The sequence below is a fragment of the Vipera ursinii genome (genome assembly GCF_947247035.1).
Source record: "Vipera ursinii genome assembly, chromosome: 5".
Taxonomy (NCBI): Eukaryota; Metazoa; Chordata; class Lepidosauria; order Squamata; family Viperidae; genus Vipera; species Vipera ursinii.
The window spans coordinates 72,761,736-72,833,824 of NC_139518.1; the positions used below are offsets into that span (position 1 = coordinate 72,761,736).

General features: G+C 39.7%; 1 protein-coding gene across 1 annotated transcript; it reads right to left on the bottom strand.

Annotated features, from left to right (window-relative positions):
* Positions 1 to 1,231: 1,231 nt before the first annotated feature.
* HECTD2 (HECT domain E3 ubiquitin protein ligase 2) lies at positions 1,232 to 56,182 on the bottom strand. The gene is made up of 21 exons (XM_083364131.1): positions 55,358 to 56,182; positions 42,053 to 42,182; positions 38,490 to 38,625; positions 36,156 to 36,258; positions 34,997 to 35,086; positions 32,239 to 32,303; positions 31,360 to 31,405; positions 30,163 to 30,272; positions 26,611 to 26,759; positions 21,492 to 21,615; positions 19,951 to 20,047; positions 18,967 to 19,074; positions 17,927 to 18,059; positions 17,088 to 17,176; positions 12,965 to 13,123; positions 7,904 to 7,978; positions 6,546 to 6,633; positions 6,274 to 6,380; positions 3,326 to 3,441; positions 3,094 to 3,237; positions 1,232 to 2,108 (listed from the first exon to the last, which is right to left on the bottom strand). The coding sequence occupies exons 1-21, from the start codon at positions 55,637 to 55,639 to the stop codon at positions 1,988 to 1,990; spliced, it is 2,472 nt and encodes an 823-aa protein (XP_083220257.1). The 5' UTR covers positions 55,640 to 56,182; the 3' UTR covers positions 1,232 to 1,987.
* Between the last annotated feature and the right edge of the window lie 15,907 nt (positions 56,183 to 72,089).

Below are 72,089 nucleotides of genomic sequence, written 5' to 3' on the forward strand. Positions count from 1 at the left end.
TATTATACACATTAGAAAACTACATTACGTTAATTTTCGACATAATTGCCATTCGAATTGAGGCACTTTAGAAAACTACAACATTACGTTACTTTTCGGCATAATTGCCATTCGAATTGAGGCACTTTAGAAAACTACAACATTACGTTACTTTTCGGCATAATTGCCATTCGAATTGAGGCACTTGTCATAATGTCTTAGAAGGTTTGAAATTCCTTAGTAGTAGTTACTCGGCGCCAAAACTGGGCTATTGGGTGGGGGGTGATCAAAAACATCCCAATGGAACTGCTTCAAAAGTTCTTGGGTGTGTCTAGCGGTGTGCGGGCGAGCATTATTGTGAACCAACACCACACCGGAAGTCAGCATTCCCCGACGCTTGTTATGGATGGCTTGTCTGAGTTTTTGTAATGTTTCACAGTAGGCTTCTGAACTGATGGTCGAACTAGGCTCCATGAACTTCACTAGCAGTACTCCTTTGGCCTCTTCACATTGGCAGGATTTTCTATGGCACCACTTCCGGTGTGGTGTTGGTTCACAATAATGCTCACCCGCACACCGCTAGATGCACCCAAAAACGTTTGAAGCAGTTCTGTTGGGATGTTTTTGATTCCCCCCCCATAGCCCAGATTTGGTGCTAAGCTACTAAGGATTTTCAAACCTTGTAAGACATTATGACAAGTGCCTCAATTTGAGTGGCGATTATGTCAAAAAGTAATGTAATGCTGTAGTTTCTAATGTGTATAATAAAAGTTCTGTATCTGCGAGTGTCTGTCATTGATAACCAAATGGAGGTTTATTTCCAACTTGCCCTCGTAGATTCATGAAAAGAATGTCCTGGAGATAATGCTTGTCTCTAGCCTGTGGTACATGAGATCATGGCAACTACTTTGGAAATGAATCTCAGGTTTTAAGAGCCATTTTGGCTATTAGCTATCACACTTCAAGGTAAGAAATAAAATAAAAGCTAGAACATTTACTATAGTTTGATTACATTCATTTTTATACAAAAAGGTTCTTAGTTTATTTTAAACCTTGTATAAAAGACAATATGGTGTTAGTAATGTAAAGATGCATAACTTAATATTAAAACTACTTTCTCATTGGTCCAAAGTGATTTGTTTTTAATCAAGTAACAAATCCAAATTTGTTATTATTAAACATTCAATGTTCTTGTTTAAAATGGAGTTACAAACACATAATAGCCAAATCTATCAATCTGGTATCATATACATGCAATTTAAAACTTACAGTTGTTCCATTAAATCTAGATAAATTTAAGATAGTAAGATAGCAGCCTTTGTATTCTTATACAATCAATTCTGTTCAGTTGTAAAAATCTTGAATATTTAACACTGGAAACCCTGTAAAAATAAATCTTTATCTGTAAATGGTATTATCAAAAACATATTGGCCCGTGGGCAATTATTTACATGATCTTAAATTAATAATTTATTCTGAAAAGGAAAACCAAAATAATATTTAATCTATCTTTAAAACAATATTTGTTTCAATTTGTCTCAGATAAATAACAATTACAGTTTGTTATTAATTGAAAATAGGCTTAACTGATTATGAAGAATACAATTTCTATATTGCACTTTCCAGTGGAATATACTGTCAATGACCTATATGAATTGTGATCAATAATAATTTACTCTGTATCTCATCCCTGTAGTGCAAACAATTTGAGGTGATAGAGACTTAATTCTTGATGGTTGCCTCTTAGATTAGATGACTGTATAGCATTATATATTTGATAGTTCTGACAGGTTTCGATCAAATATTGCAAAGATTAAGACCTTTATACAAAATTTCTATAAGAAAGACTAAACATATTTCTATACAGAAAAAAGAATGCACTCCTTAAAAAACAACAGTTCACACAGTTCTAAGTAAGACTGTCACAGTATTGAGAGATCGAAACATAAGCTTTAAAGGCACAGTAGAAAGCAGGTGCTACATCCGCTATGCTTTTTTATAAGTGGTCTTATTCTAAACCAAAGCCTTCTGCATTTGAAATTCCAATTGTCAATTTTTGCTTCAGTTCCTTTTTGGTCTTGTATGGAGGCAGGCAGAGCTGGTTGAAGCAAGTATGGGCAATAGGTAACCTAAAATAAGCAAAAGAAGATATGCACATTAAATAACAAATAATTTAGAGCAGGGGTCCCCAATCCCTGTTCTGCGGTGCACCAGAAACCGGTCCGTGCAAACAAGCAAAGCCCCATCTGCGGGATGCAGGCAGCACACAAAACCACGCTCCCTCCGGTCCACAGAAAAAACCTCTCTCCACGGAACCGGTCCCTGGTACTCAAAAGGTCGGGGACCTCTGATTTAGATGACTATATTAAAACATGGCTTTAATCCAGCATGGGACATGTGCAAATATCTACGCTGTACGGCAAATAAGATGGCTCTGTTCATTTGAATTCAAATAAACTGACCCCCTCCGTCACAACAAAGAAAGAATGCTCATAGAGCAGAGAAGTAGAATTTCTTTACTAGCAATTGACAGCTCTAAAATGTACGATGTTTAGCAGTTCAGTGTAATTTTACTTCAACCCTCCTGATATCTGGGAGTAGCAGAGTATTATGATGGATCTCCTAATCCTGGTCAATTGCACAGGGAGCAATGGACAAGATGTGCATGATTTCCTCAACATGCAGTCCTGAGACATTTACACTTGCCTCAGACGACAGGAGACCTGCACAAGCCTAACCATGGCATTTACGGAGTAACCTGCCCAGTCAACATTTTGACATTGTCAGCTTTCCTGGGAGGCTGCTTGACCCTATTTAGATTTAGTGGTGGAGAAAAAGGGGATGGCAGTCTCAATCCGCTTTACAGAATGGACTGGGTCCTGACCTTTGAAGTCTCTTTTTGTTTTCATTTATTTGTAGTGAATCCCTGACAAGCAGTTTTATAAATCTGACCTGTGGCCTGGGCCATTTAAAGAAGCAACAATTTACTTTCAGATGTCCAGATAGGAGGTACACAAGTAACACTTTCAATGACACCCGCTTACACGCATTAATTTCATTCTGTAATGTCTGATTACAAGTCAGAATAATAACAGTATAAGCCAAAGTTTTTACCAGTTGGTGGATGCTTCACTCTTTGAAATTTTAAAATTAAGGTCTGCCATTCCTCCTACGGGTACTCTGTCACTTCCTGTAGCAAAATGTAGGAGCTTTTTTTGAAGATCAAGAGGAAATTCGAGTACTACTTCCCAGAAATTCCTGGATTTTATACGAAACAGTGTTAGTTCCAACTCAAAATCAGTTTCTATATTTTCGATTTAAGAGTTAAAGAAGAAAAAAAAAATACCGGATAGTAAGATCAGTTTTCTGATAGCCATCATACTGTGTATGTTTCTGGAGAGCATGCATATCCAACTCAGGACTTCCACATACCAGAATTTCAACTTCTTCAGGACGAAGCAGCTGCAAAATAAAATGGATTGTATAAACTGGTAAATACATTATCCTTTGTAATATTTGAGGTTTCTTAATCTTTCATTTCAGGCTTAACCAAAAGGCAATATTACAGGGAAAATAAGGAAAATATAGATAATATCAGCAAAAAATATTATTAAATCAAGGTTCAGGCTAAATATAACATTTCATAACACTGGATTTAAATTCAGTTTATATGAATAAAGTAATTATTAACAAAGATATAAATATTTGTCAAATTCAAAGTTGCTTGTAATAAAAAAAATTTCAGTTTAGTCTTAACAGTAGCTTTACATTCCAGTGTGCTAGATCATGGGGAAACTAAGTGCCGCCACATGTTTGTTGGACCCGTGTCCCTCCTGGCTAGTCTATGCTTCTCGGGAGGTTACACGAGGCTGGCTCCTAGCAGTTATCAATGCCTCACTGAGTGAAGGGTACTTCCCTGCTGCCTTGAAAGAGGCGGTGGTAAGGCCCCTCCTCAAGAAACCGGCACTGGACCCAGCTGTTTTAAACAACTTCCGTCCTGTCTCCAACCTTCGCTTCCTTGCGAAGGTCGTTGAGAGCGTGGTGGCACGACAGCTCCCTTTGAACCTGGAGGAAGCTGAATATCTAGATCCGTACCAATCGGGTTTCAGACCAGGGCACAGCACGGAGACGGCATTGGTCGCGCTGGTGAATGATCTCTGGCGGGCCCGAGATAGAGGTTATTCTTCTGTTCTGGTCCTATTAGATCTATCAGCGGCTTTTGATACCATCGACCATGGTATCTTACTGCGTCGTCTTGAGGGGCTGGGAGTGGGAGGCACCGTTCTGCGTTGGTTCTCCTCCTACCTCTCGGACCGTTCGCAGACGGTGTTGGCAGGAGGGCAGAGGTCAAGCCCTAGGCCTCTTAATTGTGGAGTGCCTCAGGGTTCGGTGCTCTCGCCCCTCCTGTTCAACATCTATATGAAGCCGCTGGGAGAGATCATCCGTAGCTTCGGGGTGAAATATCATCAATATGCTGATGATACCCAGCTATTCATCTCCACCCCGAACCAACCCAGTGTTGCCCTCGATGTGATGTCCCGTTGTCTGGAAGCGGTACAGATTTGGATGGGAGAAAACAGGCTTCGACTCAACCCGGCCAAGACTGAGTGGCTGTACATACCGTCATCTCATTTACTCCAAGAGGTTCCATCTCTGACTATAGGAGGAGAGATGTTACCTCCCATTGATAAAGCACGCAATCTGGGCGTCCTCCTAGATTCACGACTCAGTTTTGAAGAGCACATTGGAACCGTGGCTAGGGGGGCATTTGCCCAGATTCGTCTTATATACCAATTGCGCCCCTTTTTGGACCGAGATGCCCTACGTACAGTCACCCACGCACTCGTTACCTCCCGTATTGATTACTGTAATGCTCTCTACATGGGGCTGCCCTTAAAGACCACCCGGAGGCTTCAGCTGGTGCAGAATGCAGCTGCACGGGTTGTGATGGGAGCTTCCCGATACTCCCATATTACACCCCTCCTGCGTGAGCTGCATTGGCTACCAGTTGCCCTCCGGGTGAGATTTAAGGTGCTGGTACTTACCTTTAAAGCCCTACATGGCTTAGGTCCAGGATACTTGCAGGACCATCTGCTGCCGGGAACAAATTCCCATCGTCCAGTACGCTCACACAGAGAAGGCCTCCTCAGGGTACCGTCAGCTAGGCAATGTCGGCTGGCGACCCCCAGGGGGAGGGCCTTCTCTGTGGGAGCACCAACCCTATGGAATCAGCTCCCCCCTGAGCTTCAGATAGCCCAAAACCTCCAATCCTTTCGCCGCGGCCTCAAAACACACCTGTTCCACCAAGCTGACCTAGACTGACAGGCATTTTAATTAATTTATATTTAGTATTTTTAATTCATTTTTAAATTCTCTAATTTTTTATTGCACTGATGTTCTCAATTTCATTTTATCTTGATTTATGCACTTATTATATGTTTTATTGTGAGCCGCCCTGAGTCCTTCAGGAGATAGGGCGGGATATAAATCCCATCAATAATAATAATAATAATAATAATTTAGCTCCACTCACTGCTAAAGACTTAAATACAAATCTTATGTTTCTTAGTTATGTAAATAGATTGTAATTATTAATCACCAACTTTTTTTGTTCTGGCAATTGTTCTGGTTAGAGCAAGAGTAAGTAACAACATCTACACTGAAAAAACCCCATAATTTACAAAATGACAAGCTTTTTATTTTCTCTCTGTAACCACATGTTTCTTACAGGAGTAATTTAACCAGGCTTTCCTAAGCTGAACATTCAGCTACAAACTACTGTATACAAAGGTAACTTTCCCATCTGCCAGAACTTCAGAACCAGATTGTAAGTACCTTTGTGTGTGTGTGGGGGGGTCCATGGTAATTTTGAATGGTCGCTAGGAACCTTGGTGGAGCAGTGGGCTAATGCCTCCTTAAGTAACACCAGCTGCCTGCAATTAGTGCAGGTTCACATCGCACCAGGCTCAAGTTTGACTCAGCCTTCCATCCTTCCGAGGTAGGTAAAATGAGGACCCAGATTGTTGTGGGCAATAAGCTGACTTTGTAATAATGACGCTCGGGGGGGGGGGGAAAAGCCCTAATAAGCAGGCATATACATAGAATGAAGGCTATTGCTAAGCACATTGGTTTGTGCTTAAATTGTAAGCCGCCCTGAGTCTTCGGAGAAGGGCGGGATATAAATGGGATTAAAAATAAAATAAAACTAAATAAATCAAGGACTATATGTATGCGTAAGTATTCTCCAAAATATACCGCATCCTACCTTTCTATTCCATATTTTCTTATTCTTACCATCAATGCATAGGAAGCACAGACACTGTGAAATCCATAATAAAATGCAGCAAACTGCTTGTAGATTGATTTATTGAGAAGAAAGTCTACATAAAGCTGCACATACTCTGAAAAAGAAATAGTTCGGATTTTACTTTAGTATTAATCACAGGTGTTTACTGCAGAGTATTTGAAACTCTAATAACAGTGTTTAAAATTAGTGCATGATCATATTTAATTTTGAAAACAGCTCAAATTAATTCAAATTATTTCTATGTTGTATTATACTTTACCTTTTCTATTTTCATTGGTAACTGGTATTTTATCACCACCAGGCTTTAAGTCATAACACTTTATGACACCAAATTCCTCTTGAAAAACCTGATAAGAAAAGATATTTCTAGTGAGATGCAATGACAGACTAAGATTGGCAAACTGTACTCAGCCAATTAAATCTGTTAATTATTATGGCCAATATTCTTTCCCCCCTCATAATGTTGCTGGGAGGTTAAAAGCAGTACGAGACCATTAAGCACAGTGTCTATTGAGCCCCTTGAGAAAAAGTAGGATATACTGTAAATGTAATACCAGGTGGTCCTCAACCTATGATCGCAAATGAGCTCCAACATTTCTGTTGCTAAGCAAGACAGTTGTTAAGTGAGTTTTGCCCCATTTTACAACCTTTCTTGCCATAGTTGTTATGCAAATCTCTGCAGTTGTCAAGTTAGTAACATGGTTGTTAAGTGATTCTGGCTTCCCCATTGCCTTTCCTTGTCAGAAGGTAGCAAATGGTGATTAAATGAACCTGGGACATTGCAACCATTATAAATACATGTAAGTTGCCAAACATCCAAATTCTGATCACATGACCACAGAGATGGTACAACGGTCATAAAGTGTGAAAAACAGTCATAAGTCACTTTTTCAGTGCTGTTGTACCTTCAAGTAGCCACTAATTGAATGGTTGTAAGTCAAGGACCCCTTGTACGTATGTACAAAACAAAATATCTGTTACTCAACTCACACGTTCTGTCAGAATATTAAGCCTTTCATACGAGGTTTGGGAAATGTGTACATTTCTAATTAATTCTAAGAGAAATTAAAACTCATTTGCACATAAACAAGGTGTTCCTTGGCTATAGTGACAATTATTTTTCAATTCTTTAAATGGTATTTACACTAACATTTATTTAATGGAAAAGGTGTTCTGAGCTACACAATGGAAAGTAAGTAGAGGCTATAATGCTTTTCAAGAGCTTAGTGACTAAAAACTGAATGCAGCCAACCAGAGTGAAACAAAATCTGAAATCATTAAATAATTTGACTGACTTGCTGTCTAGCCCCCAACTGCAATGAAGAAAGGATAAAATAATAAAGTAAGAAGCTAAAAAAAGAACGATTAATAGTCAAAATATTGTAAATAATTGTAATAAATTGCTTGGGAAGACAAGAAAAACTAAATTTGGATAATATAGAATCTTGGACAATGGGAGCATATTTTGAATGACACTTTCACTTCCATCTTTGTTCTTAAGCTAATTAAATGCTGCTGTTGTCAGAAATACAATATAGATGCATTTTCGAAAATAACATTAATATAATTTAATGGATCCCTGAACTTATCAAGAGAGCATTCTTATTTTTATTATACCTGGAAGGTTGAATAAAAATCTTCTTCAACATTCCCTTCATAGGATAGCAGCTCATTTAATCCATGAGCTAACTCCTGTAAGAAAATTTTTTGAAATTTAACATATACAGAACATCCTTCTTTCCTTATGAATCTTAGAGAAATGTTATGTAGATCAGTCAAGTAGGCACAAGCATTTCATATCAGATACCAAATAACACTCTTACTGCAGCAAATACTATTTACACCACTGCTTTTCCTTTTGAAGGCTATGCACATAGCTTCCTTCATCATCATATTGGGGTAAAAAAAATTACATAGGGCTACAAGATTGGGGCTGCACAAATTCCTGATGACCATGAGATAGCAACAAAGAGATACAGAAAACTAATCTTTACTGCCATTTATTGACCATCGAGGCTTTTGCAGTCCAGACTTCATTGCCCAAGTATTACAGCTTCCCTCAAACATTAGAATAGGATTTCTCCTATGAAGCTTTAAAAATGCAGCATTTTTATTAGAATCTAGCATGGTAATTAATTTTTTTTTAATTCCATTTATATCCCGCCCTTCTCCGAAGACTCAGGACGGCTTACAAGCTTAGCAGTAGCCTTCATTCTATGTATATGCCTGCTTAATTTGTTTGCCATATTTAAATGCTGCCAAATCCCAACAATTTCAAGAATGCTAGGCTATAGATCTAGGCTGCTATAGATCTAGACGGCCATTTGATGAAAGTAAGAAATGAGTGCATTCTATATCTGATTGCTGCCACTTAGTGATTGTTCAATTTTGCAGTACAGAATTGCAAGCCCTAAACATTAATAGCTTTCTGTAAATACCGTAGCCCTTTCATTCTGAATCATCCTAATTCAGTGGTGGGATTGAAATATGTGAACAACCGGTTCTCTGTGTGGATGCCGTTCTGGAAGTCCATTCTGGGCCTGGGCAACAAAAAATCTGCTGAAGTGGTGTGAACCAGCTGAATCCCACCACTGTCCTAATTGCACATTATGTGTTCAATGGCAAATGTTTTTCTCAAGTGGATGATAAAGCCGCTTGGAGAGGGTTACTAAATATTATTTCTGATACCTAATATACTGAAAGAAGGTAGTTATCCCTGATCTGAGGTTCTAAGTTCAACTCCTGCGAAAACAAAAATTATAAGTTAGGATTTGATGTTGAACCTATACATATAGATGGCAATCAGAGTGGGCTCTTTCAGGGCCATGTTTCTTTAATGCTGTTTTTTAATATCGTTACTTATATGTGATCGGCAATTTAAAATACTGTGTTTTGACAATTTAGTAGATAATTAATATGACTACTGCATAGTCCTGGAGGCACCAAACTTCTTGAGCTTATTCAGAGCCAGTGCAACATTCCTAAACTGATTACCAAAGGAGGCCCCTAATCTGTAAATTGGTGGATTCCTGTATCTCCTATTACTGAAGCTGCTCACAGTTCCTCTCCAGGAATTATGCTGAAAGGGAAAAGGCCCGTGTTTTTATTATCCTGTTATAACATATGAGTAGTTTAATTTCTGGCAAAATATCAAATGATTACTTGCATGTGTGAAAGAGCTATCATTAACTGAGCATCACAGAATCTTAAATTGCCTGACACTTATTTATTTATTATTTATTTGATTTTATATACCGCCCTATTCCCGAAGGACTCGGGGCGGTTTACAGGGCGAATTAAAACAATACAAATAAATACAATTAAAATAGAATTAAATTAAAACTAGCCCACAATTAAAACAATTTAAAATTTAAAATTTAAAGTTAAATTAAAACCCCCTCAGTCCAGGCCAGAAAGATCAAATAACCAAGTTTTCAGGTCCTGGTGAAACGAGTGAAGGTCCGGGGCAGTCCGAAGTTCTACCGGCAGTTTATTCCATTGGACAGGCGTGCCCACACAGAATGCCCTCCCCCTTGGAATCACCTGCTGGCATTCCCTAACCGGCGGAACCCTAAGGAGGCCCTCCCTGTGGGAACACACAGGACGATGGGAGGCTGATGCTGGCAGCAGGTGCTCCCTGAGATAATCCGGACCCATGCCATTTAGGGCTTTATAGGTCATCACCAGCACCTTGAATCTCACCCGGAGGGGAACTGGAAGCCAATGCAGCTCGCGGAGAAGAGGTGTTACATGGGAGTATCGGGAAACTCCCATTACTACTCGCGCGGCTACATTCTACACCAGCTGAAGCCTCCGAGTGGTCCTCAAGGACAGCCCCATGTAGAGAGCGTTGCAGTAGTCTAACCGGGAGGTCACAAGCGCATGAGTGACTGTGCGTAGGGCATCTTGGTCCAAATAGGGTCGCAACTGGTGCACCAGGCGAACCTGGGCAAAAGCCCCCCTGGTCATGGCTCCTATATGATCTTCCAAACTGAGCCGTGAATCCAGGAGGATGCCCAAGTTACGAGCCCTATTAGCAGGGGGTAACACCTCACCCCCCCATCGTTAACGATGGACAAAAATGGTTCACCCGAGATGCCGGTATGCACAGCCACTCAGTCTTGGTAGGATTGAGTCAAAGCCTGTTTCTCCCCATCCAAACCCGAACCGCCTCCAGGCAACGGGACATCACGACGAGGGCATCACTGGGTTGGTTCGGAGTGGAAAGAAAAAGCTGGGTATCATCAGCATACTGATGATACCCCACCCTGAAACCACGAATGATCTCACCCAGCGGCTTCATATAGATGTTGAACAGGAGGGGAGAGAGGACCGACCCCTGAGGAACTCCACAAACGAGAGGCCTCAGGGCGGATCTCTGCCCTCCCGTCAACACCGACTGCGAACGGCCCAGGAGGTAGGAGGAGAACCACTGTAGAACAGTGCCCCCCACTCCCGGTCCCCTGAGACGTCACAGTAAGATACCATGGTCGATGGTATCAAAAGCCGCTGAGAGGTCTAATAGGACTAGGACAGAGGAACAACCCCTGTCCCTTCCTCAATGTGAAAAAAAAATTGAGAATTGTAACTTGTTCAATGGTTGAGTTGCAAATATTATATATTGGTAATTATTGGAAGACATGTATAGATAAAATATGTGTCATCAGGGCTCCTTGGTGTTCTCTGAGCTTGCTTGTTTATCCAAACCAACATCAGTGCTAGTGAGGACTACAAACTGCAGTTTGCAGGAGTGTCAAACTCACAACGTCACGTGACGTGTCATGACGTATTGTGACTTTTTTTTCCCATTGCTGGCAATGGGGTGGCATGGTCTCACCATGACGTACCCGCTCTGCGGGCCAGTAGTTTGACACCCCTATTCTTGTGGCTTGCCTTTCAGTATTGGTGGGGGTGGTCTTAGAGATTCTTTGGTTGGACTGCTTGCTGTTGGCTTCTTTGGCAGTTTCTTGATTGGGGTATTGTTTACTTGATTATTAATTTGATGTTAACCTTGGAGTTAATCTATGCTGATCTAGGTGGTGATTGCTGGTGGAGAAGTGCCTGGGTCCTTTTGTTTCTTTTGGGGCTGGGTGAAAGTGTCTTTTGCATAGTCTATAGATGTTGTTAATGTCTATGTGTCTATTGATGGCTAATTTGTCAGTGCCAGGCTTCTAGAAATTTCCTGGCATTTTTGGACTAGGCTTGGTCTAGGATGGTCACATTTTCCCAATTGAAATTGTGGTTAAATCTGTCTGCATGTTGAGAAATTAAAGAATTTTCATCATGTCTTCTGACTGCTAGCTGGTGTTCGTGAACGCGTTCTGCCAGTCTTCTGCCTGTTTGTCCCACATCCTTACATTGTATGTTGTAGATGACTGTTTTTTGTTCTGGGGTTGTCGGGTCTTTTGGTCAGCTTAGGATGTTTTGAAGGGCTTTAGTTGGCTTATGTGCTATGCTGATATCATGAGGCTGTAGTAGTCTGTTGGTGGTTTCTGAGATATTCTTGATGTATAGCAGTGTAATTCTTTTTAGGGTTTGTGTTGCTTGTGCTATATTGGGTTGAGTGGTCAGGACTTTTTGATAAAGTTTTGTGGATATCCATTTTGTTGGACCATGTTGTATATATGCTCTATTTCCTTTTTTTGCTGTTCTGGATTGCTAGAGTATGTTTGGGCTCATCTGAATAAAGTTCTTATGCAGCTTCTCTTGTGAGAGATTGGGTTGCTGTTTTGGTAGTGGAGCACCTAGTTAGTATGGGTTTTTCTGTAAAATTGTGTTTCTAGTTTGCCACTGTGGTCTCTGCTGATCAGGATGTCCAGGAAGGGTAGTGAGTCGTTGTTTTCTTTTTCTCTAGTAAACTGAATTCTTTAAAAATGTTATTGATGTTCTGTGGGTGTTCTCTAATTGGTTCTTTTTTGTTATGGTGAAGGTGTCGTCTAGCTATCTGGTCCATATTTTCGGTGGTACTGAGGAAATGCTATGGTTTCTAGACATTGCACGACAACCTCTGCTATAAGTCCTGAAAGCAGTGTTCCCATAGGTGTCCCTTTAATTTGTTGGTAAATATGTCCATCAAACTGGAAGTATGTAGTTAGGTAATGTAGTTGCAAGAAAACAAGCAAGCTCAGAGACCACCAAGGTCCTCTGTCAACCCTGAGCTACAAATATTCTGCTTTATAAATATGTGTCAGTTATGAACATTAGGGTAATTGTTCATGTGAATAATATTTGAGTACAGTATATTCTAAAGTAACTTACAACTGAGTTTGTTTTTCAGAGATTGCATTTTGTCCTTATTTACAATAGTGCTACATTTGTTAAAATGAATAATTTAATTATGCATCAGAAATAGAAATGGCTATTTGATTCAGAACTAAAAACCTTGCAACATGGCTAACAATATACATAACCTACAGTACATACAGCAAATATAACACCAACATATACAGTACAAACAAAGCAGAGGTAAAGCATTACCTGTTAACACTGATGTTAAATACATAATATTTCTGGGCTTTATCATGTTATAATAATGTATGAATCTGCTAATGATAAATAGGAACTTTGTAAAGTACAAATAGTATTTTCTGCTCTATAAACACAATCTGAAATTATGCAATCGAACCACCAGTACTGTACTGAAAAAAAAGTTGAAATTTCAAAATAACTCATACCTACCGGCATAACTCGACACAGGTCATCAATAGTAACATTACCAATTCCGACAGGTGTATTCAGGTCACATGGTACAATGGGAGGACTAAGTAATTTTTTATAGCAGCACAACGGAAATCGAATATCCAGAGTGATACTATTATAGACAGCTAGCCCCATAAGCTGGATGATGAATGTTAAGTTTAAAATCATACTCTCATTTTAGGGCATAATATCAGTTTTATTAATGTTATATGAAACAGGGGTGATAAAATATTACATATTTAGAATACTGACACTGCATCTAAATGTAATCTAATTTCTATAACAATTAATCCACCAACAAGCTTATTCGTAGACCATGAAATTTCACCCTAGCACAGGAATTCTTTTCAAAATATAATCCCAGAAAGCAGCAAGCCATTTCCAAAATGTTGCCAAAAATACCATAGATCTTGGTTCCCTATTGTGTAAGCAAACATGGTCTGTGTATAATGTATCAAATACTTGCTGTAGAAAATTAGTGCATCTCATGGAAACACTAGGGATATGTTCTTTAGTACAACAATATTCCCTGTGTCTATTCTAACATACTATACTTCCGCAAAAAACATTATACAAAATTATTTAACTATGAGTTTGTAAAATGGAAAACTACCAACACATCATCTTGTAGCCAGCTTAAGATGGAAACAGGAACATTTCTCTTTTTCTTTTTAAAGTACAGTCTATTCCAAAAAAAATTCTTAACTGGAATTCCAGAGAAATAGTCATGTTGAGTGCAATTTTTTTTTAATACTGATGTTAAGATAAACAAAATTACTGTATGATATAGCAATTCTTTAATGAGCCACTTCATTAGATACTCTGACCATAAAAGCTTATATCAAGCATAATAACCAAAGTTGTATCCTAAAGATTCTTTTTGAAATTGCAGGCAAATTTCATTCACTGAAAATGTAATAACTGCAAAATGGCTGAAAGCAGAGTAAATAAAGCTTAAACTGTAAAGAAAATATAAATAAAGCTGAAAATGTGCGTAGTCACTCATGCCCTGATCATCTCGTGTTTGGACTACCACAATGTGCTCTACATGGCGTTATCCTTGAAGAGGATTCAAAAGTTGTAGCTGGCACAAAATACAGTTGCACAGACAATTTTAGGAGTCCCTGGGATGGTCCATGTAATACCACCGTTGCGCAAACTGCACTGGTTGATTTGCTTCCACATCTAATTCAAAGTGTTGGTTCTTACTTTTAAAACCCTGTATGGCATGGGGTCCAGGCTACCTGAGGATCCATCGCACCCCAGTGAGATTGGCCTACCCCAATTGCTCTGACAGAAGGAGCATGCCACGGAGCCAGTCAGGAAAGGAATTTTAGTTGGTGGGGTCTAGAAAAAGAGCCTTTTCTTCCGTGGTTCCCGCCCTCTGGAACATTGTGCTGCTTGAGGTGAGATATGCCCCCACCCTCTTGGCCATCACAAAGGGCCTGAAAATCTAGATCTGCTGATTGGCTTGGGGCCCACTCTGGAACTGGTTAAGAAGACGATCCCACTCATATTGGTTCCTTTCTTATCCAGCTTTTTGTTAACTTTTCATGATTAATGTTTTTATCGTTTAACATTCTGGTTGATTTGTATTGCTGTTTTATGATGTGGTAAGCTGCCCAGAGTTGTTCAACAGTGAGAAGGGTGGCATAAACATTTAACAAATAGATAATTTTTTTTAAAAATGTACCTTTTCAAGCAGTTGATGGAATTCTTTAATTGATCAGTGGTTGGAAAATCAAGATACGTAGCTCTTTTAAGATGCTCCAAATTAATTCTATTAAAGATTATTTGCTTACATATACCACATGTGGATAGGCATTTTTATGAAAAAAAGAATTACTCATAATCAGAGTATTAGATAACAAAATATTGTTTTTTTAAAAAAATGCAGATATGTAATCTATAGTTTGGTATAGTGATTAGAAGATTAGAAACAGGGAGACTGTCAGTTCTAGTCCATCCCACTTTAGGGACAAAGCCAGATGCACGACTTTGAGCCAGTCACATCTCTCAGCCCTATAAAAAAAGGCAATGCCAAAACCATTTCTGAAAATTCAAACAAGAAAACTGCAGGGACTTGTCCACTCGAAGGCACAAACAAATACATGTTTAACTTACCGCATTTAAACAACTACTTTAAAAATACATTTTAGCTATTATATCAACATATCAGCATTATAACCACGCAAATTTAAATTTTATTCAAAAAAATTCCTCCTCAGTGAGGGTTTATTTTTTTGCAAAAAAAATGATGAGTCCCCATCATGACAAGTCAATATGTGGCACTGAAGAGGGCTGCTTCCTTTTTTGTATGTGAAATAATATTTTTTTAAATGGGATTTAAACATATGTTCCTTAGTTTTGCACTCATTGTAACTAAAAGTAGGCCTCATTGTGAGACTGCCTCATTTAATGACTTTTTATAGTTGCAACAGTGATGAAAAAGTACCGTATATACTTGAGTATAAGCCGACTCGAGTATAAGCCGAGACCCCCAATTTCACCCCCAAAAACTGGAAAAAGTTGTTGACTCGAGTATAAGCCGATCGGCCGTTCTGCAAGCCTCCGCCGCCGGCGGCTGGATCTGCGCTCTGCAAGCCTCTGCCGCCAGCAGAGGCTCGATCCGCCATTTTGCAAGCCTGAATACACAGGAATACCCTGTGTGGCCGCGGCTCTCGGGGAAGCCCTGGCTGTCCGCTTCCTCGCTCCACGCTGCCATTCGGGGCCCGCGCGTTCCCCGGGCAAATCGCGGCGCCCAGCAGGCGAGGAAACACGCCTGCTCCAGTCGCCCCCCCTTCCCTCAGGAGACGCGAAGCAAGTGACCGCCCGGAGCTTACCGAGGACTTGCTTCGGTGCTTCCAGGATCGCGCGCACCTCTCCCAAGCCGCCGCCGTCCGGAGACCTGCCGAAGTTTGGGGAGGTTTGGGGAGGTGCGCGCGCACCTCCCCAAACCTCCCCAAACTTCGGCAGGTCTGCGGACGGCGGTGGCTTGGGAGAGGTGCGCGCGATCCCGGAAGCACCAAAGCCTCGGCCGCGCACAAGTCCTCGGCAAGTTTTTTTTGTTGACTGGAGTATAAGCCGAAGTGGAATTTTTCAGCCCAAAAAGTGGGCTGAAAAATTCGGCTTATACTCAAGTATATACGGTAACTTTGTTACCAATCCTCTAATTTGCAAACTTCACAGGTCTGTAAAACATAAGAAATTTGAAGTAAGATCATATGCAGAGTTGCAGTTTGATTTAGTGACTGCTTTGCTTAATAACGAGTTGCTGGTCCCAATTATGGTTGCTAAATGAGGACTACCTATTTGAACAAGCCGGCCTGGCCTGATGGGGGATGTGTTGGGGTTTTTTATTGTGGTTTTTTACATTACTATTTATTGTTTTAGCTCGGGCTTTGTATTTAATTCTCTTTTTAACTTTTGTACCTTGTATTTTATATGTGCCCTGTTCACCGCCCTGAGTCCTTCGGGAGAAGGGCGGTATACAAATATAATAAACTATAAACTATAAACTATTAGTTCAATAATACCCAATTCCTGGGTACAAACAACTTTTTAAATAGTATTTGGGTCTCGAATCTGGCTATCACGACTCTATACTGAATCCAAAACTCTTCTATTGAATGCATTAATTTGTGCCAATGATACAATCTTCCTTTATTAATAATGGATGAGTTGTAACAGCGTTCCGTGCGCCTTTGGCGTCTAGTCATGCCGGCCACATGACCACGGAGACGTCCTCGGACAACCACTGGCTCTTCGGCTTTGAAACGGGGATGAGCACCAGCCCCTAGAGTTGAAATCGACTAGCATGCATGTGCGGGGGAACCTTTACCTTTACCTGTAACAGTAAACAACAAATAATTCTGTTGAAATAAATTATTTATTTTCATAACTGAACCATTCTGTCAAATATGAAAATAACTAATTTTTTGATCAAAACTACTGTTGGCCTCTACTGTAGATAAATCTATAAATGTATTCAAGTGAATGCTATGTAAAGAAAAAAAAAAGAAAAATACATAAAAATGCAAAGAAGCGCCTTATGGGGTATCAACTATGTATATAGCACCTTCTAGTGGGCAGAAAAGGATACAGCTCCAACCAATCGGAATTCAGAGTAATTATCACAGTTCAAACTACTAAACCAATGACAGTGAGAATCTTTGTGGTATGTAAACATGCCTGTAGGAGAGAATAAACATTTTTAAAATAAAATTCTATTACTGTTGTCAAAAGATACCGTGAACTATGTCTAAAATTTTCATTCTCATCTCTCAAATACGTTCAAGTAATGGTTTTAAATAAATGTACCATTGCAGCAAGGGAATAATTTTTCTAGTCACAAATTGCATTACTGGTTTTATTTTAAATACTGAAATATAACAAAACTGGAAGGTCAGCTGCAGAAAACAAAACATATTCTAATTTTATTTTTATTTGAGTTTATATCAGTTTTGTAAAATAGTTTACAACACAACTGAAATGTAATATTATTATTTAATAAATATATTTAATGGAATACAGTGTATATATTTCCCTAAATGGTAAAGCCATGATGGTTATAGGTATATGGTAACAATTTTTTAAAAAATTCCAAACAAGCATTATCCATTAATACTATCTCATATTTTAGATATCCTTTCCTGAACTTCTTAATTCCTTTTAGCTTGAATATTAATTGAGGAGAAATTCTCAACTAGTTGTCTACCCAGGAAGAGAATCTGATATCCTTTGTATGCCACTAAAAGTCTCTGTTATTGGGAGAATAAATAGCAAGCCGATCACAGATGATCCAAGTGTGCAGCAAATTGACATACAATCACGTGATCTAAAGATCTTTGTTTTGTTTAAAACTTCATCACAAACAAACAAGTTTGGATCCATTAATTTTTATCTTATTTGGTTAAATATTAGTAGAACTTAAAAACTCACCATAGTCTGGCTGAAAAATCTGCCTAATTAGAAGAAGAAACCATTCTTTTGTTAGGCCACCCATGTCAAGACCAGCTTCTCCTACAAATGTAACTTTTAATTTCTTTTTTAAATCTGCTCGCTTCCTTGTGAGCTATTACAAACAAAAGGGTGAACAGTTAAATCTATCATCTTATAAAATGAAACAAGGTAATAGTGCTATTTTAACATTGTTTTGGAGAACAGGGGATATAAATGCAACACCTATAATACAAACTAACATTCAAATGTAAAGAAACACAAATGTTAGTCTTTAGAGGTTCAGCTGATTAGGGATTTGAATAACCTTTCTACCCATTTCTATTTCTATTAGTAGCAGTCACAGTTTTACTTTATTCAGCACAGGTGATACACCACCTCTTTTACATATATTATAAAAAATATTCAGAAAAAAACTGGAATAGATGTGTAATAGATTGAAAACTAAGCCTTACGAAGAGAATAATAGAATAGGGTATGTTTAACTTAAGATAATAGAGTGGGTTCATTAGTGCTCATCAAATACTTGAACAGATATCATGCAAAAAAAACCAAAAAACGAAACAACCCAAGACTTGTTCTCTATTATTTCAGTGTATGTGACATAATATTATTGGAAGAATTGATTCTGGTTGGAACTTTTAAGAGAAAAATCCTAATAAAAAAAGAGATATACAGTGGAACAATTCCCAGGGAAGGAAATGAGTTTCCCTTCCTTGGATCTTCTCAAGCAGAGGGTACACAGGATGCTCTAATTTGGAACACTACACGTGGCATGGAGCTGGACATGAGGTCCTGAAGTGCCCTTCAGGTTCTATGATACCATTACTTACATGTTCTTTTATCCTTCATTTACCTCCTCTCCTCAAATGCCAGAAGTAAGGACTTCTGCATTTATCACAGCACTGTTTACCATTACTTTTGAACTAGGAACTGTGCACAAATCAAACTGATTTACGACTTGGATGTGGAAGGATATGAACCCTTCTTTCAACAGTTTTTACAGAAACCATTTTGCATACCTCATCCAACGAATCACTAACGAGGTGCATTCTTCTTACTTTCACATTTAGGAATAGCATATTCATATCAGGTCTCTGCCTCCGAGTTACTTTATCCACAAGGCTTTGCTGTTCCGATCCAAAGAGGTTGTGAGAAGGAAAAAATAATGGTTGTATATTATCCTCTATGAATTATGAAAGATATTATGATGCTGTAAACTAATTTTTACAACCTAAATATTTAATATTAATGCCAATTATATATGTTTTTACCTGATCTTAATTAGGGATTGTTAATATTCCATCAAATCTACATAGTTAACAAAATATATAGAAAAAGATATATCAAAAGCAATATTTGTTAGGTTAAGCAATAGGATAAGATTGGAATAACTTTTGATACAGAAATGTAAGTATTATCAAATAACTGTAAAAGTATGCATTCAATGACATAGGCATCTTTCTTCTGTGGATAGTTTTGATAGCAATTATAGTACTAATACAGAAAATTAACATATGCTCTTCACTTAGCTTTCAGAATTTGCTAGCAATTAACTCCTCCTTACATTCCTTACGCCCACATATCTTATAACACACTGTAGGAAAGAGGGACACTGAAGAAGAGTTACGTCTATCTGTACATGTAAAAGTACAATTCTAATAACTGTAAAGTCATTCCACCCTGGCATTTAAAAAGAACATAACTCTTTTACAGTTTGTTCCATGACTGATTTAGGTAAATAACTTCCTTGTTTTGTTATTACAAGTGGTTCATCGTGCCCTATACAGAGCATAAACATCCCAAATACATTTTTATAGATAATGATTTATTAACTGTATATGCTGCCCAACTCCTAGCGACTCTGCAGTTAACTTAAAGCATACCTTACGTTCCATCATATCAGAAGTCTAAATATACTTAGAGAAGTGTCTGAATGCCAAGTATTTAATATGTAAAATATTATTTCAATTTTAATACACTATTTAATAAATAATAATGCTTACCCGTGCAATATTTATCATTTGTTGTTCTGAATCCTTTTGAATTATAACTTTTTTTGCTGCTATAGAAATAATGAACGGATATTGACAGAAGGAAAACCTGAATGATAAAATATTACACATATGTGTACATATTTATATTGAAAGAAATTAATGGAAGAACATAGAATGAATTGCAGTAGGTAAATATAGGTAATTCTTGTCTTACGACCACAATTGAGCCCAATATTTCTGTTGCTAAGTGAGACAATTAAAGTGAGTTTTGGCCCATTTTATGACTTTTCTTGCCATAGCTGTTCACTTCAGTTGTTAAGTTAGTAGCACAGTTGTTAAGCGAATCTGGCTTGCCCATTGACTTTGCTTGTCAGAAGGTCACACAAGGTGATCCTATGACCTCAGGACACTGCAACCGTCATAAATAAGAGTCAGTTGCCAAGCATCTGAATTTTGATCAGGTGACCATGGGGATGCTGCAATGGTTGTAAGTATGAAAAATGGTCATAAGTCACTTTTTTCAATGTCAATGTAACTTTGAACGATCTCTAAATGAATGGTTAAGTTGAAGATTGCCCGTTTTAAAAAATAAACTTACAAAAGAAATTATCTGCTTAACAGTTAATAATGTATACATGTTTAGCTAATTCAGATGCTGTGTTTATTGAGTATTGTCGTGTCTCATTGCATTTTCATAGGAAATCTTTCTATTGCTATTCCTCTAAGCTTATTTCTCTACCTGTTTTGTCTCTATTTATCTTCATTTGCACTTGGAAGCTAGAAATAACAGTAGTTAGGTCAACTTATTTGTATCCTATTGAAAAAAAACCACTGAAAATTTGTGAGAAGCTATGAAGAAAAATATGGATAGCTGAGGAATCTCTACAAATTTACCTATGAGCCAAAGAAAACTTAATAATTATCAAAGGGATCCAGGTAATCTTTGTCCCCCTCCTCTTACAGAACATAACTGTACAATTATACAAAAAATAAAATCTCCCTTAAATGTATATTAGTATTCTGGACAGTTGAGATAAAAAAGAATTATTAAACCAGGTTTTCTCCAGCATAGTACCTTCCATGTGTATTGGACTGATGTTTCAGAATTATATTTCATTGAGAAATATAAATAATGTAGTCTAGGATATATTAAGCTAATTAGATAAAGGAAATCTAGAACCTAAAAAATAACTTGGTATGATTAATAAAGAGCACTGAAGGGCTACTGATAGAACAGCATATAGAGAATAAGCATTACATGCAGCTATAATAGCTACAGCTACAAATGACCCCCCAAAATGATCCTGGATATTTGATTTTTAACTAACCTCTGCTCAACAACTGAAATACGTTTTACATTCTACATAGCACATTAAACATTAAATTAACATTAAATTATTGTTAACATTTAATTCTCTCCTTTCAATGTTTAGAGAACTACACACAACTATACACAGGTCTGTGTATCACCTATAAAGTATTGTAAGATGCCTCTTTTTCAAACAAAAATTACTATTAAACTTTTATTTTTAAAATAAATACTCCCTTACCTATGAGAATTTCCATAACACTGCCAGTTATGATAATCTTCCATGAGATCAATATGATCTAGCGTAGAATTATAAAAATCCGTATATGGAATAAGAGAAGGATTAGCTAGACTATTCGAAGCATCTGCAATGACATATTTAGTTATCAGTAGAAATGTTTGGCAAACCTTGTTTAAAACAATGAAATTAAGACTTGTAAACAAGACAATAATATTCTTTGATACAACATTATTCTCTAATAGAAGGGATAAGTTTAGACTTTTAAAAGTATGAATGGAACCAGAAAACTATCACGGCAGTTGTTAAATTAATCATGTGGTTCTTAAGCAAATCTGATTTCCTGCATTGAGTTTGCTTGTTGGAAACCAGATGAGAAGGTTACAAATGGGGAGGCCACGACCCCAGGATGCTGCAGCTGTTGTTAATATATGCCAGTTGCCAAGCACCCGGATTCTGATCAGGTAAACATGGGGACGTTGCAAAGATTATAAGGGTGGAAACTGGTCATAAGTCACCTTTTTCAGTGCAACTTTGAAGAGTCACTAAATGAATGGTTGTAAGTTGAGGACTACAGTATGCAATTCTGATCTGTTTAATATATTAGTAAAGATGAACGCTTGAACTGCTGCAGTATACTTTTTTTAAGTAAGTTTCACTTTCATATTCTTAGATAACTGAAACATGATCATTGCTGTAATATAGTAGTTAAAAATGGTATTCTTTCATATGTGTGTGTGTGTATACTGTATCCCTTCACTTTTGTCCATTTTATTATGCTGCAGCCTGATTCTACAGTTGTTGAAATTCTTTTTTTCCTCATTAATCCAGTGGTGGCATTCAAATATGTGAACAACCGGTTCTCTGTGTGGATGCTGCTTCTGGAAGTCCATTCTGGGTAGCTAAAAAATTAGCTACCGGTTCTGCCGAAGTGGTGCGAACTGGCTGAATCCCACCACTGCATTAATCTACACTTAGTACCCCATAATGACAAAGTGAAAACAGAATTTTAGAAATGTCTGTAAGTTTATTAAAAAGAAAAAAACTGAAATATCATATTGGGATAAGTATTCAGACCCTTTGCAACAACATGTGAAAATTAGCTGAGGTGCCTTCCATTTCTCTTGATTGTTGCTGATATGTTTCCACACCTTGATTGGAGCCTATCTGTGGTAAATTATATTGATTGGACATGATTTGGAAAGGCACATACCTCTCTACAGAAGGCCTCACAGTGGACAATGCATACTGTACCAGAGCAAAAGCCATGAATGCATATATATATATATATATATATATATATATATATATATATATATATATATATATGTTTGTGTGTGTGTGTGTGTGTGTGTGTGTATATACAGGTCTTGGCGTATTCGGGTCTTGAGTTCTGAACTCAGGAAATCACTACAATAGAACTCAGGATGTCATCACACAGCCCATTACCCAGGTCGTTACAACACAAAGGACTAACGAGCACACAGCCAGCACCTCAGCCACACAGGATGTTACAAATCAGCCAACTAATCCCCTAACAATAACCCCATCAACCAATCATGATGTAACATCACAGCCAACCAATCCACTTACAGCAACAAAGCCAGCACCCCACACATCCCCACCAGTATTTATAGAGAGATGGCAGCTCCGATCACACTTCGCTCGCACAAGCACGAAACCGAAGACACCAGCCTGAAGATGACAAGTGGGACCTCGTCGAAATGTCGCCAAGACACCCTCAACCCTACAGGGGAAAAGACCCGAATACGCTAAGACCTACATACCTATACCCATGAAAATCTACGAAAACATATATATATGTATACACACACACACACACACACACACACACACACACACACACACACAAAAGCTCCCTCTATTGGCTTTCGAAAGCCTATTTCAGGGATAGGCCTTGGTGGAGCAGTGGGCTAATGCCTCCTTAAGTAACACCAGCTGCCTGCAATTAGTGCAGGTTCGCATCCCACCAGGCTCAAGGTTGACTCAGCCTTCCATCCTTCCGAGGTAGGTAAAATGAGGACCCAGATTGTTGGGGGCAATAAGCTGACTTTGTAATAATGCCACTTGGGCCCCCCCGAAAGCCCTAATAAGCAGGCATATACATAGAATGAAGGCTATTGCTAAGCACATTGATTTGTGCTTAGATTGTAAGCCGCCCTGAGTCTTCGGAGAAGGGTGGGATATAAATGGGATTAAAATAAAAAAAATAAAAATAAATAGGCAATCTAGGCTCTTTTTTATGACTCGTGGACTTCAACTCCCAGAAATCCTGAGCCAGCCACGCTGAGGGGAAAGAGAGAGGTTTCCAAGCTGAGCCATGCTGGCTCAGGAATTCTGGGAGTTGAAGTCCTTGAGTCATAAAAGAGCCAAGGTTGCCTACCCTGCACTAGAGGAGGACATTAAAATTATTTACAAGGTTACTTCTTTAGGAACTAAACTTTTAGAATCTAAAACAGCTAATTCAAAAAAGCCAACAGGAAAGAACCTCACATTTTTCATCTGCTTCTATCTTTTGGAAGGTAAAATTAGATAACAAAATAATCTATTTTCTATGTTAATCTATTTCCTATTGCTAAGCACATTGATTTGTGCTTCTTAGATTGTAAGCCACCCTGAGTCTTCAGAGAAGGGCGGGATATAAATGGGGGGAAAAAACATCTCTGCAATGAAAAGGTAACAGGAAAGAAATGAGAAACATTTTTCTCAATGTAATATGTCTAATTTAGCTGATGCTAGAAAAAAAATAGTATCTTTTGTAAATACTGTTGAAAACTATTTTGAATCTATAACCATCTATTACAACTAAACCACTTTAAATTAAACAATTTTTAAGAATGAAATATTCTTAATTTGGACTTTACTTTTACTGTTTGGACTGCTGTGTGTTTTGAAAAATAGATTATTTAGAATCTAGTTATGTTGCACTTCAGTCTTTAAATAATTAACCTAGTATATACATAACAATATATGATGTTTTCCATGGTGAGCTTAACATCAATAACAACATTTATTTAAAAGGCTAAAATAATTTCTGGTGGTATTATCTGAAAGATTGTTTAGTCACAATCTTTCACTTTTCACATTCTGGACAAGCAGTGGTCATGTAACCTAGCAAAAGATGTTACATACGTGCATAAGCGTAGTCAGTAGCATATACCTTTTTAAAAATATCAAACATGCAAAGAAACAAAAATAAGTCCAAAATATCTGTATTACATCCAGAAATGCCAACTTTGCAACCAATATTTCTCATCCATAACTATGGCACCCTAAGGATACCTGCATACATGCAAATGCTTCTCTGGGATCAGTAACGCAGCAGGGATTGCTTTTTCCTTCCAGTAACAGATTGCTGGGAAATATCAAACATGGCTTTGAGAATTCCAATGTTTGTTACAAATTTTTCTGGATGTGGCTGGAAAGAGGCCTAGAAATGCCAGCACAAATACATCACACTTGCTGAACGTGCACATGCAATTACAATCTTCAATTATATGTGATATATCTAAAATGAGATGGGCTATCTCAACGGCAACTTGCAAACCGTTCCGCTTTGCGGCAAAACAACCCAGGACAAGCTGATTAGCAGAGCTTAGAGAGGACTCATTAACACAATTTTTGGGAAGGAAAGAAACAGAAGGACAGTTTAACATCTTCCAGTTGATGTTATGTTATGTAGCATCTTCTGGGAGTTGAAGTCCACGAGTCATAAAAGAGCCAAGGTTGCTTACCCCGGGCCTACTGGCTTTCAAAAGCCAATAGGAATTGCTGCTGAGTGCGCCAAAAAACCCGCCCGGCAAACATTGTACAGGCAAGTTGTCTGCAGTGAAGGCAGGAACTTTGCACCCCTTCCTGCTGCCCAACTACACCATCTCAACTAGGTAAGTAAGATATTATTTGCAAATAGGATGGCAATAAACAATTTAGGCTGCATTTACATCAGGGCTTTTCAACTTTTTCAGAAATTGTACCACTTTTAGGACATGACAACATTCAAGTACAACCAGTGCTTAACAAGGTGTCAAAAACTTGACTAAAAAAAAAAAGGGGGGGGGTATTTTGGGTTTCATTGGTTACATTCATTTATTGTTATAGAAATGGCTAGTTTATAATATTATAGAAAAGCAAAAAGTTGAGGTTCAACGTTAATGCTTCCTTCTACTCCTGCAACAGAGGAAGTCAGAGCCTTTTCTTTTTCCCTTCTCCCCCTCACTTTTCCCTTTTTCTCTCACCCTTTGCTTGCAAAAGCCCCCCCACTCACTCACTTTGCTCACAAAAGCCTCCAGTCGCTCTCACTCACTCCTCCGTCTCTTTCAAAGGCACCTCGTTCAATCTCTCCCCACTCACTCTGTCTCTTTCAAAGGCCTCTTGCTCACTTACTGCCCTGTTGCTTCCAAATACCATTTGCTCATTCATTCACTCACTTACTGCCCCGTCACTTCCAAACGCTTCCAAACGCCATTTGCTCGCTCGCTCACTTACTGCATTTGGAAGCGACGGGGCAGTAAGTGAACGACTGCTGGTGCCAGAGGCCATCAGCTGTTTGGCACTGGAGACCACTGCCACGAGGAACACAGCTCTGGGATGGGGTTTGGAGCAGCTCCAGGTGGGGGCTCAGCATGGGCCATGGCGTGGCAGCCGTGGGGAGGGGAATCCCCACGGCCTGCGGCTCCGAGCCGCACGGGTGCAAAGGACGGGCAGCGATGCCATAGCAAGACACCGGCATCGCTCCCAGTGACAGCACCTCTGAGTTCAGGTACCTTTTTTTTTTTTTTTTTGAAAAAAAGCACTGTGGTGTGTGTGTGTGTATGTGTATACAATAGCTATAATCACAAATCCTTCAAGCCATTAAAAATATTACTGCTATTATAATGTGGAACCTTTAAATATTTTATCCTAAAGGTGATTAAAAATAATTATAAAATATTGTACCGCATAAAGACTATACATATATTTTTTGTTGAAATGTTTTCTGCTGTTATGTAATAATGTTGGTTTAAAGAGAAAAACTAATTTTATACTGACATAATTTGTGATGATTTAATACCTTATAGCTATGAAAAGACATAAAATATTAACTGAATCTAAAGAAACTTACTAAATAAAGACAAAACTTTGGTTGCTGATGGAATCCACCAGGCACACTTCTCCATAGGAGGCAAATCTTCAACTTTTGCCGGAAACAGACGCAAAGAAATAAATTGTAGGATTCTCTCTATAATTAGCTTGATTCGCTTCTGTGACATCCTATAAAATATATAAATATTGTTTTTATAATAGCTTGAGTACTAATGGAACTTGTAGTTCTTACTTAATAACATTCCACAAAATCTTTCTACACAACTTTCATGAGTAATACAAATATTCTAGAGAGAATGTGTTCAGCAGAACTATTAACCCTATGAAAGATAATTACTTTTCCTAACCTATTATTGCCAATACAGCATGTAGTTGTAACTAGATAACTATAACTATATATTGGTGAAATTTATGTCATTGAAATTGGTGGGTCCAGTGGAAAAGACACAGCACAGCATTTCCTTGTCCAGTTCTTTAAGAAAGTTAAGATAACTCAGGGCAGTTTTTCATTGCACTAGATTGTGTGGATTAATACTTTTGTTGTAATAATGAGTAAAGTTTAATTAATATAAAACATAATTTATGGAGTATATAATATGAGAAGCCTCAGCAAAAGTTTCTTCAATAGTTGCTAGCACTTCAGGGCATTTTGACTATCGCACATAAATAATAGAATACTTTATTGGCCAAATGTGATTTGACACACAAGGAATTGTCTCCGGTGCATAAGCTCTCAGTGTACATACAACAAACAAGATAATATAATCATAAGATACCAACAGGAGAAGATATTAGCAAAGATGAGAAGGGTAATAGTAATAGTAAAGCCTGCCTTGGACCCAGCTGTATTGAACAACTTTCGTCCAGTCTCCAACCTTCGCTTTCTTGCGAAGGTTGTTGAGAGTGTGGTGGCACATCAGCTCCCTCTGGTCCTGGATGAAGCGGATTATCTAGACCCGTACCAATCGGGTTTCAGGCCCGGGTTCAGCACGGAGACGGCATTGGTCGCGCTGGTGAATGATCTCTGGAGGGCTCGGGACAGGGGGCATTCCTCTGTTCTGGTCCTATTAGACCTCTCAGCGGCTTTCGATACCATCGACCATGGTATCTTGCTGCGGCGTCTCAGGGGATTGGGAGGCACGGTTTTACAGTGGTTCTCCTCCTATCTCCAGGGACGCTCGCAGTCGGTGTTGGCAGGAGGGCAGAGGTCGACCGCGAGGTCTCTCATTTGTGGAGTGCCTCAGGGGTCGGTCCTCTCGCCTCTCCTGTTCAACATCTATATGAAACCGCTGGGTGAGATCATTCGTGGTTTTGGAGTTGGGTATCATCAGTATGCTGATGATACCCAGCTTTTCTTTTCGACCCCAAACCACCCCAGTGATGCCCTCACCGTGATGTCCCGTTGCCTGGAGGCGGTTCGGGTCTGGATGGGGAGGAACAGACTTCAACTCAACCCTGACAAGACTGAGTGGCTGTACATTCCGGCATCCCGGGACATTCAAAATGTTCCATCTCTTTTTATGGGGGGTGAGTCTTTACCCCCCGTGGATAGGGCGCGCAACTTGGGAGTCCTCCTAGATTCGCGGCTTACCTTAGAAGATCATATAGTAGCCGTGACTAGGGGGGCTTTCGCTCAGGTTCGCCTGGTGCGTCAGTTGCGGCCCTATCTAGACCGGGAGGCCTTGTGTGCGGTCACTCATGCGCTCGTGACCTCTCGTCTTGACTACTGCAATGCTCTCTACATGGGGCTTCCCTTGAAGACCACTCGGAGGCTCCAACTGGTATAGAATGCGGCCGCGAGAGTTGTCTTGGGAGTTTCCCGGTACTCCCATGTTACACCTTTGCTCCGCGAGCTGCATTGGTTACCAGTTGTCTTCCGGGTGAGGTTCAAGGTCTTAGTGATGGTTTTTAAGTCCTTACATGGCATGGGTCCGGAATACCTCGGGGACCACCTGCTGCCGGCGTCAACTCCCCTCCGCCCTGTGCGTTCCCACAGAGAGGGCCTCCTCAGGGTGCCTCCGGTCAGAGAATGCCGGCTGGTGGCCCCCAGGGGGAGGGCCTTCTCTGTGGGTGCCCCGGCTCTGTGGAATCAACTGCCGGTTGAGCTCCGGATGGCACCGGATCTCCGCTCCTTCCGGCGCGGGTTAAAGACCCACCTATTCGAACAAGCTGGCCTGGCCTGATGGGGAGTTAATTTAGGGTTTTAGATATTTGTATATTTTATTGTTTTATTTTGGGCATTAATTTAATTCTATTTTAACTTTTGTATTTTTGTATTTTTATTATATGCCCTGTTCACCGCCCTGAGTCCTTCGGGAGAAGGGCGGTATAAAAATTTAATAAAACTAAAACTAAAACTAAACATAGGAGCTGTGACTAGGGGGGCTTTCGCCCAGGTTCGCCTGGTGCGCCAGTTGCGGCCCTATCTAAGCCGGGATGATCTATGCACGGTCACTCACGCGCTCGTGACCTCTCGACTAGACTACTGCAACGCTCTCTACATGGGGCTGCCCTTGAGGACCACCCGGAGGCTCCAACTGGCACAGAATGCAGCCGCGAGAGTTGTGTTGGGAGTTTCCCGATACTCCCATGTCACACCTCTGCTCCGTGAGCTGCATTGGTTGCCAGTTGTCTTCCGGGTGAGATTCAAGGTACTAGTAATGGTGTTTAAAGCCCTACATGGCAGGGGTCCGGAGTACCTTAGGGAACACCTGCTGCCGGCGTCAACTTCCCTCCGCCCTGTGCGTTCCCACAGAGAGGGACTCCTCAGGGTGCCACCGGTCAGAGAATGTAGATTGGTGGCCCCCAGGGGGAGATCTTTCTCTGTGGACGCCCCGGAGCTATGGAACCAGTTACCGGTTGAGCTCCGGACGGCGCCCGATCTTCGCTCCTTTCGCCGCGATCTGAAAACATACCTGTTCGAACAAGCCGGCCTGGCCTGAGGGGGGATTGGTGGGGTTTTTATTATTTTATTGGGATTTTTTATCAAGGTACTAACTGTTTTTATGGGCATGTATTTAATTACTTTTTAATTTTTGTAATCTCTGTGTTTTATTCTTGCCCTGTACACCGCCCTGAGTCCTTCGGGAGAAGGGTGGTATAGAAATATTAATAAATTAAAATTAAATTAAATTAATACAGCCATATTACATGGGTACATATCCTTAGACATAAGAGGTGTTCAGCAGAGTGGCACAGGGGAAAAAAACTGTCTTTGTGTCTAGTTATTTTGGCATGCAATGCCCTATAGCAGTGTCCTGAGGGGAGGAGCTGAAACAGTTTATGTGAGGGGGTCTGTAGATATTTTCTCCGCGCTTTCTGGCTTGTGCAGTATTCAGGTCCTCAGTAGAAGGCGGCTGGTTGCAATTGTTTTTTCTGCAGTCTTAACTATCTGTTGAAGTCCGTGTCTGTCCTGTTTGGTTGCTGTACCAAATCAGACAGTTATAGAAGTACAAATGACAGACTCAATAATTCCTCTGTAGAATTTTTATCAACAGCTGCTAGGGCAATAACTGAAACTAATAACTGAAAGCATGAAACCCATAATTTTAAACAACAGAAAATAGCTTACTTCTTAAACCAGTGAATTAGGTAGTGATGATCATCTTCAGTTAAGGCAGTAATCTGTCTTAGCAAGTGAGCAAAAATAACATATGTTGTTGTGTTACTAAACAGAGGATTCTGAAAAAGATTAAAAACACTTCATTAGTATACTGTAAAAAAAAACCCTAAACTATCTATCTCCAAATTATCATAATATTACTGAAATAAGTGTAAGTTATTTTGATTGGTTCTGATAAAGTATAACTCAGCTGGATTTTTATTGTCACAGAGACTGTTCTATGATTATTTTTCTTTTTAAAAAGTAACATTTACTCTGACTTCTGGTGACCTCATCAATAAGTTCAATTTAGTAAAGTAACCATATAAGAATCCTAGAAGTTAAAAGGCTGCTTTTTCCCTTGCATTGAAAATAGACAGAGTACCGTATGATTCTGTCAGTGATTAATTGGTATACAAGCAACTGTACCCAACAGTGCTGCTGAGTTGTGATGGAGTTAAGCTATAAACACATGAGGCTATTCCAGTATTAATCGTATCACTGGGATGAGGCTATTCCAGTATTAATCATATCACTGGGATAAAGCCAGTGATGAAGCCAATTTACTGATTTCAAAAGTGAACTATTATGGCACAGCAATAACCTTTTAAACCCAGCAGTGCCAGATTGTTTTGTATCTGAACAAAATCCCATCAAGATAAAAGTAGCCTTCAGCTCCCCTCAATAAATTTCACTCAGGAAGATACGCTGAGTTGCTGACACACAAATAAATGTGAATACATGTAGTAGAATGTTTCAAACAGTAAGACTGATCTTTTCTTGCATTTGATGCTCATTATTGTTAGAATTCTCTTTGTGCATAAGCACTGTAAAGATGCAAAGGGCAGGACTTTAGGAGATTACCAGGCTGAGCCTGAGGGAGGGAGTCAAACATGTCATCAGTCATGAGTCCCTGCATGCCCACAAGAGATCTAAGTCCAGCCGACCTTGAATTCCTTTCTCTTTTTATCTCCTGTTAATTTCCCTTGACCATTAGTAGCTCAGATTCTTGTAGAGAGCTTAAGCTCGCAATAACTCTTTATACTCCTGATTTCCCCAGCACTTGACAAGGACTAGCATAATGAGTGCTAGGTAAAATAACATGACTTGCAACAGAAGAAGGCATACAAATCCCCTTGAATAAATACTCTTTTTTTTCCTTCTTACCTGTAGAAGTACAAAATATGCTCTGAGATCATCTTTTGTTTGTGGCCTGAAAGAACATGAATAAGTGAAAAATGAAAGGCACAATCTAAGTTTGTGAATGCATGCTCAACTGTATTTAAGTGAAATTGCAACTATTTTATACTAGCTAGACTGTACAAAAATGATGCAATTATTTAAGAATAATTATAAAGGCGTATCACGATTGATGTTAATTATCTCCAATTATGTGACAAAATTATTCTTAGTTACATATAAGACTTATAAAAACATGGATTTTTAATCAGCAAGGGAAAATGTTTTGCATTTGTTCATGTGACTTTTATTTATCACATGTTAAAATTAATATATTAATAGGCTTGTAAATTGTGAAATGAAGAGAATAGAAATATGTCACAATTTTGTACAGAGACCTAATATTTATATCTGCTAATAGACTTATTGCAAAAAATGTAAGATCAACAACGCAACTACTTAGAGAAGTGGCTAAATCTCAAATCAAAATAATGAACTAAATGTTCTCCAAAAGGCTTGTAAATGAATCATCATTGGGCTTTATTGAATGTTCTGCTAGTTTATTTGTTTATTAGATTTTTATCCTGCCTTTATGATTTTATAAATATCTCAAGAGAGGGAACATACATCATAGTTCTTTCTCATTTTGCCCCACAACAATCCCATGAGGTGGGTTGAGCTGAGAGAATAACTGGCCCAAAGTCATGTAGACGGCTTTCATGCCTAAGGTAGGAGTAGAACTCACAATCTCCTGGTTTTTAGGCCAGCACTTAAATCACTGCAGCAAACTGGTTCTTATGTTAAGTATTTAAAATTCCAATAAAATGTCATGTGTTATAGATGTATATAAAAGTTAGTTGTATTTACCCTTTCCATTCATGCAATAAACCGTTAATTATTCCTTTTAGGACACACTTCTGGATATCTTGAGGCTAGAACAAATGTAAAAGTAGCAAAATAACAACCCAAATAAATGTTTATCAATAACACAGTTGAAACAATAATTATCACTAAGTGGTCATATCACAACTGTAAAAAATGAGAACTTAAAATATTTACATAAAATGTAATATATTTTTAAAGCATAATTCTGAAGTGCAGATAAAATCTCAAAATGTAAAATAACTTTCTTTAAAAATTACCGACCTTCTTTTCTAAGTTCATATTTTTCCATTTGAAACTCACTGAATTCAGCTTCCCCTTGTGTCCTTTCCTTTTTTTATAGAGATATAAACTGATATTTGCTTTTATACAGTGGGGTGATCAATTTTATGGGATCTATCATCGCACAGGAACAAGCAATTTTTACAACTTTCTGTTTTGACAGTAAGTGATTGCTATATGTTCATATAATTCTTTAAATAGTTACGGCCATTTTCAAATGATGTTTCTGAGATAGATGACGACGACAAGATAGATAGATAGATAGATAGATAGATAGATAGATAGATAGATAGATAGATAGATAGATAGATAGATCAGTAGATAGACAGACAGATTCCAGTTTTTAAAAGATATAATTTCTATTTAATGGAAAAATCCCTTTGTGTCTAAAAGTTTACAAAATGTCTATTTTCCATTTCTAGGTTTATTTTAGGAAAAATATTTCATTGTAAGACATCAATTTCATTATGGTATAACTTGATTACAGCATAGCCAATAACATACTAAATCATAATCCTGAAACTTATGACTAAAGGAAAAAATGTATTTTACTCTGATGGAGAAAGAAGGTAATTTCTCCATTTTTTCAATCTGTTTATATTTTAGATGGCAAAGCTGGAGCATGTAAGACTAAATGACATTTAAATTAATGGAATGTGAGCAATGGGAAGCACAACCTCTGCATATTTAGTCATATATTCAACTTTGTTCCATGATATAGATAAATAGGACTTTAGTCATACCTATTTCTCTGAATTGTACTTACTGAGTTATTAAAATATTACAATTTAAAAATAATCATAGCTTTCTTTAAGGAGTAAATAATTGTTAGTGGAATTTTACTTTTAAATATTCCTCATATTTATAAATTACTAAAGTATTTAATATCCTAAGAGAATAATTTTGAATGTTACATTCTAGTAGTATCTACTTTTGAAGTTGTGTGGCAGCGACTACTTAAAATTTTTCCACTCTTATGTAGATAAATTGTTTTAAATCAACAAAACATTTGTTGATCACTTTAGCATCTTCCTTTCAAAGTAGTTATCTTTCTAGATTTTTATATACTCTATATTGCCATGAATACTGAACATTCCCAAAAATTAGGTCTTACCCTTAAGTATCATTTATGAGATGGATCATGCTTATTTTCTTGCATGATAATACTCTTTATTATTTTTGTTTTAGTTATATTATTGGGTCTAGAGTTTAGGACTATGCAAATATGTGATTAAAAGATTGGGGGGGCAATTGGATTGAATCTCCAAATTTAATCAGATTTCAAAACTGTCTTCCTAAACCAGGGGTGTCAAACTGCCAGCCCGCGGGCCGGACGCGTCACGACAAAACCGCGCCCACCCCATTGCCGGCAATGGGGAAAAACCTCCGATACGTCACGCGACGTCGCGAGTTTGACAACCCTGTCCTAAACTGAATTATAGTGTCAAATACATAATTGGAGACTGAATTTATTTGGCTTTTTTGTGGAGGTGCACAGTGCCCTTTTTAAAATCAAATTGCCTCAGTCCAAAGATCTGATTTACTATAAAGTTAATTACAAATGGAAGTCCCATCAAATATTTTAAATGAATTTTGCCTATTTGGTATTCATGCACTAGAAATCTCTATTCTTTCCCTGCTTCCTTATTTCCTCTCTTTTCCCCTCATAGTACAAAGCACTGTAAAAATGGTTGCAATTAATTTTCTGTCTATAACTCATGAACAATAATTCAGTGCTGGAGAAGATTTTCCCTGGCAATTTTTTTCAGAAATGATTTTATCTCATATTAAAGTGAATCATCTGTATCTCTTTGTTCATATGTGCAGCATTTCACAGAACCAAAAGAAAGCAGTATTTCTTCCAGCCCTTACAGATAAATAATCTGCAGCTAAAGACTAGTAGTGTCTATAACAATTCTGGGCTGTGAAAATCAATTAAAATTCAGAATATTTCAGTTTCAAAATATTATTTAGATATATTAACCCTGATACAGTGCTGTTCTAAATTATGCAACTAAATTATTTATTTTTGAAAATAACATTACCCTACAATATATAAAAATATAATTAGCATTTATTATTTATAGTGTTCTGCAGTGATTATATTTCAAAGGAAAAAAGATGTTTCAGACCAGGTGGGGACATTCATGTAGTACTTATCTGTATGTCTTAAGATTAGATTTAATACCTTTTAAAAAAAAACAAAACCTGTTGTTTATAGCATCATACAACCATGTTTTCAACTGTAATTTTAAAATAATTAGGCAAATTTAAAGAGATTATATAAATCCTGATAATTACTAAAGTGTACTTAGAAATATTGACAGTTACAACTATATAAATCCAGAACCTACCCAATATCTAAAATAATAACTGAAAAAAATTGAACTATAATATAAAGATATCATTATAATGTTCTGTACAAGATTACAAAGCAGAAAGCAAACAGTAGTTGACTTACAGCTTGAAATAAGGTATCATATACTGTATTCACAAATTTAGCATCAATTCCACACTCTTCAATGGAATTAAGAGGAGTTTCACTGTATTTCTGCAAATTGAAATAATAAACATAGATAACCTTCTCTAATGTATTTTCAACTTGTAGTACAGCTATAATTCTTGGAATAGTATTCATTTTTAAAAAATGTCATAACTTAATGTTTTTATTCATTTTATAGCATTTGGGGAAGCAAACAATGAGACAATACCCTTAAAACAAAAACTAATATAATAAAGTTTACACTGAAAAACAAACGAACAACAGTATCATAATACCTTTAAGTACATGACCAGCACTATGAATCTTGCCTGGAAACCTACACCAATAACCTCAAAATGGATGTCATTTTGCTATAGTGGAACTGAACATCAGCTCTACATGCTGCATTTTGTACCACTGTGCCTTCAGGGTTGTCTTCTAAAGACAGCCGCATATAAAGCATGTTGCAATAGTTCAACTTGACGTTTACGTTATTGCGACATCAAGGTCTAAGTAGGACCACAACTAGTGTACTTCAGAAACTGGGTGACCCTCCCCATCCCCTCAGTCAAAATCTCTACTTATACTTTAAGCAGGAAGTCTCCCAACTCTTGGAGTAACTCCTACAGTGTGGTCATCTGGAAACATGGCAGAAGAAAGTGGCTAGATTAAGACTCTTGCCTCCTGAATAGATGATTTATATTGTGGCTCTGAATATGCTAATCTTTCGACTTGTATTATGAATATATTCCACCCTCAGTCTTTCTGTATTATATATTATGTTTTCACACATATATTTTTCTTTCTGGACTTCATACTTTCTGGTTGTCATTTATATACATATGCAGTTGTAGTTTTCATACTATTTACAAAATATGTACTTCCAAAAACATAAAGCCTCAATTGAGAAAATGATTTAATCAATTTGAAGCAATACAAAAAATATAACGCATTTCATGATATCAGTTTCTTTTAAAAACTTTTTTTCTTTAATCTACTCACCTTCTATTTTAGTTTATTTGGTTTTCATTACATGATATTATAACTCATAACCTATATATTACACCATTGGTAATTACTGTTTTTAAGTCACAAACTGGCGAAAAAAGGAAAAAGTAGTGAAAACATTGCCAATTACCTTAAATGCAGTGTTAACTTCTGGAAAAGAATCAAATGTTTTTGAATAAAAGTCATAGATTTCTTTCCAGTCTCCTGTTAACTTAGCTTTTTCTATGTCATCCCTAAGAAAGTACAAAATGCAACATGTTATAAATTAATCTTTTATTAGAATTTCTATATATATATATATATATATATGTATATATATATATGTATGTGTATGTGTATATGTGTAATGTGTATATATGTATATATGTATATATGTATATATGTATATGTATATATATATATATATATAATATATATATATATATATATATATATATATATATATAAATGATAGTAAACATTATTATGTTTATTAATAAAACAAAGGCTTAACCTCAAAGACCTGTATCTATTTTTGATTAATGCTGAATAATATAAAATAATTTCCAAAGAATTTGCTCAAAAACAAATGAGCAGGAACAACAGCTTAGTATTAGATAGATGATCAAACAGAATCTGAGTATGATCAGCACTTTTCCTGCAAGATGCATAGCCAGAAAACTGTAAATTGCTTATTGTGAATTATTGCTTCTTGGTAAGTACAGGCTTCAGCAAATATTGCAAAAAACTGAGCAAAAGTTCACTGAGCAAAAACTACAAGTAAACTGTCAATGGAGTTCAAGAATCTGGGAAAGTTTTCCTCTAAAATGATAGTGAACTCTTGGCTAATCTGAGAGCTTGAGGTGGGGACCAAAAGAAATAGACCTTTCTAAGGGTAAGAAGTAAAGATGAAGATAAATGGACATGACCATGAAGTTGTAAGGTACAAAACCTGTCATATGTTTTTGCTGTTGTCTAAAAATCTAGCATAGATTTGTAGCAAATATAAGCTTTTGCAGTTCTTAATTAAAAGGACTATAATAGATAAGAAAACAGATTTTGAAGCCAAACAAATGAAGCTCTACAAGTTGTCAGAGAAAGCCAGTCTTCATAAGAGAATCAAAGAAAGGAGAAGACCTAGTGGATTTCTATAAACAGAAATGGGGTTTTTTAACAGTAGTGGATCAGAAACAAGATATGTAAATACATATTCTTCAGTCCCGAGGCTCCATAATAGCTTTTAGGCCTTTGCAGAAGACTGCAAGTCTCCAGAAAAGTAATAAGAGAGTAGGATGAACAACAGCATCTCCAGGAGCAGTAAGTGTAGAAGCGCTGAAGAATAGAATGGGTGCAACTATTACCTGCAAAGGACAACGTGGAGAGAAATAATGGTTGATGTTTCCCTACCGTGAATATAAAAAAATGAATGTTTGGTAAAATTCACTGGCTTGTGAAGCGTACTATCTTGAGGGATGAGATTAAATAACTGTGAAGACATTACTCAATATATCCACATGGGAACAACAGATGATCACACTGCGGAATATGAGTTAGCAGCCCAACGTGATTACTAAAGGGGGATGTAATTTTGATTGTATCAACAGAAGACTAGTTTGCAAACCACAGAAAGCCAATTCGGTCTAGTGCAGGGTTAGGCAACCTTAGCTCTTTTATGACTCATGGACTTCAACTCCCAGAATTCCTGAGCCAGCCATGCAACTGGGCCACATGAGTGGTGGGTTGCAGTCCCACTCATGGCGGGTGCCAGCGCTTGTGGCCCCACTCATGCAAGTGGCAGGTGCTGGTATGTGCAGCCCCACTAGTGTGAGCTGTGGTCACCAGTGCTCGCAGCCCCACTTGCGCTTGTGCCTGGTATGTACACACCACACACACGCGCACTCCTGCCCCTCACACAAAACTATCCCTCTTCCCTCAGTTCCCCCCTCCCCCCGCTACCAACCTGGAAAGGTTGGTGGATTGCTGCTGTACAGCATTCTGTATTGGTGAGTCCTTATTTTGAGTTTCTGGGCATTTGTTTTTATAAAAGATTCAGAGAAAACAAAGTAGATGCAGAAGTTAAGAAGAAGAAGAGGAAACTGGAACTAGATATATTCAGCCTTGAGAAAAAATGACTTTCCAACATATTTCTTTAGCATAAGCCTGTATGAATATGTACAGTATTTAAAAAACCCTCTATGCCTAAGTGAAAAAGTAAGCACTAGTTTAGTCAGAAATTTCATGTAATATTTTAAAGTGAAGATAAATTACAGTAATTTCTGTAATAATTGGTCTATTACTCACAAAGTCTGCGCTATGTAATAGTAACAAATTGTTACTATTACTTAGTGCGGACTTTGTGAGTAATAGACCAATTATTACAGAAATTAATGTAATTTATCTATTGTTACTAACAATAACCTTAAGCAGAGCAAACATTGATAAGTTGAACTTAGTTGTACATCAAATAAGTGACAACACTACTTACCAAAATTCTTTCATAGTTTTTGTTTGGGTGAGACAGGAGGGTTCCAGTGGGATTGAAACTTTCATCTCCACCGGAAGTATATCCACTGAGGTACGGTGTTTTTGCCTAACACCAAGGCCAAGGGACTTTTCTTTTGCTAATTTAAAAATAAAAGAGAAAAAGATGAAAAAAATAAATAAATCAGCATTACAATACTCAAGTAAATACCTATCTAAACTAGTGCGATCTTGAGTAAATATGATTAAAATATTTATTTTCAGTTGGAATTCTTACTTAAGACTAAAACTAGATTATCCTAAGAACTAATCACATATTTTAGAAGACATAAAATATATAATTTTTATACACTCAGATTGAATTTGAAGTAGCACTGACAGAAAAGGAGTTATGAAATTTACTTCTGAGAGACCCTGGAAAGATATTTAAGAAATGATGTTGCTCCTTCTAGCCTCTAAGCTACCTCATAACTCTCTTTCATTTCAGAACTTCTCTGAAATGGGTCTAGAACTCTGCTGGGGAAGAGAACCAGTATCTTTTCATAATAAACATTTCATATAAATATATTTTCAGAGTTAAAAAAATATTATAAGAATAATACCATTGAATTAAAATAATATATTCACAAATAATCTTATAAATGTTCTAATAATTTTTCTATTGGCATCGCTAAAAGGTTCACCTCTTACATAAGGCAATAGGATTTAGTGCTCAATTATCTAGAGATCATTTCATTGAATTAAAGGTAAAAGGTAAAGGTTCCCCCACACATGCATGCTAGTCGATTTCAACTCTAGGGGCCGGTGCTCATCCCCGTTTCAAAGCCGAAGAGCCAGCGCTTGTCCGAGGATATCTCCGTGTTCATGTGGCCGGCATGACTAGACACCAAAGGCGCACGGAACGCTGTTACCTTCCCACTGTAGTGGTCCCTATTTTTCTACTTGCATTTTTTACGTGCTTTCGAACTGCTAGGTTGGCAGAAGCTGGGAGGAGTAACAGGTGCTCACTCTGCTACGCGGCACTTGGGATTCGACCCACCAAACTGCAGACCTTCTGATTGACAAGCTCAGCGTCCTAACCCACTGAGCCACCGCATCCCTTTCTTTAATTGAATTATTTACAGGTAAATAAGAACTAGAAGAGAGCAATAATATGCAACTACTTCCAGTCATAATTCCTTATAGTATTCAAAAGTCAGGAAAATTTAATTTCTGTAGAATTTGAGATCAAGCTGAGTCCAGTTTCGATCATGTCATCTTTTCAAGGAATAAAAATAAAAGTTCTTCTAATTCAGGTATCATATGGAACACACCTTTCAGATTTTAAAGATTATAAAACAAAAGCTTTAGGAAATAACTCAAGAGAGATACAAGAATTGCAAATGAATGCTAAATCTGATTTAATGATCCCGTAAATACAGGCTGCTCAGCTAACAAATATATGATCATATTGATCAAACTGTATTTCAATATAACTGCAGAATTCCACACTGGAAATAATACATTTTGACATAAAAGTGGAATGAGTGAAATCTCTTATTAACACCCAAGAATGTTTATTTGTGTCAGAAGCATCACAATTATAATAAGGCATAATATGCAACATAACATTTAAAATATAATCCTATAGCCCTCATGAAAGGAACCTCTTTGAAGAATGTGTGCTGTTAGCACATTCAGGCATCTCCTGAACAACAGCTTATAGCTGGCTAATCCTTTCAATCTAGAAGCATCTGTAAGCATAGTGAGATGCTCATTTCCACCTGTGCCACCCAAGAATGAGAAAACTATATAACTCTACTTTAAATATGCAATCTGATTGTTAAAAGCATTATTAGCTCCAATAATTCCAGAAAATGACATTATAAGATGGCAAATGCTAGACAGGTATCAATCACATGTTCCTTTCCAAGCTAGTTAATAAATTTTCAGTGCTTATCAATTGTATGGTCTCGAGATATAACTCGGATTTCTAGACTCCTTTGTACTGTTAAATGAAAGACTGTAAAAAGGTGGAGATTGGTTAAGAAAAATAAATATTACGTGCATATATAATGTAAAAACCCATTTATAGCAAAGTAGAGTCTGTACAGGTAATCCTTGATTCATAGCTGTAACTGGGGCAGGAATTTCTGTCATAAGATGTTGTGGTTTTAATTTGAGTCAAACCCAATTTTATGTTGTTAAGCAAATCCAGATTCCCCAATGAGCGTTCTCCCCCCCCTGAAATCAACAAAAAAGGCTGCAAATCACAATCACAACACTGTAGAATGCTGCAACAGGTCATAAATGCAAGCCAGTTGCCAGATGCCTGAATTATGATCATGTGATATGGGGATAATGTGAGGGTCATAAATGTGAATATATGCCATAAGTCACTTTTTCCAAGGACATCGTAACTTTGAACTGTTGTTAAACAAATGGTCATAAATTGAAGACTACCTGTAACTGCTAACTCTGATGATTTGATTTCTATGCATTACTGATGAAAACAGCTAATGTACCTGGAAAAATGGTAAAATGCAAGATGATTGGAGGACAGCTATCTTTAAAAAGTGGATTTTGTGTGGTGATAACTCAACTTTTTCTCCAATTCTCTTTACAAATAGGAAAATTGTATGTTTAATTGCAGCCCTTTACTTTGTGATAAGTTCATATAAAATATTTAAATTACCTGTAACTTGTAATAAAATTTAAGGCACTTTTTTCTCCTACATCCCTCAAGAGATTCTGAGAGAATTCATTTTATTTTAAGTTTGTGGTCTTATCAGAGGCAATTTGAATTTGTGTATGGAGTATGTATAGAAAGGCCCAAATAGTCAACATCAAATATAGCATTCAGATAATTTTTATTCTGCAGTTAAGCGTAGGCATCCATATATGTTTGTAAATCTCGTGATGCAACTCTGCTCTTTCATACTTGCTTTGATTATTACATTTTGCTTTACCCATTTAGCCTGTGCAGCTAAAGTTCCTATTTATTAAAATGTTAAATCCTTTAAATGTGGGTTTGTGAAGGATAAGACTCTGAAACCACTTTGTAAATGTGCTGTAAAATAATTACCATACTACTAAGTTCCAACATTTTGCATATTCTCATCTGTTTGCTTATTCATTCATAATTCTTCTGTTTATAAAGACAGATTCAACTGCAGTTATTCTTATATGTAATTTTAAAAAGACTTTCCTAAACATACTAACAATTAAAAAATATTTTTTGCAATCAAAGTCTTATAAAACCTTTGGAAGAACAAATACTGTTTGAAAACCTAATTAAGCAGGTGGCAGGTTACTATTATTACTATTCATTAACTTACATGTGCAAACTGAATACCATCTGTGTTAAAATTCATTCCAGTTATTGCATCCTACAATCCCTACTGAGCTGTTATAATTATACTTACTAGAAGGTTGTTTCTTACTGTGCTGTGTCACATTAATACTTCACACAAAGACAGTTATACAAAAAGTACTGAAAGCATTGTTATAACACAAATAACATCTTCAAATACCAAGAATCACCTTCAGCTAGAAATGACTAAATAATTAAATATTTTATTCTCTCACCATTTTTAATATCAGTAATAACTAATTGTTCAGGTGAATTTTCATTTACAGAATCTTCTTTCTTTTGGCTGATAGTTGAAATGAAATTGCTGAAAGGAGAAATATCATTTTTGTGTCCTCTCTCCACTCCCTGAAATTAGGAAAAATAAACAAAGTGCTTGACAATTATTTTGACAAGATTCCAGTTCATAGAACATTACTTTTTCTTATTAGCAACACAGTGGTAATGGTTTAGAAAAAAGGAACTATTTTCCATATTTAAAAACAATACAACTTGGAATGCAATACAGAAAATCTATATTTCACTGATAAACGAGAATTTAAATATGTAAGCCAGTGCTACATATTTAATGTTGTTTGATTTCAAAATGAATGTGGAGCTAGGGCTGTTGTTACTTGGCATAAATCCAAAACTTGACATAAAATGCATGATGAAATCTATTTCAAAGTTAACATGAAATGGGGTGGGGAGAAGACTAATTTTAATTCTATTATTCTAAGAAATAAATATAAGCTGCTAGAAGACTTCCTGGATTGGAGTGGCATATAAATCCCACTGAATGAAATTATGAATGATGGAAAGGCAGAGTAACTCACTACCTGCCAAAGAGATGTATAAATTTTTAAGCAACGTGTTTCATATACTGGTTTGATAGGAAAAATAATGGAACAACTGTTGTAATAGGTTGCTGTCCACAGCCTTTTGAATAGATGCTAAAACTGTGAAGGGTGAACAGAAAGACTGTAAGAATATACTTTATTATTTTCACCCACTTTCTAACTCAAACATCCATCAATAAATTTATCCAATTTTCCACTTCTCTCATTTCCCATGCCATGTTCCCTTCATTTCTTTACAGAATATGCAGAACAGTCATTTGGATTCCATCATAGGGAACACCATACAGGTAGTCCTCAGCTTACAATAGTTTGTTTAGTGACGATTCAAAGTTACAACAGCATTGAAAAATGTGACTTATGATCATTTTTCATATTTATGACTGTTGTAGCATCCCCATGTTCATGTGATCAAAATGCAAATGCTTGGCAACTAACTCATATTTATGATGGTTGCAGTATCCTGGGGTCAGAAGATCATCTTTTGCAACCTTCTGACAAGCAAAGTCAATGGGCTATCCATTCTTCCCATCTTCCTTCCTTCCTTCCTTCCTTCCTTCCTTCCTGTGGCGTAGCGTGGGTTGTCAGCACCCGGGGCAAGCCAAGTAATTTACACCCCCCCCCTCCACAGTGGGCGGCGACCCGGCGGCTCGGATCAGATTCGCACAGCCAGCACTGCAGTGAAAGAGAGTGAGCCAGGCAGGGGCAGAGAGCTGCGAGTGCGCCCCCCCAGATGTTGCGCCCGGTGCGGCCGGCCCCCCCTACACCCCCCACGCTACGCCACTCCTTCCTTCCTTCCTTCCTTCCTTCCTTCCTTCCCATTTGTGTAAGCAGTACTCCTGATCTCCAATCTTTTAGTCCTGTTGGTGAGTTTTTGTGTGTGTGTGTGTGTTGTGGAATTAAGGAAAATGATAGATGGTAATTGCATTCAAACTCCATGGACAAAGGATTGTTGGGCATGGTAAGCAGATGCTATACTAAAAAGGAAAACAGTGACATAAAAATATTTCTAAGCATATTTCCAAGCATACTGTATTTGATACAGTTCACTAACTCATACAGTCTAGCTTTGTTGCATGTCACATTCTTTTGGTGCAAAAAGGAGAAATTTATTTTAACTGGGGTTTTTAATAGTACAGGGTTGATTTAATATTTTTTAAATTGGTTTTAACTTTTGTATGGTTGATTTTTAACTCCCTGTAAACCGCCCTGAGTCCTCAGGGAAAGGGCGGTATATAAATGCAATAAAATAAAATAAATAAAAATAAAATATAGAAAACTGTAGATACTTAAGTAATATAGAAAGTAGGGAATATATTTCTTGCGCCAATTTCTATGACGTTTGGCAGTATTTATCACGTTCTGGTATTCAAACTATCCGCCACCCTCTTTGATATTTTTTGAGCTGGAAATCTAGTTGTAAAGCTCTTTACATAGCCCCACTTTAAGTATGGGGGGGGGAAAATCTTTTAAATGTTAAAATTTGTTTTTCAGAGCTGGATAAAATTGAAACAATTCAGACAGATATTAATATTTCCAAGTTGCAATAGTTGAATTAATGTTTTGTTAACAGTTATACCGGTCTTTCCTCCAGGAGCTTAAGGCCATTTACATCAAGACCTCTCCTTATTTTGACAACAATGTTCCTATGATGCAGGATTGGATTGAGAATAACTGGCCCAAAGACATTAAGTAGGCTTCTGTGGCTGAGAACGGCTTGAACCTGACTCTTCCTGTGCTAGTCTAGTACCTTAACCAGTATGCCACAGGCTCTTTCCTCTGTTCAAGGCCAGTTTTTTCACACAAAAAAGCTCCTTTTTGCCTCATATCATTATAATAAATATTTGTTATGGACAATTAAAAATAAAAAACCAATAATTTTTGGAAAGCAAAAATTTTAATTGTTTGTGCCTTTCCCCTCCAGAGAATGGGTGACTGCAGACTGAATCAGATTTCCATGGGAAACTGTAGATTTGTCTTCAAAAAGAATATAGTGGCCTTTGTATGCATAATATTTATTTATAGGTAATGAAATAGAAGCAAGCCCTTGATTTACATTTTCTCTCCTCCCCCAAATTAAAATGGAAATGAACATTTTCAAATTTGAAATAATTTTAGGTACATTTCAGTCACCGGCTATGGACTGCGAAAATCCAGATGATGGCTAGATTGCTGCCAAGACTATACAAGATTGCCTGGATTTTTGGCAATGAGATCTGGTAATGCTGAAGTTCATGTATCAAGAAAATGTGAAAATCGATAGGGTATAAGCAGTAAGCTATCTGAAGGTTAGATATGCCAGAAAAAGATATGTGAATATTCCAAAAAGAAACCATGCCTTAATAAATGTTGGTTTTGAATTAAAAAAAAACACCCAGTACATTCCATGTGCTAAAAATGTACATTTCTTTAAAAGCATTAGAGGAGTCCATAATGCTCTGTTTGTGCACTGTTATCTCTAAAGAAATGACAGAAGCTAAAGTGTGGGAGGGAAAGGTGGAGTAATTATGAATGAACAATATATTTTTAATACTAAATGCTATTCAGATTTTAAAAACAGCTTGAATGGGAACTAAAATTATAGCATTAGAGATAAAAGCAGAAAGGTGGGGGACAATGAGGTACCAATTTTGAATGTGCAGTAAAACACTTTGAAACCACCTCAGTTATGATCTGACAGAAGTGGAGGATGTTTTTAATAACCCAAGCGGATAGGGGAAGGGAGAAGGAAATAGGGGTAGGGAGCATGGATAAGATATGCATAATTGGAACCTATCCAAGCAACAAGTCATTTAAACTTGTGGTACGCAGGTACTAATCATAGAAGCTCAGTTCACTAAATACCTAAATGATAATTTTCAGTTAGTAAAGGCTAATGGTTAAGATGCTGGGTTGAAGAAGAAACCCAGGTTCTGGTCTACTCTCAGTCATGGAAGCTCATTGGGGGAGGACTTTTGGCAATCACTCTCTCTCAGCCCTAACTATTTCACAAGAACGGTGTGATGGGCAAACGGGGTGAGGTAGTAATATGCATAGGGGTAGTCCTCAACATATGGCTGTAATGGAACTTGCCCATTGCTGCTGTATGTTGCAAAACAGGTCGGTCATAAATCAAACCATCCTCGATACCAAAATGTCAAGGTAAAAATCACCTTTGTAGAGGGCGACGGACCGTGCTTCAGAGAATGCATGATGTGCATGCAGGAAGGCAAGAAAAACACGACGCATAATCTTACTAAATACCTTTTACTTACAAAAATATAAAAACTAAATATATATTATACAGAGCTAGCTAGCTTCATCCTAACATAACAGACAGTAACAGCAAAGTGAAGAAAAACAATACAGATAATAACTCTGGGAACTTCTTCTAGACATGCGCACTAAACAGACTGAAACCATAACATAGCTAGTCATATGGGATTCACTATGGTTACCAGATAAGTTATCACAACAGGTGCAGAGAACAGGGGAAATGTACAGTTAGAAATGAACTTTTCTGACGAACAAAAAAAAACGTGCAGTGACAACCCATACGATTTTATAACCTTTTTGTGGTTATTAGGTGAATCACCATGGCCATTAAGTGAACCAATTGTTTGTGTGGTGTTGCCAAAACCCAGAAGAAAGTATTGGGTTTGGGCAAAACCATTGTAAAACATGATCATGTAATCATGGGACACAGCAAATGTACTGCAGAGCACCTGAAGTTCACTCATGTGAGGGGGCCCAACATTGGAACTTTGAATCTAGGACATTAGTCATCTTTTTCGGGTCTAGCATAACTTTGAATGCTTGCTAAATGACCAGCTGTAAGTTGTGGACTACCTATAGTGCCTTACATTCCTGTATAGATAGTCCTCAAATTAGACCCCTTCATTTAGCGACCATTCAAAGTTACAATGACTTGTGGTTGACTTATGACCATTTTTCACACTCACAACAATTGCAGCATCCCCATGGTCATGTGATCAAAATTCAAACACTTGGCAACTGGCATGTAATTATGACAGTTATACTGCTCCAGGGTCATGTGACCTTTTCTGACCTTCTGACAAGCAAAATCAATGGGGAAACCAGATTAACGTAACAACTGTGTTACTAACTTAACAACTGCAGTGATTCATTTAACAACTGTGGCAAGAAATGTCATGACATGGGGCAAAACTCACTATAATGATCATGTGACATACTTAGCCAAAACATAAGACATTACATGGTTTAATGTAATATGAAGTCATTGGGATACTCTTAACACAGGAGTTTTCAAACTTTACTATATATGGAACTCTAGGAATCCATGAAAATCTAAGAGAATCTAAAATGTCACTTAAACACAACTAATCACTAGAGCTTTGCCTTCTATTCAGGAGTTCTGGCTTCTACATCCTGAAAAACTTTGAAAATTCCTAATATACTCTGAACATTGCCATAATTACTAAATTACATAATTAAAAAACATTGCCATAGGTAAAATGAGGACCCAGATTGTTGGGGGCAATAAGCTGACTTTGTAATAATGCCGCTTGGGGGGGGGCAAAAGCTCTAATAAGCAGGCATATACATAGAATGAAGGCTATTGCTAAGCACATTTGATTTGTGCTTTAAAATTGTAAGCCGCCCTGAGTCTTTGGAGAAGGGCAGGATATAAATGGGATTAAAATAAAAAAATAAAAAATAATTGAAATAGAAGATTCATTGACCTCACCCTAGGAAGACATAAATTCCTAGAGCAAGGAAGCACTATTTTCTATCGCAAATGATAAGTTAAAATGATTAAAAGCAGTATGTCTGCATTCCACAGATATAGATATAAAAATAAAATAAAATAAAATGCAGACTTTTGCAGCACAAAAACCCACATTATAAAAACATTAAACCCGTTTTATAACATTCATCTAAACTTTTAACATATATAACACCTTTTGTTTTTTCTAGTTACAGTATGGACAATTTCAACTGTTAAGCCACTAAAACTTTGATTATCTTTATTGTCCCCAGATTTGGCAAGTATTACAGAATATCTTAAAGCAGGGCTCCCCAACCTATGGTCTCTGGGAATAGCTGGTGAGCCCGGCCCCACTTGCGGTAGCATTGCCGTGCAGGTACTAGCGGTCCCATGTGTGCATGCGTGGGGATGCTAGCGCTGCCGCCAGCGTGCCATGGGTGCCAGCAGCCTGTTTGCGCATGCATGCGGATGCCAGTGTGCGTGCCATGGGTGCACACAGCCCATTTGTGCATGCACACGGGCATCAGTGTACCATGGGTGCGTGCGGCCCACTTTGTGCATGTGCCCACCGGCTAGCACCACCAGTGTGCATGCACCCATTTGCGCACACGTGTGCCAGCCGCGTGTGTACACATTTCCCTGCTGCTCCCTTTCCTTCCAGGCCGCCAAGCCAGAAAGTTTGGGGAACTCTGTCTTAAAGAATTAACAGCAGTAAAGTCTAGAAATTTGCCCTTAGAGAACTTAAATCTTAGATTCACAGATAACTAGTTTACTATAGGTACAACACTCCACATTTTTCTGTGCTCACATACAAGCCTACAGGTAATCCTCCACTTACAGTTGGTTAGTGACCATTTGAAGTTATGTTGAATCTCTCCTGGGCTACTTATTACACGGTTCTGAAGTTCCAAAAGTTGCGCCCCCTCCAGCAGTCAGGTTACAGACTCTTGGCATTTGTCCTGCATTTATAGTTGTTTGCAGCATCCAGCATTTACAGGACCAGGTTTTACAACATTTTTTCCAAGAACGTTTTGCAGTTTTGGGCAAAAATGACCCTTAGTGAACAATGGACTTGCTTTATGACTACAAAGTTTGCTTTATCACCAGAAGGTCATTTTTTATGACCATGGTGTTCATTTAATGACTGCCACAAAAAGGTTGTAAAATCAGATCAGTCTCGGGCTGTCCCCCTTTATGTCTGCAATGACTTACCACCATAATGGACATTGAGGACTACATGTATCCTATTTCAGTTTAAGTTAGGACGCCCACTTGCAGAATGCCAAGGTAGCAGAGTGAATATTTTTTCCATTTTTAGAATTTTAAAAATTATTTGAAATAAAGGAGATGCAATACTTCCTTTTTCTATATTTGTTTAATATGTTTTATAAGCACTGACGCTTGTTACCAAAATATCATTGTGTTCTTGAATCTCCATCTGTTCCTCTCCCTGGATATGCTGAAGCATTTATTTAACATAGTTGTAATTTTCACACATTTTTATAGTTTCTGCTTTTGATAATTCTACCCAAACCATTCAAGAAAATAAATTTAGTATGGATGAGTATTTCAATACACCTATATTAAAATTGATTGTCACATCTCATGTTATAAATAAATTTCTGAGCATTTACTAAAGAAGTCAGTACTGACTTCAGTTTTATGTATTTGATATATGATTTGCAAAATGAAAAGCAGCCTAAGAATTGAAATATGCAATTAAACAAACTGATGGCATTTAAATAAGATGTCTGCCCAATACAGGTAGTCCTTGACTTACAACAGGCATGTCAAAAGCGCGACATCAGGTGACATTCCGCGACGTATCACGACTTTTTCCCCATTACCAGCAATGGGGTAGACGCGGTTTCGACATGACGCATCTAGCCCGTGGGCCAGGAGTTTGACATGCCTGACTTACAACCACAGTTGGAACCAGATCTTTGATCACTAAGCAATTGTTAAGCAAGTCATCATACAACCATAGCTGATTTTACAAATTTTTTTACCATGGTCATTAAGTGAATCCACCTTCCCCCACTGACTTTACTTGTCAGAAGTCAGCTGGGAAAATCAAGATTTGACCACGGTGTGAGAACTGGTCTAAATGAGAGCCCAAATTTTAATTATGTAGCTCTGGAGGTGGTACAAGTCATAAATTTGAGGACAGATCGTTAAGTTACTATTTTCAATGCCATCATAACTTTGAACCAACATTAAACAAATGGTTGTTAGCAAATACACTATTAGTTTCTGTGTTGATATTGATAAAAGACTATTTTCTTTTAAATAAGGCAGGGAATAGGCTCATAGAGGAAATTAATCCCTCTCTTTCCTTTTTTACTATTGGAGGGAAGGTTAACCTGGAATCTTTCATATGTTTAAAAATGTCGGGATAGGTTTGAAGATGTTGCATTATCATTATTACCATTATCATTGCCATGGTAATATCTATTATTCTGATCAGTCTGGCCTTATTCTTGCCATCATCTCTGCTAGGTGCATTTTGGCATACTTTGTAAATAGAACAACCCTGTCAAAACTGTTAATTGCATTCCTATCAAAAGACATTTCCCTGCTGTGGTGAAAAGGAAACATTTCTGTCTGCTAATTTATTATCTTTATTTATTTATTTTATTTATTTATTTATTTATTAGTTTTTATAAACCGCCCTTCTCCCGAGGGACTCGGGGCGGTGTACAGAGGAAGGGAAGGTATACAGACCGAACAATAAAATAATAAGAAACACTAATGAACACAAACTGGGACCCCAATTAACGCTATCATGCCAGGCCAGCCTGCTGGAACAAAAAAGTTTTTAAGTCGCGACGGAAGGTACGGAGGTCAGGGGCCACCAATAGGCACATTTTCCTTCAAACTTAACATTCTCTAAATGAAATCACCTGGCTTTCTTATGAAAACAGAGCTTAACATTCTTCATAATGTTAATGATGGAACAGTACTATCAGCTTTGATGGGACCCCTTTCTTTCACCCATTTTTCATACTGGATACCTCTAAATTCCCTGAAGGAGTGCTGGAATAACAATGATTTAGAATAAACCTCCCATTCCAGTCTCTTAGATCTGGCCTATAGTTTACTAACTAGAAAGTGTTCTAATCAAATGTGCTTGTATGGTGATAAGCATCTATCTGAAATTGTTCAAATCCCATGATACTGAAGCAAGAACTGTAAATGAAATACCACATATGTAATTCTGCATCTGTTTCAGCTATATCAATAGTGACTACCAAAAGAATATGGAAAAAATAGATAATGTAGTGTAACAAATATCTCACATGAACTGGACTTCATGTCTTTTCAAAGCTGGCCCTTAGAATTTTAGATTGACCACATTCAAAGAATGTTCTTTCTTACGTGTATTTTAGGTTTATTGGTTTATATTAGTCTCTGATATTTGATTTTGATACTGAAATGGTGCATCTAACTTTGTCAATGAATTAGTTATAAGTCAACCGTATTATCTCAACATGAATTATATTTTAACGTTACTAAAAGTTTTAACAAGGAACATAAACTTAACAAAAAGTAATATAAAATAAGAAAAAGACAGAAATCAGAAAATCTATACTTTTGTCTACACTTTTAAATTCAAGAATTTTCTAAACACAGCATAATTGGATCAGTATTAGTTAGAAATATTAGTTCATCTGAGGATGTTCAGTATTTGATGAAAGAATAACTGGTGATCTGCTTCCTCTGCTGCCTTTCCAGACAGCAAACTGAGTATTTTTCTGGGAGACAGGCCTAAAGTAGAAAGAAGCTCACAAACAAATCCAGAAAAAAGGAAGATAGTTGTTTTAAATATTCAACCTCACATGAACTAATTTAGCCATTAAGATATACAGTTTCCCCCCCTTTTATTTCTGTGATAGTTAGAACTGGCAAATACAGTTTGCAAATACATCATGCAGCTGTTGCCATGTTCAAAATGCTTTTCCACCTTCCATCTGTTATAAGGACACTTGTTCTTAGCAATATAGCACCATATTAAGCTACTGATGATTGAAGGCTTTTTCCGTTATGCTATGTCTGTAATATTCAGCACAATTTAATTTAATTTAATTTAATAATTTGATTTCTATACCGCCCTTCTCCCGAAGGACTCAGGGCGGTGAACAGGGCAATACACAATAAAAATCAGATACAAAAATTAAAAAACCATTAAAAAACCATTAAACATCATGCCCATAAAATCAATACATATTAAGTTAAAAACTAATTTTAAAAACCCAACCCCATCCCGTCAGACCAGGCCAGCTTGTTCGAAAAAGAATGTTTTAAGATCGCGCCGGAAGGAGCGAAGGTCGGGGGCCGTCCGGAGCTCAACCGGTAAGCTGTTCCAAAGGTCTGGCGCGCCCACAGAGAACGCTCTCCCCCTGGGGGTCACCAATCGGCATTCTTTGATCAGTGGCACCCTGAGGAGGCCCTCTCTGTGGGAGCGCACTGGACGGAGGGAAGTTGACACAGGTCTCAGGTGTTGAACTGAATATGAGTGACTACGACATTGTTAACGAAGATCTCTACTTCAGATCATTTCATATTATTAGAGGTTTTTTAATCATTTAACATTGGATTTAGGATGAATGCTTTCCCCCACTATAGCATGAGTATTTTTTCCATTATGGAGATGCTTATGCAGTCTTTTAAAAACAGTAACAGGTTTTGTGTAACAAGTACCTTTCTTCCTTCCATCTGTGACAATATTCCTTGTACATTACCGACCCTTCATTGTTTCTGTTTCTCTCTTTCTTGTGCCCTAAATTTAGGTTTTTGAAGCCATACTACAGGATATATTAGACTTGTTCCTTTAGTACATGGTAGTACTAAAGGAACAAGTCTAATATATCTGATAGTATTGAATACATAGGCTTCTGTTCCCTTTCTGCTTCTTTTGTATACCATAATAAAGACAGTGTACATTAAAATGTGGCAGGGATGTCATTAATGTCCAATGGATCTTCTACATCAGTGATGGCGAACCTTTTAGAGACCGAGTGCCCAAACTGCAACCTAAAACCCACTTATTTATCGCTGAGTGCCAGGTGGGCATGGCCCACTCGGTGGGTGTGGCTGTGGAGGTCATGGAAGATTGGGTGGGTGTGGCCAAGGTGGGTTTGGTCACCTCAATGTCGCTCGTGGGGACACCTGTGGGGGGGCGGCTGGTTGAAGAGGGACAGTTGCCACCTCTGAGGTATGGCGCGGGTACCCACAGGGAGGGCTCTGAGTGCCGCCTCTGGCACCCGTGCCATAGGTTTGCCACCACTGTTCTACATCATAACTAATAGAGATTTGTAGATTATCAGTTTAATTCATAAGCAAACAGTTCTAATCCATCATTCCTTTTTGCAAAAGTTACTCTTAAAATCTAATCACATAAAAATTAAACATTTACATTAATCTGAGGGAGAAAATATAGCTGAGAAATTAAAGTTATATGATAAGATTAATTTAATTATATCAGTTAAATTAAAGTATTTTAAATACAGATGTATAGCATATGTGTTTGTAACTATCTTGTCCTGATATGGTAAGTGTCAATATACAACTTGCCCCTACATCCATCAGTTATAAGAAAACTGCCTGGCTTGCTTTTCGCAAATATTTCTTACTATAGTCCTTAATTTTATTAACCATTTTCTGGCTATGGTGAAATATAGCTTTTGAAAGGTAGCACAGATGCTTGGTGTCAGAGCAGCCGTTGTGCAGATGAAGCAAAGTACCCCAGAGCTCTATTCCTTTTCAAAATAAGACAGTGGCTTGTTGATACTTTCCAAGCAAAAATACCACTGCGAATCCTGCAAGCAGGAAAAATGCATTTCTAAATCCAAGCCTCAGTGAGCAGCAGACACTTATATTGAGGTACTGCTGAACAGTTGCCTCACTGATACTTTGAATACTTCCTACTTCTTCTCAGAATAAATTAGATGGAAGCGGAAATAGGCAGGAATTAATAATGCATTCCTCCAATTTTCTATTTGTGCTGTAGCTGTAACTAGGCAACTTTTGTAAGAAAGCAGGTAGTTGGGCAAGAGACTGGTTGACTTGGAGAAATTATTTTTTAAAATGCAGGTATTTTAAAATTTGTATTATTTGCTGATTTATATTCTTTGCTTTTATCCTGGTAGTTCAGAAAAAATCACAAGTGCTTTCTATAGTTTCAAATGTAACAGTACTTTGGTAATGTTATTCCGCATACCTTCAGCTATTAGAACTGTTTTATCTGACTTTATTGAGAAAGCGGGGGCTAGAAATCAGAACAAGTGACTATGGTGGAAAATAACAGCCTATGTTTAACGTTTTTTTAAGAACAGTAATTCCCCTGCTGTTTTCATGGCAGGCAGGCATCTTCCCATGGGACATAAACAAATATACTACTGGTATCAGGCTAATACATGATGCAACACACAGTAGTTCCATATGATAGTTTCTTACTCTTGCATAACCTCCTGCCCTCTGCATTAAAACAACAAAAAGCAAGCTCAGAAAGGACACTGATTTGTTAATGGACTAGATTAATTCTGAAGGAAGCAATGTGAATATTATAAATTGATCCTTAACACCATAATATTAGGGAGCTATCACTAGCCTGATACTCTCCATGGTGACTGGCAGATGATAGTACTCAACTCACAAATCTGGAAGACACCAGATTGCAAAAAGAAGACATAAATTATAAGTTATTTATGCAAACATTTCTTTTATAGCAGTCCTCTAAGTTTGGTACTATAAATGAATTTAGATAAACTTGCGGAATCAGACTACATTTGTTTGCTGGAGAAGTGATGGGAATCACTGTGTGCTCTGCATAAGGAATAAACAGGGAGCCCGTTAAATTTAATACCCAACAGTTTTAGCAGTTTTGGCAACTAGGTTTTTGAAGTTGTTCCTGCAACTTACTTCCTGCTTCAACCCTTCCAAGAATACTTTTCCTTGATATTTATTCATGGGAGAAAAATAAAAATAAAAATCCACATAAATATCACAAAAGGTACTCAATTTAGCCTAATCCACAAATTTAAAAAAACAAAAAACAAAAAAACAAAAAAACCCATCTTGAGTTGCTTTGCCTTTTCTGCTTAGATTGGAAACTTAAGTTTCTAAATGACAGCTTGAAGGGACTAGAAAACTAAGGCCAGACCAGTAGATCCAAATCTAAGAACTGAACTCTCTGCCAAGCAGAAGACCCAACTTGGCCCTGTCCATTTGTCGGCAAATAACCCATTCCCCTCCCTGAATTATAGCCACTTTATGGGTGAATATGTTTTTTTTTAATCCCATTTATACAAGACTCAGTCCAAGGCTTACAATTTAAGCACAAACCAATGTGCTTAGCAGTAGCCTTCATTCTATGTATATGCCTGCTTATTAGGGCTTTCGCCCCCCCCCCCAAGCGGCATTATTACAAAGTCAGCTTATTGCCCCCAACAATCTGGGTCCTCATTTTACCTACCTGGGAAGGATGGAAGGCTGAGTCAACCTTGAGCCTGGTGGGATGCGAACCTGCACTAATTGCAGGCAGCTGGTGTTACTTATTATTATTATTATTATTATTATTATTATTATTATTATTATTATTAATTTAATTTGTATACCGCCCTTCTCCCAAAGGACTCAGGGCGGTGAACAGGGCAATACATAATAAAAACAAGATACAAAAATTAAAAATTATTAAAAAGTAATTAATTACTTAAGGAGGCATTAGCCCACTGCTCCACCAACCTTACTCGATTCATGGTAAGGTTTAATAAAGACACTTTTAGCTTCAATCCGGAAAACCCCAACTGCCCTTAAACAGGGCAAACCACCCTCACCACCCCCACCAAATAATGTATCTTTGCATGCAGTCCCCTTGGGACAAGGCGGCATCTCCGAAAGAGGGAAGCCTCCTATTAACGGTCCCTTCCTGGAGCAGGCAAGCAGCGGTCGATCCTTACCCCAGAAGCCGACCTCGATTCAGGCAGGCGAGGAGCCAGTTCCTCGCCTTCTCCCACTCCGAGTTTCCCCTCTTCTTCTTCTTCTTCTTCCTCCTCCTCCTCCTCCTCAGCTGCCATCCCCTCTTCCGGCGGCTGGGATCTCATCGCCTCCGCCGAAGGGGGATCCGCGCTTTCTTCTTTTACGTCGCAGCCCAGCGTGAGGCGTTTGTCGCCCACCGCAGGCAGGAGTTCCGAGGCGGCAGCAGCAGCTGCGGCGGCAGGCGGCGGCTTGGGCAGCGCCATGGCTCTCTCCGTTCCTCCTTTCTCTCTCTCTCTCTCTTCCTCGGTCTCTCTCTCTCTTCCCGTCAGCCGGCTCTGGTGGGGCTGCCTGCCATCCTCTCCTTGCTCGGCTCCGCTCTGCCCAGCTCGCCTCCGCCTCCCTCGCCCGCCGTTACCTCAGGCAACCTCCTCGCTACTCCGGAGGCGGCCACTGTGGAGCGGGGGTTTTAACGCTTCGCCCCCTCCCTTATCTTATCCTTCTCTCTCTCTTCCCCCCCCCCAAAGAGAGAGAGAAAGAACTTCAATCTGCGCGTGCCGCTTCTTCCCCGTCCCGCCAAAAGCGCCCGAGCAGAGCGACGGCGCTCCGTCCCAACCGCCTCAGGACTAGCGCCGCCGGAGATTCCCTCGAGCGCCTCGCTCGCTCCTCCGCAGACTGAGGAGGGCCTGACTAGGCGCTCCCTGAGCGGAGCTGAGCGGAGGCGGCCGTGGCGGGGATTTTAGCGCGCGGGTCCAAGCAGTCCCACGCTGGTCCAAACAGCGAAGGGAGAGGCGAGACGTGGCAGCGGCAGCAGCCCCGGCGAGCTCCTGCCGCCTCCCCTCATAGCTTCCCCACCGGCGAGGAGGGAGGACCCGTCAGTTGGAACAGCCAGACTGCGGCGGTTCCTCTGGCTTGCCTCGCCCGCGACTCGGGGGCAGACCTCCTCCGTCCGCGCTTCCCCCACCCTTTCCCCTTTCACTGCGCTTCGGAAACGGAGCCCGCCATGTTGACCTGAAGGCGAGATTGCCGACTGAGAAGGGCCGGGTGTGGTGGGAGAAAGAGTCGCCCCCGCTTACGAAAACTCCGTATTTTGCCAGGGAAGCGCGGAGGAGAGGCTTCCCGAGCTAGAGTGAGACGAGGGAGCTCTCGTTACGCAACTGCCGCAATTCAGAGGGTTGTGGTGGGTTTTTTTTTTTTTGAATCGCGCTGTTTGACGTCACCTAGAGCGAAGGCGGACGACAGGTTGCTAGTTCTAAGCGGGGAGAGGGGGATGCGCGCGGTTCCTTAAGCTAGGCGGGTAAAACCTCAATAAGGTCATCAGTTGTCCTTCCGCCTTCCTCTTCGCCTTCCTTTCTCCTCTCCCCTTAGGTTTTAATAGAGACCTGCTTTTGCTTTTCATACACGAGGGCTGCCAAAATCCGGATGGCCACTAGATCAGCGTTTTCCAACCTTAGGAACTTGAAGATGCGTGGACTTCAACTCCCAGAATTCCCCAGCCAGCTATGCTGGCTGGGGAATTCTGGGAGTTGAAGTCCACACATCTTCAAGTTCCTAAGGTTGGGAAACGCTGCACTAGATGACTGCATGGCTTTGGGTCACCTAGAGCAGTGTTTCCCAACCTTGTCTGCTTTAAGATGGGTGGACTTCAACTCCCAGAATTCCCCAGCCATTCCCCTGCTGGCTGGGGAATTCTGGGAGCTGAAGTCCACCCACCTTAAAGAAGACAAGTTTGGGAAACACTGACCTAGAGATCGCCCGGATCTGACCGTCCTATTTAAACATGGTTTGATGGGGCCATGGAATGATGATGATGATGATGATGAATGTATTTTTATTATTTGCATATATAGAATACATATCTTTCAGACCTCTTATGAAAGTATATAAATATTTTAATTTGGTTTTATAGGGTTCACCTTTTTTACAAAAAACGGAAGATGCTTAAAATGGCAACTGCTGTGGCACATTTTAAATTACTTTTAGCACATCTTAAAAGAATTACCAAGTACGTTCATTTTCGTAGGGAGTAGAAGTTTAAAAGTGCAGTGTCACTTCAAATGCAGTAGCTGCACTATGCAGTTAATAGAAGTAAACTTATTTTTTTAATAACTTAGATTTTTTTTACACTATAAAGATTAAAAAATGAATAATAAAAATAAGTAAAATGGTAAAAAAAATATTGCAGTAAAAAGCATTTAGTGATTTTTTTTTTTAAAAAAGTTTCTGTTAACGATGTTGGAAATATGTAAAACTTGCTCTCATTCTGCTCAGATCAGGTCAGGGTGGCAAAGAACATTCCAGATTACTAAAAACTGCCACAGATAGAGAGATGAACTGTTAGACATTTAACCATGAATAAGTTTTGGATGTAAATTAGAAATTACAGATTTCATATTTTTGAGTTCAGAACAAAAGCATCCCATGTTCCAGACTTTTGTACTAACTTGGGAACAAAATGGAATGTTTTGTTTCAGTTATTTTAAGCATTCTGGTGCTGCATAACTGATTTATTTTTAAATAATATTCTTCCAAGCCATGAAGTCTTAGTACACTAGACAATAAAATGGCAATCCTTTCCATCCCTGTTGCCCATCTGGAACTGATTAAGTGAGAGAGCGATACAATGGATATGAACACCAGTAAAGCATATACAGCATTGTTTACTACTGCTTTTAATGTATTGTTATTCTTGCATGTTCTCCTGTTGCTTTCCTTTGGGCAACTTTTTGCAGCTGTTTGCAAAAAAAGTACTGTAATCTCTATTATTTATTTTATAGGAATTTTAGTGCTGATTTTTTTTTAAAAAAATTGTCCTCTTGAAAAGTTTGTGTGTGATAAGAAGCATTCCTTATAGTAGACCATTATCTCAATTAACTTTGTCAGATCTGGTAATAAATAAGACTCCAAAAACTCATTCCTGCATGTTGTAACAACAGAGGCCTCATAGACTTTGATAAATTGCTTTATTACAGTCAAAGAAATAATTCATATAATGTATAAAACATAAACTTAATGAAGAGCACAAGATCAAATTCCAAATCTCTGTCCAACCCAGGGTTTAAGTGCTACAGTAAGAGTTTTCTATCTACTTTTTCCCCGAGGATCTTTGGTTTTGAGATCTTGGCTGTCATCTTTGCAACCTGTAGACATCTGTTCTATATTTACACAAGAGTTCAGTCTGACCTTGTATTCACTGCTTCTGTTCTTGCCAGGACAATACACTACAGATCAAGAAGCTTGTTTCAGTTCCAGCTGTTTTCCAGCTGTTACTATGGAACATTTAAGTTCCATATAAACACAATTAGGGGAATTTGCAGCAATAGTCACTGGCTTCAAAATGGTGGTTATTACCAGACAATAGAAAGCAAAGGAATCCCTGTGGATTTTACTCCACTAATCATTGCTGACTATAGGGGGCTGTGCTCATCTCTGTTTTAAGGTCATTCATTCAGCACGGTCTGAAAATATTTCCACCATCCTGTGGCCAGCATGACGTTGCGGAACGCTGCTAACTTCCCACTTAAGTGGTACCTATTTATCTACTTGCATTTGCATCCTTTCAAACTGCTAGGTTGGCAGGAGGCAGGCATGTGGTTTTTGGGTCTCGAACCTGGGCTGCCGGCTTTCCAGCCAACAAGCCCAGCGTTTTAACTGCTGAGTCACCATGTTGCCCAGACAACAGAAGCTATGCCCCCTTTGACACGCATGCAATGCATGTGACACATTAAAAAGAAGCAGGGCTTTGATTACCAAGTTGTATCTGTTATTTTGAAGTCAGTGATCATCAGTGCCAATGCCAATACTCCTTCCAGAAGTTTTGATGGATCATATATTTACAAAGTCTTAGTATGGCCACATTTGGAATAAAGCATCCAGTTTTGGTCACCACAATATAAAAAAAAGATGTTGAAACTCTGGAAAGAGTGCAGAGGAGAGCAACAAAGATGATTATTTGCATTTTTAGCTATCAGAGGAATGTTATCAGCAAAGCACAGTATATTAATGTTTCTTCCTCAAAATTTTAAAGCAATGCTGATCTTCAAATCTTGCTTCCCTAAATGTATATTCAGCCTGTTGGTCGAATACTGTAAATAACGGAGAGCGTTTAGAGTCGATCTATTTTACCATATTCTCCCAGATTGTGGTTTTCTGTCTAATACATAGGTTTTTCATGAGGACAAGGAAGAGTTCTGATATTCCCACTTTCCTAAAGACTTTCCATGACTTGATATGGTCAATACAATTGAAGACTTTTCTATAATCAGTGAAGCATATTTATTTATTTTTTGAATTGTCTGACTTTCTCAATTATCTAGTGTTCATCAGTCATAACATGATGTTGATGATGATGACAATGATAATTCCAATATCTTCCTAGATTGCTTTAATGATCTAAATGTTTCCTGAGAAAAGAGGACATGTTATCTAACCGTGTGTGTGTCTGTGTGTGTGTGTGTGTGTGAGAGAGAGAGAGAGAGACAGAGACAGAGACAAAGAGAGAGAGACAGAGACAGAGAATGCAAATACTGATACAAACCTTTTTTACATATCACTTTGGTTTGTTTTTTACATGGCAAAGATGTCTAAATCCAAATACTTTGTATGATTAAAAAACAAAAACAAATGTGAGTTACCGGTAATAAAATTCTGCAACTTCTTAAAGGAATCATAGATGGATATATTTAATTTTGTATGGTTTGGGGAAGAAAGGTTAGAACTAACACTTCAGGTAACAGTATTCTATTCTTCTTCATGCCATCAAGTGGCAGTCATAGACTACAGTATGCTACAGAAACTCCACTCACTTCATTGGGTGACAGAAAATGCATTTTTCAACAAATGCATCTAGAGGGCTACAGCTGCTCTTGTAAATGTGACATAAAACTGTGATCAGGTTTATAAGCATATTTTTTTTCTGGGGGTTGAAGGTGCATTTAACAGGACTGTTCAGAACCATATATCCATTCATTTGTGTTGTGTTTTACACCTCTACTGTACTTTTTTAAAAAAAAAACTACATTTTTTCCCTCTTCCTTTCAAGCAACTTCTCTGTCTTCTTTGACTCTTCACATGAGTTCAGTGGCACTTTCACTGACATGATTGTATATAAGATTACAATCTGCAATTTAAAAGCACAATCAGGCAATTATCGAGCTTTCCATTTTTCCCCAAGTCATTATGTGTGAAATGGTTATGTCATTGCTATTCAATGTGTTTAAAAGTTCTGTTTATAACAACTTTTCAATAGCTTGTGGCTATGGTTATAAGCAACACTTACGATATGAAACATTTAGAGCTGAAGAAGACATATACCCTCCTTATATATCATGTATGCTAAATACCATTAATTTTTGAAATGCTTAACTATTTAACACTGAAGTATTAAATTGAATGTTTTTGTCTGTTATGTCATCTTAGTTGGATTTTATAAGTGGAATATAAAATCTTTGTCACCATGCAAAAGTATTTATCTCCAAACAGAATAACAAAGTTGAAAGAGACCTAGTCCAACCATCTGCTCAGGCAGGAAGCCCTATACCATTTCAGACAAATGGCTGTCCAATCTCTTCTTAAAAACTTCCAGTTTGGGAGCATTCACAACTTCTGGAGGCAAGTTGTTCCACTAATTAATTGTCCTAACTCTCAGGAAAATTCTCCTTAGTTCTGGGTTGCTTCTCTCCTTGATTAGTTTCCATCCGTTGCTTCTTGTCCTGCCTTCAGGTGCTTTGGAGAATAGGTTGACCCCCATCTTCTTTGAGGCAGCCCCTCAAATGTTGAAGCCCTGCTATTAATGTCACCTATAGTCCTTCTTTTCATTAAACTCAACATATCCAATTACAGCAACCATTCTTTATATGTTTTAGGCTCCAGTCCCCTAATTATCTTTGTTGCTGTTCTCTGCACAATAAACCTGCAACAGCTTATTGTATATGTGCAGATATTTTTTTTTACTGCAGCAGCTCTGATTATACAAAGAAAGCATAAATGCTATAGCTCAGTGGTTGTCAGCCTGTGGTCTGTGGATCCCTGGGAGGCCACGATGTCATCACAGGGGTCTGTCTGCGAAGGCTTGAAGAAATTTTATGATTTAAATCTTGAATTAGGTCTTGGTAGTTTGTGGCCATGGGTCCATGGCCACAAAATGAGGTCCATGGTGAACCAAAGGCTGAAAACCACCACTCTAGCTCACTACTTGACATAAATTGTTCTCATTCAGGAATACAGAGTAAACAATATGATGCATGATGATATATATTTGCTCTTTCTCTTTGCTCCTCTATTTCCTTTGGTCCTTTTCACTTAACTGCACTTTCTCACCTTCCATTCCCTGTCTTAGTTTTTCTCTTTTACGTTTCCTTAGAGTGGCACTCCTTCTTCCTCTCATTTTGTGCTGCCAATGACTCTCTTGCCTTCTCATATCCCTCATTTCCATAATTCCTTCCTCTCTTCCCACTCTCAGAGCATCTGGTTCCTCTAAAGTGGGCTGCTCTGCGGCTAACATCCTGCCAAAGCATTGCTGCTAAGCATTTCCTCCGAACTTCCTACTCACAAATCCATCCTATTAGTTGTGATGCAGTACAAGAAAAATCTGTAATCTAAGCCAATGGATCTGCAAGTTCAAGCTGAATAAAGCTACTAAAATAAATAGAGGTTATGTTAGATATTGGCCTGCTTGCTTCCAGAAATAATTAAAATGGATGTTGCAAAAGGTTATATAAACAATGAAGGTGGTACTTAATTTGGAGTCTTCTAGCCCAGCTCCACATTAGTAATATGTAATGTGAAGATCAGTTGATGAATTTGTAGACTTCAGTAACGCATAAGAAATTTCCACAAGTGGGGAACTTATGTCTTCTAGAGATTGTTGGAGAACATTGCACATTTGCCATAGGCAGCAAAATCAATGACAGAATAAAAGGAAATCATTTTATTTATTATTTATTTGTTAATTTTATTTGCCGCCTATCTCCCCATGGGGCTACTGTAAACCGCCCTGTAAACTGCCCTGAGTCCTCAGGGAAAGGGCGGTATATAAATGCAATAAAAAATAAATAAATAAATACTCTAGGTGGCTTACAACAATAAGAAGGAAGAAGTGAAAAGAGTGTGAACAGAAGTAAAATAATGGAACAATAAAATAAACAATGAAAAAGAGCAGAACGGGAATATAGCAATATGATAACAAAAAGATGGACTGCTGGAGAGCAGAGAGCAAGTTGGGGGGGGGGGGCGTCTGCCATCAATCCAGCAGCCACCTGCAAGGTGGAATTCCCCTGTTTGGTCCCCAGGCCAACTGACAGAGCCATGTCTTCCGGCTCTTTGCGGAAGGATAGGAGGGTAGGGTAGGATCTTATTTTAGTGGGTTGTTGTTGTTGTTAGTTGCGAAGTCATGTCTGACCCATCGCAACCCCATGGACAACGTTCCTCCAGGCCTTCCTGTCCTCTACCATCTTCTGGAGTCCATTTAAGCTCATGCCTACTGCTTCAGTGACTCCATCCAGCCACCGCATTCTCTGTCGTCCCCTTCTTCTCTTGCCCTCCATCTTTCCCAGCAGAGCCCAAAGAGCCTTTCTCCAGTGAGTCCTTCCTTCTCATTAGGTGGCCAAAGTATTTGAGTTTTAGCTTCAGGATCTGGCCTTCTAAAGAGCAGTCAGGATTGATCTCCTCTAGGACTGACCGGTTTGATCACCTTGCAGTCCAAGGGACTCGCAGGAGTCTTCTCCAGCACCAGAGTTCAAAGGCCTCAATTCTTTGGCACTCAGCCTTTCTTATGGTCCAACTTTTTTTATTTTTTTTTATTCCACTTATATCCCGCCCTTCTCCGAAGACTCAGGGCGGCTTACAAGCTTAGCAGTAGCCTTCATTCTATGTATATGCCTTCTTATTAGGGCTTTCACACACACCCCAAGCGGCATTATTACAAAGTCAGCTTATTGCCCCCAACAATCTGGGTCCTCATTTTACCTACCTCTGAAGGATGGAAGGCTGAGTCAACCTTGAGCCTGGTGGGATGCAAACCTGCACTAATTGCAGGGCATCTGACAATTCCAAGATGGCGGACGTGTTGGGCTGAGCTCCGCGAGCTCCAGTTGTTGGGCGTCCCTTGGGAGCCCCTCAGGGGTCCTTTTGGGCCCCTGGGTAGGGGATTTGGACTATTAATTCCAGAGGCAAAGAATGAGGTAGCTTGCTGTTGGTTTGCTCCCGTCTATGAGTGGCTGTTTCCATCTGCTCCGTCTGCTGCTTCGCCTGCTGTTTCCATCTGCTTCGTCTGCGCTGCCGCTGTGTTTGCTGTGTTCAGTCTCGGCCTGCCGGTTTCTACAGCCTCGGCGTCTCCGGGTTGCTTCGCCTCGGCGTCTCCGGGCTGCCCCTGAGGGGTTGTAGCTGGTGACGGCGTTTTCTGCTGTTTCGGGCAACGCTGTTGTTTCTGGCTGGCTCTCGGCGGTTTTTGGCGGCGTCTCTGAGGCTCCAGCTGATCGGCGCCTCCATTTTGGCGCTTCCGTGTTGGCGGCGACGGCAGCGGCGGCGGCGGCGGGGATTTCTCTGTTGGACCTGCCTCGGGCCGCTTTCGGCGGCTGCGGCGTCTTCGGGCCGTTTCGACGGCGGAGGGGACGACCGCTGGTCAGCTTGGTGGCAGGGATGTCCCTTGTACTGTTTTTCGGGCCGCTGCCGGCGGTGGAGGTGGCGACGGTGACGGCGTCCTCGGGCTGCCTTGGGCAGTGGAGAGGACGACCGCGGCGATGGTGGCGGTGCTGCTGCTTCGTTTGCCTTGTTCCGGCCTGCGACGGTGATGGCGACGACGGCGTTTTCGGGGCTTGCTGGCCCGTTCCATCGGCAGCGATATGGCGGTAGTCAGTGCTTTCATCTGGTCTGCGGTGGCCGTAGCAGCTCCGGTGGACTGCCAATTACTAACTTTCCATCTGCCTCCCTATTCCCCTTTGGACTGGGACGGACCTGGGTGCAAGCCGCAGTGGGAGAGCGGCTTGTTTTACATTGGCACTCCCATAGAGGCGGGAGCTCTATGGGTTATGCCCCACCCAGGGTGTACATTCTGGACCATCCCCTGGATCAGACTTTCGACCTGTCGTGGGAGGATGGGTTGGGGTCTGCCCCCGGGAGCACCCAACCGGGTGGCAGTAGGTTGGTTGATGGCCCGAATGTTTCACTCCCTCCCTTTAGAACCTCCTACTGGACTTTTCCATTACGGGACTGCCTTATCTGGACTTGTTGGACTTATGTATAGATACTCCAGCACGGACTTGCTCGCCCTCAGGGGTGCCCCCCTCTCCTGGGTGCGTCCCGCCTTTTTTGCCACTCCCAGTCTCAATGAAGGGCCCAATTATTGGGACCCTGAGAGATGGCCGGGTAAGGTCAGGGGCTCTCGATTCAAATTTAATAGGAGGCCCCTGGTTAATTTTTTAGTTAAATTTTTTAGGGGGTTAGGGAGAGTGGTGGGGGGTAATGGTTGTTTGACTATGGGGGTGGCCATACAACCATGGTGCAGGCCAGGCCTGGGTCCGACTGCGTTCGGGGGGAGCGGGGTGTGGTTACATCTGGGGCTCTGGAGCGGGTCGTGGGATTACCGATTCCCACGACACTGGGGTATGGCAGCAGGCGTATGGACAGAGGGCCGTATCGTTACCGTGAGGGCCGTCCCCGCTGTTTACAAGCGGTGAGGCGCTCCGACCCTCTGTTTCTTTCCCGAGGTGCCGGGAGCGAGGATGTGCAGCCTCCTGAGCTCCGGCTGGTTTACCTGAATGCCAGGTCCGTGGTTAACAAGGCTCCCCTTGTGCGGGATTTGGTGGAGGGTGAGCATGCGGACCTGGCTTGTATCACCGAAACCTGGTTGGGCCCAGAGGGTGGGGTCCCTTTGGTTGATCTTTGCCCACCAGGTTTCCGAGCGTTACACCGGCCTCGGGCTCAAGGTAGGGGCGGGGGAGTGGCGGTAGTTATCAGGGAGACCTTATGTCCGCGGGAGACCACCGTCCCTCAGATAGTCGGGTGTGAGTCTCTCTTTTTGAGGTTTGGTTCGGGGGCGCAGTTGGGCTTGCTGCTGGTGTACGTTTCGCCTAGTCACACAGCGGCAGCCCTGCCTGAGCTACTCGATGTCCTCTCCGGTTTGGTGATTGAGTTCCCCAAACTTTTAGTTTTGGGTGACTTCAATCTACCATCCCTGGGAGGGTCATCTGAGTTAGCTCGGGAGTTCATGGCTTCCATGACGGCCATGGACCTGACGCAGGTAATTTCTGAACCAACTCATGAGGGAGGCCACACCCTGGACCTAGTTTTTTTATCTGGACGATGGTTGGATGATCTTGGTGGGGGCTCTCCATTTATTATGCCCCTGTCATGGACCGATCATCACCTCCTGCGGCTGGTCTTCCGTTTTACCACCCCCCGCCGTGGGGATGCGGAACCAATTAGATGGTACCGCCCCAGGCGCTTAATGGACCCTGACGGGTTCCAGGCAGCGCTGGGATCCCCACCTGCCTCCGTCGCTCACAACTCGGCGGATGCCTTAGTGGAAGCCTGGGAAAGGGCAGCCACTGAGGCACTGGACCGAGTTGTACCCTTGCGGCCCCTGACCCGGTGCAGATCCCAACGAGCTCCATGGTTTTCCGCGGAGCTCCGGGAGATGAAGCGTCGGAAACGGGGCCTAGAGAGCTGCTGGAGGTCCAGCCGATCCGAATCCGACCGGTTGCGGTTAAGAACCTATATTAGGTCTTATCTCGCAGCGATGAGGGCGGCGAGGTGTAATTACTTCTCCACCCTCATCGCGTCCGCAGATAATCGCCCGGCCGCCCTGTTTAGGGTGACTCGCTCACTTCTTAATCAGGAGGTCAGGGGGGATCCCTTGCAGGGTCGTGCCGAGGAGTTTGGTCAGCATCTGTCGGATAAAATTGCTCGGATTTGGACCGGTTTGGACTCCAGCTGGGCAGAGTCTGACGATCAGGACACGGGCGGTCTTGTCAATGTTATCTGGGAGGAGTTTGATTCTGTGACCCCTGATGAAGTGGACAGGATTATGGGGAGGCTGAGCTCCACCACATGTTTATTGGACCCGTGCCCTTCCTGGCTGGTTTATGCAGCTAGGGAGAGGACACGAGGCTGGTTCCAGGCGGTGATATCTGCTTCTTTGAGTGAGGGTAATTTCCCCACCGTCTTGAAGGAGGCGGTGGTAAGACCCCTCCTCAAGAAGCCAGCCTTGGACCCAGCTGTGTTGAACAACTTTCGTCCAGTCTCCAACCTTCGCTTTCTTGCGAAGGTTGTTGAGAGTGTGGTGGCGCATCAGCTCCCTCTGGTCCTGGATGAAGCGGATTATCTGGATCCGTACCAATCGGGTTTCAGGCCCGGGTACAGCACGGAGACGGCATTGGTCGCTCTGGTGAATGATCTCTGGAGGGCTCGGGATAGGGGATGTTCCTCTGTCCTAGTCCTATTAGACCTCTCAGCGGCTTTCGATACCATCGACCATGGTATCCTGCTGCGGCGTCTCAGGGGATTGGGAGTGGGAGGCACGGTTCTTCGGTGGTTCTCCTCCTATCTCCTGGGACGTTCGCAGTCGGTGTTGGCAGGGGGCCAGAGATCGGCCCCTAGGTCTCTCGTTTGTGGAGTTCCTCAGGGGTCGGTTCTCTCGCCTCTCCTGTTCAACATCTACATGAAACCGCTGGGTGAGATCATTCGTGGTTTTGGAGTTGGGTATCATCAATATGCTGATGATACCCAACTTTTTATTTCGACCCCAAACCACCCCAGTGATGCCCTCGCTGTCATGTCCCGTTGCCTGGAGGCGGTTCGGGTCTGGATGGGGAGGAACAGACTTCAACTCAACCCTGACAAGACTGAGTGGCTGTACATTCCGGCATCCCGGGACATTCAAAATGTTCCATCTCTTTTTATGGGGGGGGTGAGTCTTTACCCCCCGTGGATAGGGCGCACAACTTGGGAGTCCTCCTAGATTCGCGGCTTACCTTAGAAGATCATATAGTAGCCGTGACTAGGGGGGCTTTCGCTCAGGTTCGCCTGGTGCGTCAGTTGCGGCCCTATCTAGACCGGGAGGCCTTGTGTACGGTCACTCATGCGCTCGTGACCTCTCGTCTTGACTACTGCAATGCTCTCTACATGGGGCTTCCCTTGAAGACCACTCGGAGGCTCCAACTGGTACAGAATGCGGCCGCGAGAGTTGTCTTGGGAGTTTCCCGGTACTCCCATGTTACACCTTTGCTCCGCGAGCTGCATTGGTTACCAGTTGTCTTCCGGGTGAGGTTCAAGGTCTTAGTGATGGTTTTTAAGTCCTTACATGGCATGGGTCCGGAATACCTCGGGGACCACCTGCTGCCGGCGTCAACTCCCCTCCGCCCTGTGCGTTCCCACAGAGAGGGCCTCCTCAGGGTGCCTCCGGTCAGAGAATGCCGGCTGGTGGCCCCCAGGGGGAGGGCCTTCTCTGTGGGCGCCCCGGCTCTGTGGAATCAACTGCCGGTTGAGCTCCGGATGGCACCGGATCTCCGCTCCTTCCGGCGTGGGTTAAAGACCCACCTATTCGAACAAGCTGGCCTGGCCTGATGGGGAGTTAATTTAGGGTTTTAAATATTTGTATATTTTATTGTTTTATTTTGGGCATTAATTTAATTCTATTTTAACTTTTGTATCTTTGTATTTTTATTATATGCCCTGTTCACCGCCCTGAGTCCTTCGGGAGAAGGGCGGTATAAAAATTTAATAAAACTAAACTAAAACTAAACTTAAGGAGGCATTAGCCCACTGCTCCACCAAGGCTCACCCACTATGTGAGTAAGATGGTCCAAAGGGTAGGTGCTGCAGGAGAAAAGGCTTTTCTTTTCCAAGTTGGAGTTCTTTGACCGCCGAGATCCAAAGTAGGCCCTGTCTGCCAACATGAGTGGTACAAACCTGTCCTAGTGGGATGAGATGGTTCATCAGGTAGCCTGGACCTATGCCATTAAGGGCTTTAAAGGTCATAATCGACACTTTGAACTGCACTTGGAAGCAAACTGGGAGCCAATGAAGTTCGCGGAGCTTGAGTAACTGAGTGCGGGAATTCATGATCCAGGAAAGGTCACAGCGGTTGTACAAACCAGAGCTGTGCAAATGCTCTCCTACTGTCTTTGAGCAGGAGACGTGAGTCCAAGAGAACCCCTAGGTTGCAAATTGGGTCTGAATGGGTAGTGCAACCCCATCCACAACTAAGGATGACAAACATTTGGATCCTGAGGCTCCATGCAACCAAGCCAGGGTTCAATCAAAGACTATTGTTTCCCATTCAGATCCCTACAGCATCCAGCCATTGCGCGGAGGCAGAGACCGCCTCACTCGGGTCACCATGTGTGGAGATGTAGACCTGATTATAATAATAAGTTGGAAGGGACCTTGGAGGTCATCTAGTCCAACCCCCTGCTCAGGCAGGAAACCCTATACCATTTCAGACAAATGGCTGTCCAGTCTCTTCTTAAAAACTTCCAGTGTTGGAGCATTCACCACTTCTGGAGGCAGATATCATCAGCATATTGATGATACCTCAACCCTTGGTGATGGATTATATTTGTTTAGGTTGAAAGGGTGATGGAATTCACCCATCCCCTTTCACAATGTTACAACATCATTCCCAGTGTATTGTGAAGGATGCAGAATAGCAATCAGATTATTAGAACAGCCACCTCTTGCAGATAAGGGTGAAAAGGGTGAAAAATGAAGGAGGAAAAACATGGTTTTGTTGGAAAATGTCAGAGAATTTCTCCCTACCTTGGAGAGAACTAGAAAGGTCCTCTTTTTTCAATTACTCTGCTAGCCAATTAAGTAGGCAGTTTTACAAGGGTGTTTGTACATTGTTCTACCTAACATTCTCTCTTGAAATTACCCCCCCCTTTTTATGTTTGTTTCTCTGCCCCTTTTTCCATTGTAGAGTTTACTTCCTGATTCTGGTATGTATCACACCCCAAATCCCTAAAATAGAATACCAGCTACTAAAAGACCACCTAGCCTTAGCTTCTATCAAATGCTTGACTATTTACCAGCAATCAGTTCAACAAAGTGGGAGTTATGAGCCTCGGTGAGTATAACAGCAGATTAATGAGACATTTTCCCACACAAGGCATTTGCCTCAACAACTAAGGAACGTGGTCCTTTTGCTCACCCTGGAAACAATCTGTAGAAAATTAACTTTGTCATCATAGTTTGCTAAATCAAGTGAACTTGTTCAACAGAATCAATCAGTTAATTTTGACTGGAGATAGACAGATCACTTCTCTGCATGGTTTATTTTTTTAAAAAAAATTCTATATCGCTTTTCTGTCTGGAAAATCTCAGAGTATTTTGCACAAAAAGTAGGGTAGAAAGCAACAGGATTAAGCTATATTTAAAACTATATTTTTTCATGATAGGACAGATATCATAAAAGTAGGCTTAATTCTCAGGGAGAGGTCAACAGGAGTAGAAGTGTGCTTATTTGTTTAGAACAACTTTCTTCAAACTACTACAATATTAATAAAGGAAATTATTTGTAGCTCAGTGTTGAAATGACGGGTTCTTGATGCCCTCTGAGTTTGCTTGTTTTCCTGCAGACGTTTCATTACCAAGCCAGGTAACATCATCAGTGTAAGTTTGGGTAGTGAAATGTTTTCAGGAAAACAAGCAAGCTCAGAGAGCACCAAGAACCCCTTACTATAATACTTTTCTACTGTCATCTTAGTGCAACTATTGATCATACAGGTAATCCTTGACTTAAGACGCTAATGGAACTTGCCCATTACGGTGGTAAGTTGGGACAGACATAAAGCAGGTCAGCCACATGACGGACCCAATTTTCCAACCTTTCTTTCAGCAATAGTTAAGCGAACATGATGGTTGTAAAATGAATGCGGTAGTCATTAACCAAACCAATTGTTCACAAAGGGCTGGTTTTACTGAAAATGCCAGTTTGGGGCAAAAATATCATAAAATACTGTCATGTGACCGGAGGCTGTAAATGTGGGCCAGTTGCTAAGTGCCTGAAATGCGGTCATGGTGCTGCACAGGGAGGGCAGCCAGCAGAACTTCGGAACGGGGACGTGAGTAACATTGGGGAGGTCCATTGTGACTTTTAACTTAGTGATAAGTCAAGGACCAGCAGAACTTCGGAACGGGGACGTGAGTAACATTGGGGAGGTCCATTGTGACTTTTAACTTAGTCATAAGTCAAGGACCATCTGTACTGTTTTCTAGAGAGCGTCCAATTCGGATAAGCCACTCGGTGAAATATCCACCTGTAGAAAATATGGTTCAGCGAAGAAGAAAATTGTAAACATTAGGTAAAACAAATTAATTAGGAGGCTAGGACAAAACTAAAAAAGGCTTTAGCTGAAATGAGAAGGGTCATTTGACCCTTGACATTGGGTGAATCCCCTTAGGAAAAACCAACTCATGGTCTTAAAACTGCAAAGGTGTTTTCACTTCCTGAGATACATATCATTGTTCCTGAGCCATATTTTAATTTCTACAATTGTATTGGTAATGATGGTTTAGAGATAGTTTATTAAGTAGTGAGTTGTCAGTTCAGAATCAGGGATACTCAGGCTCAAGTATGCCCTCAGCCATGGAAGTTCACTGAATGGGCTAATCACTGTTTTTCAAACCATCCCACCTCACAGAATCATTGGTTTAGGGAGAGATTAAAGAGAAAGTACAATGTTTGCTTTTAGAGAAAGGCAGACTGTACCTGCAGACTAATTCATTTGGCCATGTAATTAAGGCTTTCTTGATTAAAGCAACCATCTTATTTGGTCTCATTTAATTGTAGAGGTGCTATCCCTTCCTATAGAGAAAATAAATCAATGTACTTGGAGGGGTGATGTAGAACAATGGGCAGAACGACTCTCAGGGTGTTATAATTATTCTTGGCAGTCTTAGCTCCCTCAATGATGAGGGGGAAGAGATTGACAGTTCAGTGACATCTGGTGAGTCATAGAAGTTTATTGATATGGAAGAAGCAAAATATGGCCTTTACACCAAATAGTCCAAAAACAAAAGTGCAGAGGTTATTTCTAAAACTTGGCATGTTCCTAAGCCTCAAGTTCATCATCAAAGTTCATTCTTGTGACAGCAGCAAAGATCAAAATGAGGCAGCTTGTCTATTGGCAGTGGGGGGGGGGTGAATGATAGGTTTAGGTTAGTGAATGAAACTATAGGATAAAGTCAGAATTTCCAATCATCGTTCCCTTGACCTACCTACCAAACACTAATATACAGGCATATCTCAAAGATATCAGGGAATTGTTTCCAGACCAGTGCAATAAATGTAGATATCACAATTAAGCAAGTCATATGAATGGGTTTTCCGATGTATCTAAAAGTTATGTTTACGCTATATAGTAATCTACTAAGTGTGCGATAACATTACGTCTAAAAAAATCCAATATACATACTTTAATTAAAATACTTTATTGCTAAAAATGCTAACCATTATCTGAGCCTTCAACAAATTGTAATCTTTTTGCTGGTGGTAAAGGTAAAGGTAAAGGTTCCCCCGCACATGCATGCTAGTCGTTTCCGACTCTAGGGGCCGGTGCTCATCTCCGTTTCAAAGCCGAAGAGCCAGCGCTTGTCCGAGGACGTCTCCGTGGTCATGTGGCTGGCATGACTATACGCCAAAGGCGCACGGAACGCTGTTACCTTCCCACCGTAGTGGTCCCTATTTTTCTACTTGCATTTTTACGTGCTTTCGAACTG

Coding starts and splice junctions, on each gene's coding strand:
- HECTD2 (XM_083364131.1), bottom strand. CDS start 55,639: ATGGCGCTGCCCAAGCCGCCGCCTGCCGCCGCAGCTGCTGCTGCCGCC. Junction 13,124..17,087: donor AATTCCGATTGGTTGGAGCT/GTATCCTTTTCT, acceptor TTCATCATCCAG/CTTATGGGGCTAGCTGTCTA. Junction 2,109..3,093: donor AGTGAAGCATCCACCAACTG/GTAAAAACTTTG, acceptor TGCTTATTTTAG/GTTACCTATTGCCCATACTT.